The sequence below is a fragment of the Ursus americanus genome, chromosome 3, assembly GCF_024610735.1.
Source record: "Ursus americanus isolate L20-20 chromosome 3, mUrsAme1.1.p, whole genome shotgun sequence".
Classification (NCBI taxonomy): domain Eukaryota; kingdom Metazoa; phylum Chordata; class Mammalia; order Carnivora; family Ursidae; genus Ursus; species Ursus americanus.
In genome coordinates, this window is record NC_142129.1 from 403,239 (window position 1) to 469,649 (window position 66,411).

Here is a 66,411-nt window from a genome sequence, read left to right on the forward strand (position 1 = left end):
TGATTAACACATTAAAGGTTATAATGGAAAAGGCGGACAACATATAGGATCAGATGGGAAATTTCAGCAGAAAGATGACGACTGTAAAGAAGTAACTGAGTGTAAGTGCTAGAAAAGAAAAACATAGTAGCAGAAATAGAATACCTTCAGTGGCCTCACCCTTAGACTCAAAACAGCCAAGGAAAGAACCCATGAACCTGAACACAGGTCAAGAGAAATTACCCAAAATGGAACAGAGAGGAAAAAAAAAGAAAGGGAAAAAAAGGCAGAACATATTATCCAGGAGCTGTGAGATAATATCAAACAGCCTAATGGACACATTACTGCAATCTGAGAGAACAGGGGAAAAGAAATATTTGAGGAAATAATGTCTGAGAATTTTCCAAAATTAATGATAGACACCAAATTGAAGATCCAAGAAGTTCAGAGAACACCAAGTAGGATAATTTTTTTAAAGGGGGGGGGGGGCAGAAACCCACAAATCATATGCAAATTGTTGGTAAAAGTCAAAGAGAAAAACCTAAAAGCAGCCAGAGAAGAGACATATTACGCACACAGGGACAGAGATGAAGATCTAGGCCCCTTCTCTTCAGAAACCTGGCTGACAGTGGAGGGACCTCTTTGACGTGCTGAAGGAAAACTGTCAACCCAGAATGCTACACCCAGTAAAGATGCATTTCAAAAGAGGAGGAGAGGGGCGTCTGGGTGGCTCAGTTGGTTAGTCTTTCAACTCTTGATTTCAGCTCAGATCAGGATCTCAGGGTGGTGAGATCGAGCCTCACATCAGGCTCCGTGCTCAGCGGGGAGTCTGCTTGAGATTCTCTCTCTCTCTAAAATAAATAAATAAATAGATCTGTTTTTTTAAGAAGTGGAGGAGGAATAAAGACCTTCTTAGACAAACAAAATTCTCAGGAATGTATTGCCACTGTAGCTACTCTCCAAGAAGTGTTAAAGGAAGCTTCTCGGGCACAAGGAGTGTTACATCTACAAAAAGAAAGGAAAGCACAGGATACATGAGGGTACGATGAAATTCATTCTCCCTACATGGAATTACTTGAAAAGTCAGCTGTCTAAAGCAAAAATAACAACACATTGAGTGCTTTAGCACATATAAAGAAAAATATATGCAGATGCACACAGGATGAGAGGAAGGAGGAACATTCCTTACACCACCCACCACCCATGATATCATTCAGAGACAGACTCTGGTTAAATAAAGACCTATGTTGTAAGCCTGAGGGCAATCACTAACAACTTTTTAAAAGAGGTATAAGTGTTAATCCAATAGACATAAAACGGAATCATAAAAAATGCTCAATTAACTAAAGAGGAGGAAAAAAAGAGGAAAAATAAAATACGTTTCCTTTCTGAGAGCACACTGACGTTTCATGCAATGTTGACCTTGTTCCTGTCTGTGGATCACCTCCCAGTGAGCTTTCTGCCATGCATATTTAGGTCTTTCATCAACTCAGGAAGTTCTTCCTACAATTGTTTATTATTACTTCTTTGCCAATTGTTCGTCCTTAGAAACACCCATACTTCCTAATTTGGGCCGCTGGTCTTTCACTATTCCATCAATTTGTCCCTCTGCAATCTGAGAAACTCCTCAGGTAAGTCTCTACACCACTGACCCATTATTCCTCATGGAAAATACCCATTCGTCATCTTCAGTGTGGATTTTAACTCTTATTTTACACATTTTCTGTAGCATTTAATGTTAAATCTGTTTTCTCCTGTGGCTTTCTATTCCTTTTCATGGAACCCATTTCTCCTTACAGACTATCGTTTTGTTGTTGTTTGCTGCTTGCCTGTTTTACTTTGCTCCCTTTCTGGGTCCTCAGGATAATATTCTTACACTTGCCGAGTCATCTATTTTGCGGCACTATATTCATCACTCTTGGTCTACTCCTCCTTCAAACAGCATTCATGTCCAGACTCTGTGGTTGCCAACAAGCAGGGTCCAGTGGGACCTTCTCCTTCTAGACACTGGGTAAGAGCTGTGCACACCTCCAGCCCAAAGCAGACTCTTTCTAGTGCCGAACCACTGGACTCAGATGGGCCCTCCTCTTCTGTTCCTTAATGTCCCTTAGATATTCTAAACAAGCTATTCAAAGAGCAGAACCCTCCAAAACTGGCTTCTCCAGTAAGGACTGCTGGAGGGACCCTTCTAGTCCCCACATGTCCTTGAAGACAATTTTGGCAAAATTATATTTTGGCACTTATCTTCCTCTTGGTATTTCCTGGTATTGGGGTCTCAATGTGGATGGAAGGAAGGAGGTGCTGATGATGGGCACGGAGGAGCTCTGTAAAGCAGAGAGCAGCATCCACTGAAGGGAGAAGCAGCTCCCCTGGAGGATGGGGAGGATGGGCGTTGCAGGCAAGAGTCTCGTGTCCAAGACACAGGCTCCAGTGGGAGGACATCAATCCCTAGGTGTCATTGGCACTTTTCAGTGGAGTCCAATGATCTCACACCTAGAATTTGCTCCTAATTAGTGGGTCAGTTTTTGGTGGCCATGCTTTGTCCCTTCTGTGTCTTCCTGAGCCTCTACTGGGATGTAGAAGAGCTAGTATGGCTGCTAACTTGATGTCGTCTTATTCTGGAGGTTGCTGGAGGTCACTCATTATTACTAGAGGAGTAATTTCAGTAATTTCCTCTCAATTTCAGTTTAGGTCAAATTTCACAAATAAGGACCTGGAGGGTGGTGGTAGATGAGGGGTCAGGGGACTAGGCTGTTTACAGAATTAAAATTTCCACATCCAGTCATGAAATACGGCATTCTGATAGGACTCTGCTCCGTATTAGTGACAGCCACACTGCTAACTCACTCGATTGCCATGCATTCCTTTCTTCCTTCTTTCACCACTGGCTGAGTGCCTACTGCGTGCGACGCAGGCACACAGCCCTCAGAGACGATGGTGAGAAAAAAGAGACCCACCTCTGTCCACAGAGCTGCTGGTCCAGAGAAGGAGGCAGAGCACATCAACTGAACAAGTCAGACACACACACGTTTACACAAGGTGACAAATGCTCTGGAATGTCCCAGGGCGTCAGCCTCCCAGACCCCTCCCGGGTAAAAGACGCTCATGTTCTGCAATGATTCTTCCTGGTGCTTAAGTGGAAGCTCCACTGGCCAGAGAGAAGGAAGCCCTACTGGCCCCTCGCTGACCATCCTCACGCATCACTGTGCGAGGCGACACTGGGTGCTGGCCAGGGGACCATCCTGGGCTTTCTTGGATCTCACCCTGAAATTCTGTTATAACTGAGTGCAAAATCCAAGAGCATTTATTTACTTGGGTTATTTTTATACAGACATTTTCAAATACTAAAGCATAATGTAAAATGTGTCTGACATTCAAATAATGCCAACAGAAGCCCAAGAAAGTTTTAAGAAAACACGATTGGCAGAGGTCATTTCAATGATGTAACTACATTTAATTTATACCTGAGTATGTTCTTTTCTGCAGGACTAAGAAAATTGTTCATTGAAGTACGTTTTCATGGTAGATTGTTTAAAATATAATGTGCTAATATTTTAAAGCTATTCTAAAAATAAGTAGAAAGATTCTCGGAGAAGAACATAATTGACATGATGCTCTCAAGTTTCCTCTCAAGTTCAGTCATACACTAAAATGTTTGTTGTTTCCATTCAAAAAATAGTGATTTATTTACTGGGAACACTGAGGTGACATTCTTGAAAAATAAGTTACATACAGAATACATGTCCTCTATCTACATCAATGTACATGCACATGGATATAACTGTCTTTCCCAAGTGGGTCATCACTTGGCCCTGTCTGCTGTGCCCAAGACCACAGCCCACTATTCCACAGCCCCCCTTCTACAGGGCTTCCTGCAAGAGCAGTCGCAGCTTCCCCAGCTCGTCTCCCACGGGGGCTGCCCACGCCCTCTTCAGGTACTGGACGTCCACGCTGCCAGAGGCTCTAGCCAGCACCAGGGCCAGGAAGCTGCCACTGGCCTTCTCTGCTTCACCCACGACTGTCATGGCCACCAGCCTGAAAGTAAGAAGCACATGCTGTGTGATCATGAGTCTCCCAAATTATCTATCCTCCAAGGAAGGAGTAAAAAGCAAGGAAAATTCTACGAATTTCGGTAATAGTCAAATGAAGGGTTAGGCCAGAAATAAACATATAAAAATCTATGGAAACCACTTAGAAAATGTATTTCCGCATTTCTGCAGACTGCTTGTGAGAGTCACAGATCATAGCAGAGGACGCGCTGCCGCAAGACACCTGGGCTGGATGCCCTGAGCGCTAGACCCTCCCATCCAGTTTGTTCCTCTGGTGAATGGGGATGCCAGTGGCCCTCGAGTGCCCAGCAAGAAACGCGGAGCCATGGGGCGCCTGGGTGGCACAGTCGTTAAGCGTCTGCCTTCGGCTCAGGGCGTGATCCCTGCGTTCTGGGATCAAGCCCCACATCAGGCTCCTCCACTAGGAGCCTGCTTCTTCCTCTCCCACTCCCCCTGCTTGTGTTCCCTCTCTCGCTGGCTGTCTCTGTCAAATAAATAAAATAAAATCTTTAAAAAAAAAAAAAAAAAGAAACGCGGAGTCAGCCCCACAGCCCTGATCTTGCCTCTCCTGTCCCTTCACTGACCAGGTTCTCTGACTGGGTCCTGTCTCTAACCTTTCCCCTCACAGACTGCTGACAGACACTTGGCGACGTGGATCCCACGTCTGCTGGAGGTCCGCTGGCTGCTCAAGGCCACCCAAATCCCAGTTCCCACACGGCACCTGCAGTGCCGGCCTCTTGGGACACTACTCCTCCCATCTTCCTCTGGTTCACTTCCACTTATCCTTTGAGACCTGCCTCAATGGCGTCACCCCAGAGGTCTCCCCGAGCCCCAACCAGATCCCTTGACTAGGCCTGATTTGGTCAGGGATCCCCAGCACCCCTGAAATGCCTCTGTCACACATTCATCCCACCTTTACTCTCCAAGAAGGCTGAGACCATGCCCACCTCATACTGACCTCAGTGCTCCCGCCCCTCCTGTCTCCTCATAATGACCGGGGCCGCCAGCAACAGCACCTGCAGGGGCCATGATTTGGTGGGATCCATGACTGGCACAGGACAGGAGCAGTGATCCCCTCCAGGGAGATGCCAGCAGTCGCAGGTAGCAGAGAATCCCCATTGTGGCCCCATAGGGTCTGAGCACCCACTAATACTCCGTAAATCCGTCCCCACAATCCAAATACTCCTCCAACTCCCAGGCCTCTGTGAGGCAAGCACAGCACACCCTGACAGGGACCTGACTGAGCCCCTCCGAGCCCAGTCAGTCTACACCCACCCACAGGCCACGCTCTGGAGAGCCACAGCACGATTCGTGGCAGGTGAGCAAACCATGAAAAATTACAATCGTAGAGGGAGGCAAACCATGAGAGACTCTTAACTCTAGGAAACAAACAGGGTTGCTGGGGAGGGGGCAGGGGAAGCTGGGAGACAGGCATTAAGGAGGGCGTGTGATGTAATGAGCACCGGGTTTACACACAACTGATGAATCACTGAGCTCTATCTCTGATACTAATACTACCCTATATGTTAACTCACATGAATTTAAATTAAAAAAATTAGTCGTCACTTAGTACTACTTAGTACTTCAACCCCGCCGTTCAGTGACTAGTGTAAAACACAGTCAAGCTTAATTGCCACAAACGTGGAAACATGAGTAGCGGGTGACAAACATGAAAGCTCCTGCTGCACGGCGACTGCGATACACGCGGGCACCACACGGCGTGCTCCACGGGGCACCGCGAAGCTGGGTCTACACGAAAACAGATGTCAAAGCACCAGACTGCACTGTGACGCTCCAGGTAAAATGCCCCTGGAGTTTGCGAGCCAGACAGAACAAGCCGAGGGCAGAGAACCGAAGGCACAGTCCGGGCTCCACAGGCAGCTGCCGCCCCATCCGAGCTGGCCCAGAGCGCCTGCTGCCCACACACTCACCGCCTGGCCGGCTTCTGCTCCCAGACCATGAGCCACAGGTTACTTATCACCACGGGTCTAAATTCACCTAAATGTGGTAAATTCTTCCTTTAAACTCGTGCCTTTTAGACTCTGTTAGTTTCTTCTTCTGCTGCTCTTCTCTGCAGCTGAAGAAACACTGAGCCCTTTCTGGGAATACTACTTCTTTAACTGAACACTGCTGCTAACCAAACAGGAGGCATGTACAAAAGAATGTTCCACATCATTCTCTGCTCTGCCTCAGCAGCTCCCCTGCTCTGTGCAGCTTCAGCGTGCTGCCCTCTCCCGAGACCCGGACACGCCGGCCGGTCCCCACTGCCACCGAGGGCATGGGGAGGGTGAGGTCCCCTGCCCTGACCCCAGGAGAACCCAAACCTCCCCTCTTCTTGGTAAGACCTTCCTTCCCTGCCCCACTGAAAATCCACACTTGATCCCTCCCTGTTTATTTCTCCCCGTCACAAGTTGTGGGACTTGCTAGTTTATTTTGTTTACTACCCATCTTGCCCCATCAGGACATGAGCCTGCCAGCTGGTTCACCGCTGTACCCTGCAGTGCTGCCCACAGCACAGTAGGTGCTCGGTAAACGCTCGTTTTATTAAATAACTGACAAACTTTGGGGAATAAACTGTGTGTGCATTCTGTGTTTATATGTCAATCAGTCTGGATTTTGATGATGCATTTTTTTAATAATTAGAATCATGTAAGTGTACCTAGTAGTTGCACTAAATACACACGGGTCTTCATTTTTTCAGGTCTTACTGGTGTATCCTAACGTCTGTCAAACCATATCCTGGTTTCCATCACCGCTTGTCCTTGTCTTTCCTCTACAAAGGGATGTGGGATACAGCTGGGCGGCCCCCATTCTCCCCGGGTCTTGGGAGCCTTCATTTCACAGCAGGAGAATGTATTCACAAGAAACAGAAAATCTCAAGAAAGAAAACAGGTATAGAGACAAAGTGGGGTCAAGAGAGAGCCCTTCATAGTGAAAGCTTGATACGTATTTCAACTTTCAATTAAACAAAACAACAAAAACGGGATTATTTAAAGCACATCAATAGCTACTCGCATGACTGGGTTTCACCTTATTCACTGCAGAGGCACATGGGGCTGGTTTGCCTGGGACATCATTTTAGGGCAGAAGAATGACACTAAGGTGAAACTATGTGAATTACTAATTCCCATGTAGGATCCCTTGTTAGAAACCAGAAGGAAGACTGTGTATCACTCAAATACTGAATTTAAAATACTAATAGGGGTGCCTGGGTGGCTCAGTCGTTAAGCGTCTGCCTTTGGCTCAGGGCATGATCCCAGGCGTTCTGGGATCGAGCCCCACATCAGGCTTCTCTGCTAGGAGGCTGCTTCGTCCTCTCCCACTCCCCCTGCCTGTGTTCCCTTTCTCGCTGGCTGTCTCTCTCTGTCAAATAAATAAATAAAATCTTAAATAAATAAATAAATAAAAATAAAAGACTAATAAATGAATGCAACTAAGGAGCTCACAAAAAGCTTCCTTTATTTATAGAATGATAATCACGGGGGGTGGGGGGAAGCCTGGGTGGCTCGGTTAAGTGTCTACCTTCAGCTCAGGTCATGATCCCCGGGTCCTGGGATGGAGTCCCGCGTCGGGCTCCCTGCTTCTCCCTCTGCCTGCTGCTCCGCCCCCCCCTCAGCTTGCGCTCTCCCACTCTCTTGCCCTCACTCCATCTCAAATAAATGAAAAAATAAAGAGAATGATAATCATAGGAAAATAGTAGTGTGTGAATTCTTTAATCCACAGACTATTCTGGACTAAATGTGAAATAACCTAAAGTGGTTTTCAAAATATTACTTACATATGTAAATATAAAAATATTTAAATTTAAGCATGAATAACCACAGTCTGAAGTGTAGCAGCCTTACCCATAAACCACCATGGACGCTTCTGGAAGAACTGCCTGGGAGGGACACCCTCAGACTCACCTGTCTGGGGAGATGAGCTGTTTGGCTACAGGACCCAGATCGCTTTCCAGCAGATCCCAGATATAAATACAGGATGTGTCATCCTGGGCCAGAAACACGGCAGGTCTGGTCAAGGACCAGCGTAGGCCTGTGACTGCGTGGCCGTCCGTGCTGCCGTCCCACTGCAGGAGAGGGCACTCGGATGTCAGCTGGTGTAACCTGATGCTTCCATCTGAACAGCCGGCCTGGGGACAGGGGTAGATACGGTTGGTCTCCATTCTTTCTTCTTTCTCACTCAGTCTCAGCAGTGAGGGACACTCTTCAGAGCATTAGCTCTGTCCTCACAAATTACAAGGTGAGCATTCACCCTGGAGATCCTGATACACTTTGAACCCCCTTCCCCTTCCCCAAATGGCCAATAATGAACTCAGAGAATATACAGACAGGTGTTTATCTTTAACAAAGTTGAATATTGCTAATTCAACCGCAGGCTGTTAAGACAGGCCCCATAGAAATCAATAATCCACCTTTCTAAAAAGATTATATAAATTTGAACAAATAATATGGTTACATATTCCCCTTGGATTGAGATTTTTATAAAACAAAACTTGGCTGTTTAGTAAAAGCCCAAATTTTTAGCTTAGAGGAGCTTAACTCCTTTTTAACTCAATGTATTTAGCCCTTCACATCCTTCCTCAACAAGAGCAAAGGCATGAGTTAACAACCACAAAATGCTCTGTGCACTCTAGGATTGAGCACGTAAGCATACATCACAGGTAAGAGAAGCCAGGCCTCCCACTGACAGGTGGGTGGAGGGAACCAGGGTCGCCCTGGCATTAGGGATGTGTGGCCAGCACCGGGTTTATGACAGGCAGAGATCAAAGCGGGTATTGATGCTGTGTCCTGCCCAGCGAGCACGTCTTACTGCCCAGATTTTGGTTTCTCAGCACTTTTCTCCTGACTGGAGCCAGGACTCCTTGGAGAAATGGCTGATTCCGGAGTTTACTGTACCAGAAAGTAAAGAAGGGCTCATAGAATGAGGCCAGAAAATACAAGAGCCAGCCTGAAGGATGCCCCCGGGACGTCCGAGCAGCAGAGGGTGTGACCCAACCGAGGAGAGTCAACAGCCATGTGTCCACTTGACGTCCTAAATAGATACATGAGTGCCTGCCCAGGAGAGAAGGGAAACCCTTCCTACCAGGGCACAGTCAACCAGTAACAGAAAACAAAGGGCAGGACTAGCAAATCACCATTTCCCAATCACCCCAATAATGGTTGCAGGCAAGCCTTGCTGATAAATATCCACCCAGCAGGGGATCTGGGGAGCTGCGCGTGGGGCGCTGATGGAGTGTCCGTGTCCCTCCCCACAGACACGGGAATCAGACAGGGAGAGCGGTGACTCCGCAGTGGAGGAGCTGGGTGACGCAGGTCAGAGCAAACCTGAAACTCATTGTGGGGAAACATCACATAGACTCAAACTGAGGAGCACCCTAAGCCCTTCAAAAATGTCTGAGGAACTGTCCCAGAACCAAATGAGATTCGTGCCTGGGTTTTATTTTGTGTATAAACTAGGATGTCGGGGCGCCTGGGTAGCGCAGTCGTTAAGCGTCTGCCTTCGGCTCAGGGCGTGATCCCGGCGTTCCGGGATCGAGTCCCACATCGGGCTCCTCGGCTAGGAGACTGCTTCTTCCTCTCCCACTCCCCTGCTGTGTTCCCTCTCTCGCTGGCTGTCTCTCTGTCACATAAATAAATAAAAAATCTTAAAAAAAAAAAAAAAAACTAGGATGTCATCGGGATGGCCGTGGAATGGCCATCAGACCCGCACATCAGATGCTGGGCTACTCCCATGCTAACCTCCTATTGGTCAAGGCTGGACTGCAGCTGCAGAACAACCCTATTTTTAGGAAACCAACACGAAACTATTTAGGGATAAAGTATCATTTCTGCAACCTCCTCTCAGGCAGGAAAGCACGGACATTCACACGCAGACTGGGAGAGAGAGGATGGAGTGACAGAAGGAAGAGTGGGATGTGACGGGCAGGTTTTTGTAACTTTCCTATAAGCCCACCTTATGTGAAGATAAAGACCTCTCAGATCCATTCCACAGCCTCGGCTGCACAGAGGGCACCTCCCCCACGTAGCCCATGGGCACCAAAGTGCACTGATAAGTGACCAACTTTAAAAGAAACCCCCCCGAGATCGCTGCTAGTGGTTTGCTGCCCAAACAGAAATGGTGCTTTAACAACTGACTTTCTTACCAAGAATACTGGTTCTCCAAATGGTGAAAAATCAATGACATTCACTTCGACTGGTCTCGTACCATGTTGCTGGGGTTTGTACAACTTGGGAGATACTCTCAAATCTTGTCTGATGCCATGACTTATAAGACCCTGGTGGTAAGAAGACCAATGGTGACTAAAAGAGATTAGGCATGAGGCTGGATAAAGCGGTTATTCTTGAAACAATTACACAGCATCATTTAAAAAAGGAAATAATGAGTTAATTTTTAATGAAGATATTTGCCAAGCAACTATGAAAGAAAAATGAGTTACGAACTGATTTAAATGAGATTTAAACTCTTACTTACCAAGTCTGTGCCAACAATGAAGTGACTAGGGTCTGAAGGCAGAAACTTCACATTCAGGGTTCGTGTGGCCCCCCAGAATTCACAGCCTTTATGGGAAAGGCTAGAAAGAAACAGCAAAGATGAGCAGATGAACTGTTTGACACCGTAGGGATGACAGCACTTCACACATTTACCCCTCACCAGGTGTCTGGACACAGAGCTGGTGATCTCACCTTTCCTCTGTGGCTCTTTGCTGCTCTTTTCCCATTTCTTTTTCTGTTCCCTAAGCTCTAGACATTCCTCCAGCTCTGGTCTCCTGTTCACTAATTCTTTCTTCAGCTATGTGTAATCTACTTAACCATTCATGGACTTAAAATTTCAGAGATGTTAGTTTCTTTCTAGAAATGTCTTTTAGACTGTCCCATTATCCCAAGTTCTTGTTGTGCTAAACCCATTCATTGTGCCATGGTAGATGGTTCTTCAGGTTTACGGTCTTTATAATTTTTCTTTCTGAACTGCTTCCTCTAAGAGCCCTGGGAGCCCACCTCGTGGGAGCATCCCCCCCTCATAGGAGTGCTGACATACTGACTCCATCTTGTGCATGTCCTCTCCTGGGGCTACGTGTTCTGGGCCCCTGGGAGAGTAATATACAGACCTTAGAAATAACCACTGAGGCCAGGACAAATTGGCCATCCACCAATTTGTTAAAGATAATGTAGGGTCTCCCCTTCCCAAGGCACAGATGGTGCCATGAGGTCTAATTAAAGGTGAGCTTGCAATGAGCTGCACACGAACCCTTTGAGCTATATGTGAACCCTCTGACCTTACTCACATCCCCTTACTCTATAAAATCTGTGCACTGAGGTCTGAACTTTGCAGAGAAGAGCTGCACAGCTCTGGATGTTCACCTGCTCAATCCTCCCTGTCAGTAAGTTACCCTGAATAAAACGCTGGAGTTTTAATAAGGGCTCTTATTCTAAATCGGATGGAGTCGCCTGGTCTCAAAGTGCCTTCTCCGTGGGAAGGACAGGCCCTCCTCCTCCACCTTCGAACACCACCTACCAGGCAGCCGTCCAGTGCTTTGACGGTGAGCCACTGGTCTGAGACTCTGATGCTACCTCCTCGGCTCGTGGATCCCAGCCCATACCAGGAGTTTGGGGTTTCAAGTCTCCCATGCCCCCTTGTCTCTCCTGGGTTGGGGTGGGACTTCCTGAGTTTCTCTCTCACTGAAGGGGCCATGAATTCAGGAATCCCACAAAGGGCTCTCAATTCTAGCCCCCAGCGTCAGGCAAGCCTGATGCATCACTGGTCACAGGGCCTGAGCCCCATACAGCTGCGAGGCCTGTGACAGCCACACTGACACCCTAGCCTCCACACCAGACAAAGGCTTGCGTGCTGACTTCAAGCTCCATTCCTGGCTGGCACTGTCCTCTTCTTCACTGGAAAAACTACTTAGTTGATTGTTAGTTTTTATGCTATACAGTGTACATATTTGTAACAGGAAAGGGTCCATGACTGCTCCTTCTGCCAGATGTTGGGAATCTGGCCACTCTCTCCCATACCCACAATCAGGACTGCAAATGTCCCTGGTCAGCTGAGGACTCCCCAGTCTGTGCCTCTAGCTGAGATCCCTGCTGCGGAGCTGGCTGCCTCCTGGTCATCTCCACAAGCACCACGAGCTCAGCCCCTTCTCTCCCATTCCTCACCTTGTGTGCAGAACACCTGGCAGCCGAGCCAGACACCTGGTGAAAGGCAGCTCCTCCAAGCTCCACCCCTTTAACCGAGGTCAAGCCCTCCACACGCAAGATAGCCCTATCCTTCTAATCAACCTACAACAGCCTCCTGTCTCCCTTCCTCCGTCCAATCTCACACTGTTGCGAAGTTGATCATTCTAAGTCACAAATAAGACATGCCACTCCCTGCCTTAAAATCCTGCACTGACTCCTTGCCTCCTGCAAGAGAGCCGTCTGGACCCTCCAGCACAGCAAACACTCTGAGGCCTGGCCAGCGACTCATCCAGCTCTCTTGACAGCAAACCGGCGGGCAGTTTCCTAGATGGGTCGGGTGCTCACGCCCCTGGTGCCGCTCCCTCTGACTGAGCACGCTCCTTGTCTACCTCCCATCTCAGCTGTCACCTCCCCGACCCACAGGGAGATTCAGTGAGGGCCAGGGAGTCACCTACAGCCGGCTCTACGGTGTACCAGCTGACTTTTTTAAACATAAAGGATTCCCTGTAGTAATTATATTTAAACCAACTAAAGGTGATTTACAATCTCAAGGGAGGTACAAATTCATTACTACAACCCAGAGGAATCACGCAAATATAAAAAACTTTTCAAGGGTAATTGCATGCTGATAACCCCCAACTGTAATAAATGACAAGAAAAAGATGTTTTGGAAATAAATTTACATGGAATATATAAATACCACAAATGATATTTGTATATTTAATAAAAATTTTTATGTCACATTAAGTTATAGGAGTAAAAGTAGAAATTGAAATTTCTGAATAAAACTTTCATATTGATGTTTCTGGTTCCTAAAACTTAACTATTTAACTTCAGAGTTGTATTAAAACTGGATGAAAAATAGTCGAATAGTACCAATTTGTAAGATAGAAATCATTCTAATCAGGGGCTCCTGGGTGGCACAGCGGTTAAGCATCTGCCTTCGGCTCAGGGCGTGATCCCGGCGTTCTGGGATCGAGCCCCACATCAGGCTCCTCCGCTATGAGCCTGCTTCTTCCTCTCCCACTCCCCCTGCTTGTGTTCCCTCTCTCGCTGGCTGTCTCTATCTCTGTTGAATAAATAAATAAAAAATCTTTAAAAAAAAAAAAAAAGAAATCATTCTAATCAAAGAAAAAAATGTTAGCTCTATACCTGGTAACTGTATTTATTACACTGACTCATTAATATTAAACTAATTTAGCAAAAATACGTTGTGAAAAGTTGGATTTTTCAGCGCACACCCAACCGCGCATTTTCTGTACGTGCAATTACCTAACGTTATTTCCCTCTGTGGGGGATCGGTCTTGGGAGAGGAGGGACCGTTCCGACTCCGAGCGGCACAGGCTTACCTGTCGCTCAGCCGAACCACAGCACTGTGCACCAGCTTTATCCTCCCTCCGGGTATCAGCCCTAAAGACAGGGAGACCACAAATAAATGCACCTCTTAACACAAGTCAAACCAAAACCCAATTACAGTTGCCTGGAATCATTTTTCATTGGTTAAATGTCTGTGTTAGGAAATGACACCAAAACGTGGGCCCATGAAGAGTGTTCCCGCCCTAATGCAGGCAAGGTTCCTGTAAACTGCCTTATGAGAAAAGGATTGTGGAAGCAATCAAGAAGCCTTTACATTTTTGGATTTGATACAATTAAAAAAAAAAAAAACGGCGGTACACTAAGCAAAGAAACAAAACAAAACAAAAACACAAAACCAAAAACCCATAAGTTCCCAACAGGAATAGTTTGCTGTAAGTGCTCACTGGTGGTCTGATGCTCGTCAGAAATACCCAGGACCTCTGTCCTCACCTATGCGGAGGCACACCCAGCGGCCACTGCTCTGCCGTGGAACGCGCCTGCTCCTCAGCGCTGGCACCCTCCCCCTTCCCTGGGCCAACAGAGCTATTCTTTCCCTGGATGCCCAAAGCACTTAGGGCCACAGCTCTGACCCCTCAGCCATTCACTGGCTTTGCCTCCTTTGTCTGTTCCCAATATCCTCCTCCTTTTTTTGTAATTACTGCAAAGGACGGAACTAAAAATTTATGTATACTGAAACCCAAATTCTGGGCAAGGTACTGTCTAGAACCTTGGGAGTATATAGACCATAACCATATAGATAAATGAAACTTGCAGCAGGAAGGGTGACTGTAATTACAGTGATGGGCTCTGTCACGGTTACAACTCTGACGTGAGAATGTTCAATGTCGTCACACGAAACTGCCCTCCATTTTCCCCAGCACTGTCCTCCTGCAGGAACTCCAGTGCTGAAAGTCTCAGCCCCAATGTTATTACCTCCCCTGGGAAGTCCTCCCTGCCCTGGGTCCTCCGCCCTCTGTAAGCACTTCTTGTGACGTAGTGGTCACATCACCAACGGCTGTCGCTGGTGTGGCAACCTCCCCATAAGACAACACTCCCTGAGGCAGAGCCAGCATCCTGTCACCTTGCTCCCCTGGCACCCAAGACAGGACCCAGCTTGTTCACCAACGGATGAAGGAAAGATGGAGAGTGATTAGCTGTAAGTGCGATCGGAGGTAGCGCTCACGTACTACGCAGACCTCAAACACTCCCATGGGCATTTAATGGCCAGAGCTCTTCCAGCACTGATCTGATTACCGGTATGAATGGCATCTCCTCTTTTCCCAAAAGGAAAGCCGAAACATGGTCAGAGTTTGGGTAAGTGGTCCTACAGGTAACAGGAGTTTTTATATAACAACATTTAGCGATGAAATACACACTGCCCTACAATAACTCTTGTGTGACTATCCCGTATCACTACAAAGTATTTGTGTGCAAAACCATTTTGTCTCCACAGGCACATTATGAACTAACAGTGGGCAGAGACTTGCTAACTCCTCACCACCACCTAAACTTCCTTTAAAATGCCCTGCTCCTGGCACAAGTGAGCAACAGAGGCACCCTCACGATGCACTTGGAGGCTGCAACACCCTTGGGTCCGAGGCCTCAGCCTGGGTGAGGGCAGGGTCAGCCTGAGCCCAACTCTTGAGTCCGGCCCCACCATCAAGCCACACGGGGGAGGGGGTGAGCTCCTCCCAGACGCTGCCCTGCTCTAATGTCCCAAGAGTCTAGGAGTCCCCCAAAGGCTCAGTACAGACCCCGTACGATGGCTTTGTAATAAGCAGAGAGGATGCTATAAGAAAACCGTGAGAAAATGGTTACTCTGCCTCAAAAATGTTTACAAGTGAAAACAGTAAAATGGTTCAGGCTTGTTTTCATTAAAGTTAGAGTCCACAGTACTTCCAAGCACTGTCTCTGACATTCAGCACAGAGCACGCTGCATTTGCTCTATGGACACAAAGTGCCCCATCTCTAACTCTCTAATTTCCAGACGGGGGGAACGAGACCAGTGTCAGCCGGGCACGCCCCTCACACAGACAGGGTGAAGGTGGCTGGTCAGTACAAAGTAAGCAGTTGAACTAATGAGGTGAGGACAGTCAGAGAGCGCCAGACCCACGGAACAGACTCAACAGTCCATCACGCCCAAGTCTTGCGAGAGCAGAGCACTGGACGCCACGGCATCAAAAGCAGCAAAGTGCTGGAGCTGACTCACACTTCTGAGACAGAGTGGGGACCAGACTCCAGTCCCCCATCCAAGAACCCTCACACGCCACGGTCACCCAGTCTTCTAGCCCTGCTTACAGGGGCTACTCACTGCCAGAAACTAAGCCAGGCACCAGAAGCCACAAGCTCCCATCAAGCCCCCAAGACCCAGTTTTTGACCAGTTCAGACAACGTGCTAACCCTCCAGCACCTAAAAGGGAAGTTTGGCTGTGAGAATCAGACCAAACCAGTCTGAGCCAAGATGGACCCCAGCGCTGACCCTTCACCAACTTTCCCCCTCATTATAATAGTAAAAATCACACCTAGCGGTGGGGATTTCACGTGCTAATTAGACATGCGGCGTATGAAGAAGCATGACCGGTAAGTGTGCGAGCAACAAAAAAATCCCTGCCCTACATGTTTAGACGTCACCCTTTTCCCACCAAAGTTTCTTTAAAGCTCTCGCCAACCCCTCCTGGGGAGCCAGCCTGAGGACTCCTTTTGTGCATCCCCCTAATGCTGGACCGGGAGCCCCAGCAGAGCCTTGCCAGGAACCCCTTTGGGCCTCTTGGCAATTTCTATGGCTCAGCGAGTCGCGGGCAGTTCAGTAAACTCACTCCCCCGACGTGTGAGGCCGTTGCGGCCCTATGCCAGCACCAGTCTCAGAGAGCCCCCCGAGTAGGACCGAGGGAAGACAGCCCACAACGAACATGTGTTCAAGCACTAAGACTCCTGAGTGTATGGGAGGAGCACCGAGAAGAGAATGACACACAGACAGAAATAGAACCTATTAGCCCTTCCTGAAATTAAAACATCATCAGCAGGAAGGAATATCATTGAATGACTCTGAGGCGTCCACTCAGAGTTGATTATGGTTATACAACACAGAACGTTAATGTTCATTTTTCAGGTAGCTACTTACTTATTTTTCAAAGTGGTTGTCGGTATCTTTAATTTCTATTCACTCTAGAAAACACTGACTAAAATTAACTTTTTTCTTTAATAGTTACCTAAATCAGTTACTGAGCCTGCAATATCTGCCTTTGGTAATTCAACGACCACCTAAAAACAGAACATTGAAATGAGTATTAGTGCCTGTCAGGGATCTACGAGGACACAATCTAAGCAAAGTGCATTTCTAATTAAGGTAGCATTCTACATTCGGTACTAAAAACATCATTGCTCCAGAAAAAACACTGATCATTAACTTCAGAACTAGTATTTTAAATGTTATGAATCCCTTTCCTTGACCTCTTTTCACATCTCTTCACTCAGACTGGCCAGTGGCCACAGTGTCAGTGCGTCCTCCGAGAGCCCCCCAGACTGCATCCCCAGCCCCCTCCCCTCACTCCCCCAGGAAGTCCTGCAGGAGCCTCCCAGTCAGGCCAGTCTCGCCCTTGGTGCTCCCGTCTTAGCCAAGTATATCATCGTCCGACCACCAGGCACTCATCAGCGCCTGGACGACCACAGAACTGGCAGGTCAGAGAGCCCATGCGTTCAGTCGGCACCGCCCTGTGTGTGAGCACGTGGACACATCCTACTCACCCACACGTTGAGAACCCCACTTTCATCCAGGGAAGCAATGTGGAATGACAAACCTGACATTTCTAGTGGAAACAGAAACAAGAAATGGCTTGTGAACAAGGAGACCATATTGTGTCACTTGGCTGAAGGATTTTACAGAAGTGAAAGATCACATACCTTCTTGAGTAGAAAAGGGGGAAAGCACAAAACTCTGTTTTTTGTAGACAGACGTGGAGATGGGTTCTACTGCTTGAACAGGACTGAGGTGGTTTACTGAAGTCAGGATACCGTCTAGGGTTTAAAACACACAGGAGACCACATGTAAATAAGTCACAGAAGTGATGTGGGGATACATCCTCCCCAAATAGCACAAAACCAATATGGACCCCTAATAAAATGATGCATGATCATGGCTTTTGGCATTACCATGAAACAGAGACCACAGACCTCAAAACACCTTGTAAGTAGAGAAATAAGTCCTGATTCCAACAATACTACAGGCACAGAGGCCAGGAGTGAGGCTAAGACTCTCCACGGCAAGATGGAGTCGAAGGCGGAACAGAAACCAGGGAAAAGCGCCCTCAGGGAGCAAATCCAGCTTCGCAGGCTGGGCCTCACCAACTACAGGGATGGACAGGCCGGAAAGTGAAGCCGGACAGAAGGGGCAGGGCACAGCAGCGCACAGAGCAGAGACACTCGCCTGCCCCACCCAGTAAAGAAACAACGTTTTACAAGCTCACAGAATAAAGCTCCTTTGACCTAGAATAGCCATCTACAAAAGGTCCAAGAGTAAGAAAATCAAGACAAACTCCATACAAAACTGTTGTGAGAACAAAGTATTTGAGATGAAAATTCTCCTGCCCCAAACAAGCACTTAGCAGAAGCCCAGAACTCACCACTCCAGATTGCATCACATCTCTTCAAAAGCACTTGGAAATGTACTTCAAGCAAGCAAGTAAACAAGCAACAACACCTGAAATCAGAACCCCAGGACAGACATGGAGAGAAAACAGCAAGAAACAAAATGAGAACTGGAGCTGAACCCTGGGAAAAACTGGTAAGAGCAGACAAGACTCCAGTTCACGGAGTTGAGGAGGGGCCCTGGGGGCAGCACTCAGGGGGGCCCATGTACTCAGAATGGGGGGCCACACTGGGAGGGCCTGCAGGGGGAGGGCACTGGGGGGAACACTGGGGGGGCCTACAGGAGCAGGACACTGGTGGGGGGGTGAGCAGGGGCTGGATCAGAAACTCCACGGCTCGCTCACGCTGGGAGATTAGTGAGATTTGATTGGTCCCAGGGACAACATTTAGATGGCAAAGAAAATAAAGTAGGTGTTTGAATGGAGTCACTTATCTGTATGTACAGTTTAAAAACTTATAGTTCTAGTGTTTTGAACATGGTGGTGAAGTCAAACGTTAATTAGTATATCAGGAGCAATTAGAAAATGCACATTTTTTTTTTTAAAGATTTTATTTATTTATTCAACAGAGATAGAGACAGCCAGCGAGAGAGGGAACACAAGCAGGGGGAGCGGGAGAGGAAGAAGCAGGCTCATAGCAGAAGAGCCTGATGTGGGGCTCGATCCCATAATGCCGGGATCACGCCCTGAGCCGAAGGCAGACACTTAACCACTGTGCCACCCAGGCGCCCCGAAAATGCACATTTTTTAAAAGCTATCTTTTTGGAGGCGCCTGGGTGGCTCAGTCAGTAAAGTGTCTGCCTTCAGTTCAGGTCATGATCCCAGCCCCGCATCGGGCTCCCTGCTCAGTGGGGAGTCTGCTTCTCTCTCTCCCTCTGTGATCTCTCTCTCTCTCTCTCTCTCTCTCTCTCTCTCTCTCAAATAAGATCTCTTAAAAAACACACACAAAAAGCTATCTTTTGTAATAGCATCAGACTCATACATTCTCAACAGCAGCAACATTGCCCCCAAGGAGGCAAAGATTGTTTGTCAGGGGACAAAAAACCTTTTTTTATGCATTGTGAAACTTAATCAAGGGAAACCTCAGTACGGTGGAGTTGGGAGGCTAGATGGGGAGCGCAGCACTCAGTGCTGCTCACGAGCACTGTCAATTAGAGACCCCAACATCAGAACCCTCCACCGGACAGAATCACCAGGGAAAGATGTTCACTGCAACCCCTGCAGCTCAGCCAGTGAGAAACCCCGGAACCCCTGCTTTCCTTCAAAACAATCCTCCCAACTCCCTCCTTCTCCCAAAAATAATGCCCCTGTCCTGTGTTTCTTGCACTTGTCTGTAGATCTGCCATAGCGTGCTTATCTGGATTGCAACCCTCTGCCATTCCCAAATAAACCCATCTTTTGATGGTAAAATAACTAGCAGTTGTGAGGCTAATAGTATAAAACACAGGTATGCATATAGTACACAAACAGATATGTAACCTATGTGTGGTATCAAGCTCTCATGGAGGGAGACTGGGAACAGAAAGTCCAAAGGAGAAGATGAGCCACAGCCTGGGGGAAAATACTGGCAAAACACACACCTGATAAAGGACTGTCATCCAAAATATTCACAAAAAAACAAACAAAAACCTCTTAATAACTCAACCAGAAGGCAATAAATCACTTGTAGAAATGTGCAAAAGACCTGAACAGACAGCTCCCCAAGAAGACACACAGTGGCAAAAGAAAGCCTACGGGAGCACCCAGGTGGTGCAGTCCGCTGAGCGTCCGACTCTTGATTTTGGCTCAGGTCATGATCCTGGGCCATGGGGTCAAGCCCCACATTGGGCTCCGTGCTCAGCACAGAGTGTACTCGAGATTCTCTCTCCCTCTCCCTGTGCCCCTCTCCCCCCACCTCATGCACGTGCTCTCTCTCAAATAAATAAATCTTTTTTTTTAAAACGCCCATGGAAAGATTCTGCACGTCATATGTCATCAGGAAATGCACATGAAAACCACAATGAGACACCACCACACACCTATCAGAACAGCTGAACAGCTGACAGTACCACGTGCTGGTGAGGTGCAGAGCACCAGGAGCTCAGACGTGGCTGGGCCTGCAACACGGTCCGTGTGCCGACACAGGCCCTTTGATGCAGGCTCTCCGCACGTCTCCAACACCTGGAGTGACCACATGCTAACCACCTTGCGTACAGGGAAACACAGTGCACACAGCGGAGGAACGAGCTGCCGGTGCAGCAGCAGCACAGGGACCCGTAAATGAAAATGCTAAGTGAGAGAAGGCAGGCTCAAGGGTTTACATTCTATAGGATTCCATTTATTTGACATCGGGAAAAAGTAAAACTGTGGGTAGAGAAAACTGAGGGGTGGCTGGTGGGAAAGGAGAGATAGGAAACCAAGTGCACGTGGGGCACAGGGGCTCCTGGACAGGAATGGCGAGAAAGACAGAGTGAAGACAATGGGGTCTGAGGGCAGCCCTGCCATGAAGTCAGTGTGACCAGGGACATGCCTGTCCTCTCCCTGAGCAGCAGGGAAGCAGGCCAAGATAGGCTTTAGACGCCAACGTCTGCAAAGCACTGAGGAAGCCCCAGAACACGAGCACCCACCAAGGGCTGGGAGTTGTGGCTGTGGCTGCTGCGGTTGTTGGTTGTTTGGTTGTGGTGGGTGGTTGTGGTGGTTGTTGTGGTTGTGGTGGCAGCTGTGGTTGTGTGGGTGCGGTTGTTGGTTGAGGCTGCGGTCTGAGGTTGTTTGGTTGTGGTTGTGGCTGTGGCTGTGGCTGTGGCTATGGTTGGTTGTGGCTGCCGTGACTGTGGATACAACGGCCTGGCAGGAAGAGTTCACATTAAAGATCCTGGCAGGTGCAGATATTCAGGGTCCTTTCATCCTCCAAGAGGTGAATCATTTTCTATTTCAGGCATCAGAGGGATTAACTAAGCCATGGAATACACACGTACCAATATGCCTTAAGCTAATTTAAAACTAAAAATTATTTCACTGAGGTAACTTTTCACTGGAATCCAGAAATTTAATAAGAAAGAGCACTCTCATCATTGTTGGCCATGAGTTGAGCACTGCCTGGGTAGATTTTTGTTTTTACTATTCATCAAATGCTTCTTTTGCTCATAGGTCAGACCCCATCCTCTGGGGTAATCTGAATGAATAAATGCAAAGATACTGCAGATGTTCCTCAATTCTCTCATGACTTTTCTAGAAGACACCGGATGGGCAGGTGGGTGTCACTGACCAGTAGAAAACGTTGCTGTCCTGAACGTCCAGAAGCAATTGCCCAGCTTCACATAATGATGAATTCTGGAGTCTTCTCGTAGGTCCCACACGACAACCGAGCCGTGCACCGTCCCAGCAAACAGTAAAAAGGCTTTAAAAGGGCTAAAGCAGCAACACGTGACCTGGAATGACACACACAGAAAGCTAAAGACTGAAAATGTGAGGCCATGGGAATGGAAGCACCAAACACCCCCGTGTCCCACACTGTCCCTGGGAACCCCCCACCAGAACTAAGCAGGTGCAAGTCAGCCTCGGCTCCAAGTGGAAAGCAGGGAGGACAAGCCACCCTGCAGGACTGGCATTCACAAACACGGGTGCCTCACACACAGCTGGGCACACGGAGCATGCACCATGACCCCTCCATTCAACCCAAGTCACTGGGCCCAGAATGGCAACGTCATGCTTTGTCATTTTATTTACATCCTGTATCACAAAACCTATAAAAGTTATTCTTCTCAACAGCTTCAATGAAAATCAATGACTTTGAGATCAAGGAGCATATGAATAGGAAAATACAAATATGTATTTTCCCAATCCAAAAGGAAGCAAACCTAAAAGGACAGCTCTCCCACTATACCTGTTAACAAGGGGCTGGGAGAAGCATAAGAGAAGACTCCGAAAACCTTTAGCTCGCTAAGAAACCCCTAAAATATCCGTGACTCAAATCATGCAAGCCCAAAAGGACACTTCTGGGGTTCCAGAGCCATGCCAAGGGTGACCAACATCTTTATGAAGTCTGTAGCTACACTGATACCTACTAATCCCCAATGGACCTACAAGGCTGTGATAAGCCCAGATTTCTTCAGTCTGAGTTGATCTTTGAACTAAGAATTTCTAGAGTCAAAGTAGACACAGGCATGTGTCCCATCACACCTGCACACAGCTGAGGGTGGCTGGGAAGAGAATGAAATGACCTTGTAAGTCCCCACAGGCCTGCACTGCCATTTACCTGACATCAGGCCCCTCTCAATAAACCTACGACTCTCTGGGGGTCATACCTCCGACTCACATATCAGGACCTTCTGAGGCCCCGAAGGCTGCCAGATATCCCACACGCACAGCACGTATCTGCCGTCCAGTGCGGGGGCGAACGCGGCTCCGGGCAGCCCATGCACAGACACCACCGTCTGTCTCTGCACCTGAGAGGCACATAAGCACAACACTTTTCGATCTGTGGGTAAAAATGAGAAAAGTATTTCTGCATGTTAGTGTTTGCCAGAATCCATGTTAAATGAACACACTTGCAAATATTCAAATAAAGGTGCCTGAGTGGCTCAGTTGGCTGAGCGTCTGCCTTCGGCTCAGGTCATAATCTCAGGGTCCTGGGATCGAGCCCCACATCAAGCTCCCTCCTGAGCAGGGAGTTTGCTTCTCCCTCTGCCTGCTGCTCCCCCTGCTCGTTCTCTCTCTCTCTCAAATAAATATTTTTTAAAATTTCAAATAAATTTCCCCTTAATGAAGAAATAAAGTCCTTTCATAGCTGCCTGGGCCTGAGGTCTAGGTTTCAACAAATGGCCACTGCTTATCCTGAAAAAGGCCCAAGCGGGCCTCATGGTTTTCCTGATGTTTGGGGTAGGCCACACCTTGCCTGCCAGCTACTCCGAGAGAACCAAGTTGCCTGGATGCGATCTGGAATCAGGCCATGCAGGGGGTCCCTTTCGTGCCTTGTTGAGCCCCTCGAAGCCTGTGGTTTTCGCACAGGGAGGCCTTCTCCCTCGGGAGCCAGGAGCACCAGCCCTGTCACTTCCTCTCCTCGGAACTCGCCCCTGACACGTTGCACATTCACTTTTCCAGTCAGGAGGGCAGGACTTCTGTCCACTCGACCCAAAGAAACAGCAGGCCAGTGTTGGCCACATCATTGTGTGGTACGTGTTTGAACAGTGAGGATGGCACTGCACAGATCTGCGAAAGGCACAGACTGGGGTGTAATGTGACCAAGTCCCAGGTGCACAGGTGAGACCAACTCCTCACTCTGTCAGATAACCTGTCATCTAATCTCATTTTCCTTCTGTTACCTCAAAATTCATGTCACTGAAGGGGCACCTGGGTGGCTCACTCAGCTGAGCGTCCGACTCTTGGTTTCGGCTCAGGTTGTGATCTCAGAGCCTTGAGATGGCTCCACACTGGGCGTGAAGTCTGCTTAAGATTCTCTCTCTCTCCCTCTGCCCTCCCCACCACCCCGCTTTCTCTCAAAAATTGAATTCATGTTACTGAAACACAAAACAAACCAACAAGAGAAACCTGCACACTGTTCGCGGGGGAACTCTGCCCACCACACGCAGGGGCCCCATTCTGTAAGAACATACGTGCACCATGTGTCTCTCACAAAGGATTCCAAGTGCGTGTATATAACCCAAGCTCCCTCTGGTTTTGTAAGCTGCTGTTACTCATCAGCTCCCGGAGAAAAGTACAGCTTTAACTCCCATTTCTTGAGGTGAGGTGGGGTGTGGGAGTGTGAACATGCATGTTTTGAACACTATAGATAAAATGATTTACTATTTTTCTAATAGAGTAACTATTACCTTTTAAAAATGAAAAACTCTCACAGAACGTGAGTTTTTTTAAACTAATAATGCCATTTTTGTTCATGGTAAATGCAAAGGAACATATGTGAACCTAAATCTCTAGACACCAGGCAGGGCAGAAGAAACATCTAGAGCAAGTGGCACCAAGCCCTGGCTGCGCACAGGCTGGGGTGCCGGGCGAGCCAGACGCCGGGCCCCCAGGTAGATCGCAGCAGCTGGAGAAGCTGGTCTTCCCCGTACCACAGTGCGCCTGAGTCCAATCACAACGCTATCGAACTGCCACGCTCTCAGTACACGATTTTATTTACTGTCAGAGCCCTGAATACAGTTTTATTCTTTCTACAAGTGCATACAGTACAATAAACAAATTATTTAAGAAACTAACAAAAATATTCTTCCTCTCCTTCCAAACACAGACCAGGACAGGCTGCAACTGCTACCTCACCAGCCGGAACAAGGCAGAGGTGACCCGCTCGAGAAACATCAATGTGACCCTGTGAATGCACTTTGCTTAAAGCAATTTAAACGGTCACACATGTATGCAGCTGCTCAGCCTGGGGTGCTCTGGGACCAGGTCTGAGGACGAAGACCCGTGGGAAGCACAGAGCGGCTGTGCACACTGCGTTCACGGAACACCCCCTCACACGGCTCCCCGGGGCCGGCATTCCAAGGAACCAAGAGAAACCAAGTAACAGACCGGAAGACATGGGATCTAAAACACACACACAAAACCTCAGCTTCCACTCATTTAAGTTACGGCTCACCCCCTCCATCACCTCGGGCAAGTGTTCACGGGACTCTAACGCAGTTTCCTGTTTAGAAGAAAACCGACCTTGCACTTCAGAGCTCTGCGGATGCTGACTCTGTTCTGTATTCAGTAAACCCGGTGACGTTAACACAGGACACAACAGTAAAGACAGTTCTTCCAACGTAAGTGCTTGCTATAAGATTTCAACACACATCAAGGATAGCCCCTTACTCTGAAGGAATGGCAGGCTGGTATTCAGCTGAGAGGAGCTGTCACTGATATGCAGGGTGCTGTCCTGTGCCCTGGGGCTCCAGCTGGGTTCGGCTCCCACACGGTCCTCTTCAAGCAAGACCGCAATCACCTGTCAAAGACAGTGAGCAGTCCTGCATGAGCACTTCAGATATACGTGCTTTTGTAAGAACAGAACAAAACACGCAAATCATTACCTACGCATCTATCACATTTCTGAAAATAACTACTTAACTCCAAGACAACATAAAAATGAAAAGAACAAAATTATATTGCTATTTCTGCACAATAGAAACTAACAGGTAAAGTTCCAGTAACATAAACTCCACAGGAGAGACATTATGTAAACGCTTTGCTAAAAATAACAGGAGGAGGAAAACAGCGGACTACCCCAGTTTTCTTGACCAAAGAAGGGGTATAAAAATATGTCAGGCATACACACACCACCACTGTCTTTCTCATGGGGCCACGGCGAGGACAGAATGAGCTGTATGTCACTGGAATAGCTCTAACAGGGTCATGTTTAGGGTGATGATGGGTAAGGGGAACACACGGCAGAACCAGGGGAAACATCCACCGCAGAAATGGGACCAGCATGGGAGGTTAGGCTGCAGCAGATGAAAGACAGCTGGGAGGTCAAGGTCAGCCCAGACCCAACCAGGCCCGCTCTGGCCTCATTCATTCCCACTCCAGCCCAACCTCCCTTCTCCTCACCCTATACCAAGGGCTCTCTCCTCATAGCTCCCCATGAACTGACCCTAAATGAGAAGCCGATTAAATTTAAAATTACAAAAAGTATGCATACTCTCTCCATAACACAGCATGGAGGGAAGGAACCACCATGTGTCCAGAATAGAAACAGGAGGACTTCAAACCCACACGTCAGGGTCCATGTTTACCACACTTGCCACTCCCATAAAGACACAGGAGACAACGGAGGACACGTGAGCGACTTCACTTGAAGGTTTAAGGAGTACTGCTAATGCTGATCCTTTTGAGAGACTCACACTGAAACGTGGAGGGGCTGAGTGTCTGTTCAGAACTAGCTGGGGGTGGGGGTGGGGTAAGTGGGGGACTTCGATGAGACCATCAGCCATGAGTTGATAACCAGCAGTGTACATGGGGTTCAACAGACCGTTCCCATCATCTTTGTATGTATCTTGTACATTTCCACAATTGGTTAAAAGTCATGAATTTACTAATTTCGAATACCCCAGTGTATGCCCGCCTTGACAACTTAACATGCCTGTTTTTCAGTCTATATTTATGTTAAAATGGAAGCAGTTGGTATTAAAGTACAGAATCCAAATACACAGCCAGCCCTGGGGTGACACACATCACACGGGGGCCCATGAGCGCGTACCTGGCAGGCTGCCCGGAGGAAGCTGGACAGCCTGGGCGTGTCGACCTTTGGTGCAGCGGCCACATCACAGAGATCTCCACTCCCACTCCCTAAAGAGAGCAGGCCACACTGAACCAACCAAGTCGACCCTAAACGTCACGTTTTACACACCTTAGGGTTCAAAGAGTTGTTACAAACTTTTCCCTGGAAGGAAAAGTCAGAGAATTTTACACTGTATTGTCTAGATCTACCACAATTTTTTCAAAAACAGCTGCATCTTGTTTTACAGAAAGTCTGTACACAGGGTCCAAGTTATATGCATTAAGGGAAATAGTTAAAGGCATCTGTTTAAGCACTTTGTGTTAGAGTTAGGTATCTTCTTTTCCTGGGGGAGGCTTACCTGAGGAAAGGGAGCAATGCGGCCCCCGCCACACAGGCCAAGTCCTGTGAATAACCGTCAACTAGGAAGGCGACCGGCATCAAGCACGGCACCATGTGTTCTCTGGGCCTTCCAGCTACGCTGACGCAACGTGTCTAGAAACTGAACCTCACATATGAAATTCCCTATTAATGAGAACAGGCCCATCTGAAGTACTTGTTTGGAACGTGGGCTCTCCGTCTGTTTAGGAATAAAAGTGCTCCAACCTGGGTCAAGGCCCACACGGGGCTCTAGCTCAGTGCTCGCGTTAGTGGTTCCCAAGAGCTAGTGTCTCTTGCGAAGAGTACTGGCGCCTCCCTGGTCACACGCTAACAACCACACCCCAACAAACGGGACAAGAAGAAAGAGCAGGAACAGTAATGAACACAACACCAGAAATAACGCCAAGACACTGCATTCAGCGTTCAAGAGCAAAGACCAGCTCACCCCCTGACACGGCCGTGCCCTCTCCGGGGTGCTGGGTCCACACACCCCTGGTCTCTATCTCTTCAGTCTGGATGTCTCTGTCAACATTATCTTCATTGTACTGAACATACGCCTTAAAAAAAAAGAGATGTTGGAATCAGCACTGGGTCTCAACTTCAGAGCAATTTCTCGTCAATGGAAAGAGAAAAACAATTAAAAGTATTAAAGTTAATAATGAGTCTTCTTGCTTTTGTCAAAGGCAACGTGGTAGAAATAACAATCATGCCAAGACCACTTGTGTCTTAAAGGTTCAGGCCTAATTTTTTAAGGTGTTTTCAAAAAGTCACATTAAACTGTTAGGTAAAAATTGGACAGGAGAAGTGGAAGGAGCACCCCAGACAGAGTCCCAAGTCCCAGAAGGGGGTGACAGAGTCAGGAGCTGGAGGGGAGGACAGTGATTTAAAGAAGCTACACATTAAAAGCCTGGAGCTCCACATCCTGACCTTGAGGCCTCCAAGACCTTGGGGCTGAGGGATCAAGAGCCGCAGGTGCGGAACATGCGCCCTCCTCCACCTCTGCCCCGGGGCGACCCCTAGACTCTACAGGATGCATTTGTATCGCGGGTATAGTCCAACCCTAGGAGAAAGGCCCCCAGGAGGTTCCAGTACAACCTCGCAGGGGTGAAAACTCCCCATCCCAACCTGTGGGACGAGTTTCCCAGAGGACTGGAAGCACCTCCATTAGACACAAGAGACCCAATAACATCCGATCCCAAAACCACCTAGCCCCCTCTCCACCTTCAGAGTGTGCTTTCGCATTAACAAACTGCTTTGTGCTTGCCGCGTTCCTTCTGGGGGTCTTCATTCAGACACGAATCCCCACGGAAATCTTCTCATAGGGAACCCGAGAACTCCGTTCACACAACACAGACACTCCCTCATCCCTGACAAAACAATTTAGCTCTGGTTTGAAAATACTGCCACCTAGCCCACCAACTTCCTATTGTCTTAGAACATACTCTGGCTTTGCAAAACCAAATACAACTTTCTTTGTTTTGAAAAGGTACATGCTTCAGTAAAGATAAATGTGTTACTAAGAGCTTTGAGATGAGCAGGTGATCTACTCAAGGACGGAGGGAGCCAGCTGTGAAGCCAAGACTCACCTGTCAGCTTTCTGAGGTTTGCCCTGTGACCTTCTTCCTATGGAAAGAGTCTTATAGATGGAGTGTCCCTGAGCACCTGTTGACCAATGATGGCCTCGGGGACAGAAGAAAAATGTACGAGATGATTCCCAACTTCAGAACCTTTACAGCCTTGTCGGGAAGTCGGACAGTCACATAATTCACGCCTAGAACACTACAGGGAAGTACAAAGTCTGTGGTGTGGATGTAGCAAGTTTGGAACAAGAAAGAGCATCCAGTGCAAGCCCTGAGGGAGGGTTCACCTAAAGAACGGACGTGAACACTGAGGACTTGACAGGTAGAGGAGAGGAGAAAAGCAAGCTAACAGACAGATCCAGGTGGGGATGGCGGGTCGTGCACTCTGGGACCTGGGGGAGGAAAGGGGGCTGGAATGCCACAGATAGGACAACGGGCAAGGGATCCAAACATAACATTTGCTTGACTTGCGATAAAACATCTGCAAGTTTGGGAGCGTGCTGCACCCCACGTGCGCCATCCGCTCACGCTCAGAAGCCTGTAGGGCATCTGTGGGCATCTGCACCATCTCTCCAGGCTCATGAGCACCACATGACGCAGGGGCTCCCTTTTCCTCAAGTCTGCATTCTTCCCACACCACTCCCACGCTCTAATACCCTGGAACAGATACAGTACAGCACAAGGATACCATATTGTACTTTGCTTGCATTTGGTCACTTAGTTAATACATCTTATACTAACCTGCTTGGTATTTTTTTTCCCAAAGTTTCTGATATACATGTCATACTCATTTACTGGCGGTAGATCCAAGAGAGAGAAAGTGAATGAAAAATCTAAGTCAATGAGCCGAAGCAGCTTTGTACTGCGCGTCCTTTAAAATAAATTGAAAACAAGAGAAAAGTTAAATTAATAATATACAGAGGAAAGTACAGTGAGAGCATAAGGAACCTTATGATCAGATCACGTAAGTGTCAAGGACTGAATTTCTGTGTGGGTGTTGAGTCTGAAGTATTTAAGAGTTAACAATAAGACAGTCATGCACGCACCAGCAACGCGAATACAGAATGAACCAAGTTTTGATTATTCTAATTCCATACACCTGAAGTGAACACAAAATAAAGTCATAATATGTGCATGCCTAGAATTTTCATGGAAAGCAATTACTTCACTTCATGAATTGATGTCATGATCAGAAGGATTACATTCTGTGACGTCACCCGGGCTGTGGCCAGGTACACACTGTCTTTTAGGCCACTCTTCCGAGATGACCCGACAGGAAGTGGCCAAGCAGCACATGACACAGCCCATCACCCTGCCCGACGAGGCCACCAAGACACTACTGGCCCATGGTCTCCCCTGGCTTCACCCAGTGTTCTCCTGCACTCACCTGAGCGGGTCTCTCTCCTTCCAGGCGCCCTCGTTCACTGTTCATCGCCCCACTGGCATGTGAGCCCTGTCTGGCCGCAGTGCTTTCCTTCATTTACTACGGTCTCCACATGGCTGGTGCTCAGCCTGTACGTGGGGAATGGTCCTCCAGCACCTGGGCACCTCGCAAATGAGATCTGCTCCCTCCCTCCCTCCTTATGTGCCCATTCTCGGGCTTTTCCAGTAACTGCCACCTTTCCATAATCTTAACCATAACTCTCTGGCCACTGTCACATCTTCCCCAGTTAGTACCTCCAGTCCTCCATATTCAGTATAATTTCTGACCTGAAATAATTCATGTAATACACGTACACTTATGTATCATAATACGGTAACATCCCAGGGCCTGCTACCCAACCCCAGAACCAGAAACCGTAGGATGACCTGTGCCCACGTAGGACCCCCACTGCCCGTGACAATCAGTATACGGAACTTGGTAACTATCATCATCTTGCTTTGTAAAATATATTAATTTCGTCTTACATTTATATATGCCTAAACATTACACTGTATGTGGTTCTGATTATCTCTGAGTTTATAAAAATTATATTAAACCATATGTAGTTTTCAAGACTTGAATGAGGTTAAAGCAAAAACAAAACCTAGCCATAGTGGTAAAAACTGATTTTACTACCTTATATTTTGGGTCTCTAAAATATAAGGACAACAAAAATGATATGAAAACTTATTCTGATTATTCATGATTTATTTGTTCATTAGGCAAAGTTTCCTGAGTACCTACTAAGGCCATGTACTGAGCTACATGGAATGATGGCTTTTAAACACGGTTTTTAAAAAAAACATTTAATTTTTACATTTACTCTTAAATCATACTTGAGTTTAATATGACAGACCCTTTATTTGAGACTATATCCTTTGGCTTTCATAAATTTCTAATTTTATAAATTTCTAAATTATAAGCTTGGACTGTGACATCTGGGAGCCCTGGGTTCAAAACAGCTCCACCATTCACCAGATGTTGACCTTGAGCCTCACTCTCCTCATCTCTAAAATGGGGCTGCAGGGACCGAATGAAGTAGTTAACACACAGGGAGCACGGTGCCTGACACAGAGGGAAACTCGCACTGCGTGTTGCCAGCTGTTAGTACTCTGGACCCTGACAAATCCCTCAGCTTCCTCATCTGAGAAACAGACACAGGGACACGAGCTCGCCAGTGTGCGAGCACTAGGGGGCACTAGCTGCACCTCGAGTCAGAGCCCCACACTGAGATGCACCGAGTTCAGGGAGATAGTGGCTGTGATCCTGCCTCGGCCAAAATGGGGCGCAACTCCCAGGGTGACTCCAGAACCTACAGACGCTGGACGCCAAGCAGTAGCAGACAGCAGTGCACACGCTCAAAGCTATCAACACGGTAGCTGAACACGCGGAAACGGAGCACAGATTTTAAAATGTACCTAAAGTCAGTAGTGAAAATAAAAAGAAAAGCTCTATTTTTTTAAAGTACGTTGAAGTATATTACAATTCTATAATACCCTTCACAAATTCCCAACACACCTACTTTTGCTTAAGGGCCTGAGTCTGACTCTTCTGACGGCGTGAGGCTGTTGCAAAATCAATGAAAATTCCACAAACAGGGGTTTTGGAAGGGGAACTGTTTCCATCTGTACAAAAAAAGAAAGCTATTTTGTGAAACTGAAATATTTCTTTCAAGCAGAACAGCTCCTCAGGCTTCCAAGACACTGGTTTTGCTATAAACTTAGAGAACGTTCCACGTATCAGCCCTCCTAGCTCAGTTCTGCTCCTCTGCAGCCGGCCCCAAATACGAGCGCCCTAGGGGCGCCCGGATGGCTGTCGGAGCAGGTGACTCCTGACCTCCGCATCATGAGTCTGAGCCCCACGTGAAGCGTAGAAATTACTTGAATAAACAAAACTTAAATATATATATATGAGGATAATAATCATTCTGCCTAACCTTCATTTGGATTATTACATCAGATTAATTACTAATCATAACCCGTTGTGTTGATTACTAATTATTTTACTAGATAATTTAAAGTAGCATATCATCCAGTAATATTGTTAATACTGTCCTATTTGACCTTTTGTGCTACGTGTAATGCTAACTTTTTATCAGAATGTCATAGCTTTCCCTTTAAATGACTTTAAAATGTTTTACTTCTACTCGTAATACAAGTGACTTTATCATAGCACAATGCCAAGAATTTTTGGGCAGAACACATTTCTAATTGCATGCAGGAAATCCCTGGGAAAAAAGGGCCCACTTAGGAGTGCTCTTGAGACACGATCGGTGGGCCACATTCCTGAAAGTGTCTCCCCGAACCGGTCTTGGCTCTGCAGCCACCGCCCACATGGACTTTCATCTGCTCTGAGCCTCCTGCCAACCCGGTCACTTTCCTCTGTGATACTCAGAGAAGGTGGCATCAGAAAACAGAGCATGCGCTGCAGATGGGCTGACTGACACCACGGGAAAAGTGAACAGGGCCGCATCCAGGACTGGTGGTTCCTGCGTGAGCGCCCCCAGAACGACCGGTGCTCACCACCACCCCCAGGCTACAGGCGCTGACCAGGGAGGCCATGCGCAGCTTCTCTCCCTCAGACAGTCCTTCACACACACTCGGTACCTTCCGAGTGCCTCACATGGCCCCCTTGCGGGAGCACGCAACACCCATGCATCTGCCACCTAATCAGAATGATTCTGCCCTCAAGGATCCCGCAGGCGTGGGTGCCCGTTGTCCTGAGAGACGGATGCGTGTACCTGTCTTCGAGTCCCTCTCACCCTCCAGCAGACCTTGCTTCTGGGACAGTTTGCAGGACAACTTGCCAACCCTTTCGTTTTCTGCATTAATGGCTTTCTGAATTTCTTGTATCTCCTTTTTTCTGGCTGGAGGAAGCTCTTCGATTTTCTCTTTTGGTTCCAGCTCATTAGAGCTGTCATCCTCTCCATCACAGACCTCAAAGTCATCTTCATAGTCCTACAAACAATAATCACAGTTTTGGACCCTTTAAGACAAACTGACTTTAAAGAACACACATAGGAACAAAACATACAATTTAGAATTTAAAAGACAAAATGCTCATTATGGCTAAGAGATTTTTACAGTTAACGGATGTCAGTGCCACTGAGTTATAAACTATATAAACTGCTGCCTTTTTCTCTAAAAATGAACCACACTGTATAGATTGACATACATTGATAGCTGTTTAGTAACAATAATGTGCTAACATTTTTGTGCTGAGACTGTGACAGTGAGTGTGTGTACATGAACATATGTACTCTGTACACACACAGATACACACACGTTTGGATGCAGTGCACTTAATAGGTTAAACTGTAAAATCATTTAATTACATCACATTGGTAAGCGTTGATACAGCACTTTTTATTGGTAACAAGCCTAAATCAAACAGACACAGAGTATTAAGAGTAATAAAAAGAGAGAAATAAAGCTATTAATATACTTAAGCAGATTTTAGAGCAAATTATTTTTAAGGTGAGAAAAATTTTAACTTTTATACAAACTTCAAAATCATCTTCAAAATAAGCTGTATATTCATCAGCTCCAGCATTTTCTGAATCAATGTCATCCTTTTCAATTTCCTAGAGGAAACACATAAGAAAAACATTCAATCGTAAATTTGAATCTTGCAAATAGGCTGGGAAAATGTTTTCTAAGATTAATCTGATGTTGCTAATTTTAAAACATATTTATAAAACTAACATAACCCAACTTCAAATTCTTTATGAAATACCTTGTTAACTAGTAAATATGACCATAAAGAGAAAAACGTTAATGAACTTATCCTTTGTGAGAAACGGCTACAACTGTGATGAGGCCCATAACATGAGGTGGTTAGTGCGGCCCTCCTCCTCTTCACTGAGGGGAAGACAAGCTGCGCAAATCCTGGCCCCTCAGAATCAGAGCACACCTGCCCCATCACTTCATCCCTCCAGGCCGGCGGATAAAGAGGGGAATCACTAAGTCCCACAGTGGGAGGGGTGCTCCATCAGGCTCTGGAGGTGTGGGGAGGCTGCACAGATTACCCTAAAGCCATCCTGGTCTAGGTACCCGGAAAGCCGAGTAGAAACATATTCCAGATTTCCAGGATAAGAGGGTAGCAGAAATGAAACAGATGTTTAGAAAACTCATATTTTCCCTCCAAAAGCTGCTTCTCCTCTTATCCACATCTGCTCTTGCATTTCACAGAAGCACACATAACAGGAGTTCCCCAGGCCCCAGCCCTCCCCCAGCATCATCCTCAGCCCAGCACCCCATCCCTGCCATGTCCCCTCTCATCCACTCAAGTTCAAAGACATCCATCTTTAGAAAGAACTGTGATGGCACCACACCCACTTTCACACCTAAGTAGCTCCTCAGCCCTGCTGGACGGCCCAAGCACACCAAACGTTCACCAAAAGGGCTCTAGTTCTTACCCTGGAGGGGAAACAAGCATGCCAGGGGAGACTCTGGCACCACAGGCAGCATGGGCTTGGGGTGCAAAGGGGCAAGATGACAGTGGCCTGGCCTTAGGGGTAAGAAAGAAATGACCCCCAGTTTTCTGGGGTGAAAACTGGATGGACGTCCGCACCTCAGCCAAAACAGGCACAGAGGAGGGACAGGGAGCCTCTGGGGAGGATGGGAAGTGTGGTTAGAATGTGGTGAGTGTGAAGAGAAGACAGGGACATCAGGAGAAGGTGGAGCTCAGGAAGTGCTCAGTGACACAATCTGCCACCTGGAAGCGTGTCTTTCATCTCTAGAACCCAGTGCAGTAAACAATGCCAAAAACCAACGCTTGATGCCACAAAGAATTCCAGCTGTTCCTCCAAGAGGTATCTGGTCTGACTTCTAAACAGACACATTCTTGTATACCCACAGGACTGAAAGGATACCTTAAGGATACCCCGTTGCCTGGGGGTAGGAAAGAGTTATTTTACGCAAATACTTTATAGGCAAAACTGGCCCCTAAAAAAAGTCGTTTGGGCACACTGCCATATAAAGTCACTGGACATTAGAGTAAATGACACATGCTACATTTATTGCCCCAACAGACAGGACACCTGCTAACTGATCAGAGAAACAAAAACAAATGCTGTGCAGGAGTTTTAAGCAAAACTTGCAGCCTCACACTGCTGAACCCTGTTTCCGTGCACAGGACCCCTGACATATACACTCGCAGGGAGTCTGCACCATGTCCAAAGCAATCCCTCCACTCAGCAAACACTGCACCCACGGGATGTGCCAGGCTGTCTGCCAGGGGACCGTAGGGCCAACATATCACCTCTCTGTAGAGCTGGAACCCAGCCAGGGACGATGACAACAGAGTACCACCAGCAGGAGCTCAGCCACCCCTTCCTGGGGCATTAAATGGAGTGCCATGGTGCTTTACTGACCAGTTGGTTTCTTCAATTCTCCTCAAGCCTCTTGAATTTAAATACAGAGCAATGATGAGAAGGCTGGCTACTCACTTAGCTGGAACCTCTTCCCCGCCACGCTCTTTGCAAACCCTTTCCCTCTCCCCCACAGAGGAAGGCTGTGGTGTCCAAGTGCATGCACAGCGAGCCAACACCTCTTCCAGCCCCGGAACTAAGGTGCCTTCAACACCCCCCAGACTCTCCAACAAGAGCAAACAGAAATGTCACACTAAAATCTATTGCTCCCCTTCACACCTATGTTCTGCTGTCTAAAAGGAATAATAATTACCCTTAAAAAAAGGTACTATGAAAGCAAAGAATCACGAGTAAAAGCACGTCTTTGGAGCGCCGAAATATGGAAAGATGCACCCTCCTTACCGCCGTTTCTTCTCTTCCATGCTTCTGAGCCAGCTTCCACACTGAGGAGCCCTCTTCACGGCTGTGCTGAAAGACAGTGCAGCCAGTCAGCCAACATAGGGAGCATCCCAGGGCAACCCCAGAACCTACCCAGTCCTCCCATGGATGCACTGTCCTCAGTGGCTGAGGACTGGGGTTCTGGCCCTAAGGTATACAAACAAGATCACCTAGGGCAATTAACCTCTGTGCCTCGGTTTTCTCCTCTGAGAAATGGGGATAATAACAATACAGTGGTTCCCCTCCCCTTACCCACAGGGATGCATGCCAACAGCGGATGCCTACAACTGTAGATAGTACCAAACCCTATACGTACATACCTATGATAAAGTTTAAGAGATGAACAACAATAACTAATAATAAAATAGAACAATTATAATAATATACTGTAATAAAAGTTATGTGACTCTGGTGTCTCTCTCTCAATATATCTTACTGTCCTGCACTCACCCTTTTTGTAATGATGTGAGATGATAAAATGCCTATGTGATGAGATGAAGGGCGGTGAGGGACACAGGTGTGTGACGCAGCATCAGACTATACTGACCTTCTGACAATGCGTCAGGGGAGGGTCATCTGCTTCCGGATCACTGTTGACCGTGGGTATCTGAAACCGTGGGTAAGGGGGCACCAGTGGACCTATTTCCTAGTGACAGGGGCATATAAAGTGACCCTGTGGTGGTGAGGGAAATGCTGATTTCCATTCCTGTTGTGATCACTGGCACGAGGAAGACACAAGTCCTAGACATCACTACCCACAACTATTCAGTGCATAAAACTGGGGACAGGATGGTGATTTACCATGAAGAGAAAGAGGAGCTTTCCATGTATCCAGAAAATTATTCTGGTGTATTGTAGGCTTTTCATAATGCTGAAGAATTAAGCCAAGATAAACTCAGTGTTGGTGCTATAAAACATATGACCTAATCATAAGCCAAAATGAGCTGTCAAATACCTTCAAGAATCTTTCAGGGGAAAAATATATCATAAATTTTGCTCTGCTGGCAAAAAAAAAATGTGAAATATTTTACTGATAATTTTTATGCTGATCACATGTTGAAAGAATAATATTCCAGAAATACTGGATTATATACCATGTTATTAAAATGAATTGTGTTTCTTTTTGCTTTTTTAATGTGACTACTGGAGAATTTACAATTATAAATGTGGCTCACACTATAACTCCAGTGAACAATGCTAATGCAGAGCTCATCAGAAGACCTGGGAGGCTTAAGGAAAACACTATAAAATCTACATTATTTTCATCCAACAATTTCAGTTCAAGAATTTATCCACAAAAAGCGTGAGGCAGATCTGCATCATTCGAACAATGAACTGGAAAAACAGGATGCTGCGTGGGGGGGGGGGGTGCATGTGCAAAACAGAAAAAAGGAATCCCAAACTCCCAAATATACATATTAATATATGAGTGTAAAAGATTATATAGCAAAAAGATTACCTAGGAAGAAGTCGTTGTAAGGCTAACTTTTTTTTGTTAGGTATGGCTTTAGCTAGATGGTGACTGAGCCAACCACTCCCCAAAATTGAATGAATAAAACATACCAAAATAACACTTGCCCTGTGATCTGATTTACATAAAATTCCAGGTGTTTCTGTGTATGCATATGGAATAAAGAGATACATAAAAATATGGCACAAAATGTTGAAGATGATTATCTCAGGGTCATGGGTTTCAGGTAACTACCAAGGAAAGTGACAGGAAAAATTATTCTTCAGAAATAGTAACTCAAATCTGCTTGCCACATTACCTATAATACAAAACAACAAACTAGGAAAATGCTTGGATGATAATTAAAACCCCAGTGCCCACCACTTCACAGTTACTAAATATTCACCATGAAGACTATTCTGATGGTAATTACGATGATGGTAAGAAACACAAAGACCGGGAATCACCCTCCACATGCAGGAGATAGTCACGGGAGGGCAGGACCACGCATGGTGTGCTCGTGTTGGTAACAAACATGGGACAGAACTTGCCCGCGATGTCGTCGGAGCCTGGGCCTCCCTGTGGGAAGACTTCAACACTGAGGCAATTTGCTCACGTGCCTGACTTCCAAACTCTTCTGGAGACAGCCGTGGGGATTCCTGTCCCTTCCCCTAAGGGGCCTGATGTGCTGCCGTGAAATGTTGTCATTCTATCCCCTAGTGAGAGGGGGCACCAAAGTCTCTACTATCATAGAATTCTCCATTTCTCCCTTTAATTCTGTATTTTAAGGCTCTTTTTATGAGGTATGTGTTCATTTACCACTGTGACATCTTCCTGTGAGCTAATTATTCTATCATCATGAAAGGTGCTTCCACCTTGACTAACTTCCTGCCCGACACGAGTACAGTCAGTCCAGCTCTGACACAGGTGACATGTGATGCTCTACCTCGTCCGTTTTTCTACTTTCAATCTGTTGAGTCTTTTAACCTAAATGTGTTCACTATGTCCTCCTGGATTACCACTCAAATCAGCACATCTGCCGGCAAGGCCTGACTCAGGCTCTGCTTTCCAAGGGATTCACAAACTGAGACTCACGGCTAATCTTGCAGCATAATAAAGTCAACATAAATGTCTTACCTTTCTTCTTGAGTCTTTATCTTTTCCATTATTTCTTACTAAATTCTCTGCATACCTAGAAAGTATGAACAAATTCAAAATTAATTTTAAACAAAGACTTGAAACATAAAGCATTTTACATTTCCGTGAAGGCTCTTATCAATATCTGATATGACTAAGAGCTACTACAGATTGGCAAACCTCCAAAGCATGTCTCATGAGAACTGTGGACACTAAAGTCTTCCTATGTTTTTAGTATTTCAGCAGCAATCCAAGAAAGAAAATAGCCCCAGTAGAGGGAAGAAACTATGTGTTTTAACAAAGTTGTGTGTTTGACTCTCTATCCTCAAGAGAGTTCTAATACACTCCTGTAATTTAATTAGTCAATCCCAAAAAAAGAATGAGATCTTGCCATTTGCAATGACACAGACGGAGTGTGAGAGTGTAATGCTAAGTGAAATAAGTCAGTCAGAGAAAGACAAATACCACATGATCTCACTCATATGTGGAATTTAAGAATCAAAACAAATGAGTAAAGGGGAAAAAGAGAGAGACAAACCAAGAAACAGACTCTTAACTCTAGAGAACACACTGCTGGTCACCAGAGGGGAATGGGGGAAACCGGGTGGTGTCTGGACGTGCTGAATCACTACACCACACACCTGACACTAACACTACACTGTATGTGAACTATACTGGAATTTAAATAAAAACTAAAAAAAAAAAAAAATCTAGAGCTTACATACAAAATGAGATTTTGCCCACAAACTCTAATCTGTAAAGGGGGAATGAAGCATGAGAGACTATGGACTCTGAGAAACAAACTGAGGGCTTCAGAGGGGAGGGGGATGGGGGAATGGGATAGGCTGGTGATGGGTAGTAAGGAGGGCACGTATTGCATGGTACACTGGGTGTTATATGCAACTAATGAATCATCGAACTTTACATCAAAAACCAGGGCTGTACTGTATGATGACTAACATAATACAAAAATATTTAAAAAAAACTGTAATCTGAAATCGCCACAAAACCCACACAGAATAGGTGCTGTTATTAGACTTTTACCAGTGGAGAAACGGCCCTGGAGGTATGTGCAACACACCCAGCAGAGGCAGACATGCTGTTCCAGCAGGCTGTTGTCTACACCCTGGCTGTGGCTAGACAGATTCCATCTGTGCTCTGACCCACAAACACTGGTCGGGGGCACTGGTGGCAATAAAGGGGCCAGGAGCCCACCTGCAGAAACTCCACCCTCTGCAGGTGTCAAGGGCTGCAGGGCTGGAGCCGCCTCTCACACACTCACACCCCAGAGTGAGGACTGATCTTCCAGTTCATGTGAGCAAATATAAAAAAGGCAAACAGGACTAATAATTCATAACAAGTTCCAAGCTCCTCTAGTGCACCTAGAATAAATATGGAGGGGTCGTATCAAGAGTACATGAAGTGTATCTATAATTCACTCTCATTTACTGGCTATAATCAGGCCCCATAAGAAGAACTCCCTTCAAGCATTCTACGAGAAGCACAGTGCACACAACAGTCACCAGAGAGCGCACGTTCCTTCCTGGCTGCCGGTGGGATCTCTCCTTGAACTTGCACCCCGATTTCTGTGCTCACTGTTCTATGAAACAAAAAATTCCATGACACTCGTTAGCATATCATAATGAAGTCACTGTAATTGTAAACTCTGTACAAGAAGCATGGACTCCAAGTTTAACAAAAGCATCTACATCACAGGTATCTTCTGAATAACAGTTTTTACCAGCTATCATCAGTCAATTACATAATCAATGTAAGGAAGATGAGTAAAGGTATACTAGAAGATGATTACGCATTACCTCAGGAAGTAAAAGACATTTACACTTATCAATTGCACGTTACTTTAAGATAAATCTGACTAGTTCCTTACACTGCTTAAAATTATGAACTGTCAAGCATAATGTGGCTATTTCATAGATCCATCCACCTATAGAAAAGAAAATTTAAACAACTGATCTATAATTTTACTTCTGTAATTCTCTCGAATTAAGTGAATTTGTAAAAATAAAATTAAAACCATCAGATTGCAAACCAACAAATCTAGGTAGGTGGTTTAAATAGCAGCAGTGTCCACAATAGCTAAATTGTGGAAGGAGCCGAGATGCCCTTCAACAGATGACTGGATTAAGAAGATGTGGTCCATATATACAATGGAATATTACTCAGCCATCAGAAAGAACGATCACACAACATTTGCAGCAACATGGACGGGACTGGAGGAGATTATACTAAGTGAAGTAAGTCAAGCAGAGAAAGACAATTATCATATGGTTTCACTCATTTATGGAACATAAGAAATAGGAAGATCATTAGGAGAAGGAAGGGAAGAATGAAGGGGGGGGGTAAACAGAAGGGGGAATGAACCATGACAGATTGTGGACTCTGGGAAACAAACTGAGGGCTTTAGAGGGGAGGGGGGTGGGGGGATGGGCTAGCCCGGTGATGGGTATTAAGGAGGGCACATATTGCATGAAGCACTGGGTGTTATATGCAAATAATGAATGAATAATGAATAATGAACATTACATCAAAAACTAAGGATGTACTGTATGGTGACTAACATAACATAATAAAAAATTATTATAAAAAAATAAAATAAAATAAAATAAAATAAAATAAAATAAAGACAGAGGCATCTGTTGAGTAAGTGCTGGCAGGAAGGGTGGCCCGGAGGGAGGGGCATAAGGCCGGAATGTAACAGGTGAAGACCCCAGGGGACCAGGGCGAGTGCCTCCCTAGGGCAGAGAAAGCTCACAGACCTAGGGACTGACCCATGAAGAGTGCAGAGCAGAAGAAAGGCAGGACTAAATCACCCACCAAGAAAGAGAGTCTGGAGGGCAATACACAACATATACCAAAAGCCTTAAAAACAGGTAAAAATATTCAAATACTTTTTTTCATCGGTAAATACTTCTAGGAAATTATTCCTAGAAAACAACCAAAGACGTGTATTAAGGTTTCCAATCTGTTCATCACTGAATAATTTATGAATTAAAAAAAATATATTAGTAACCTGAAGTTACATATAAATAAGGTTATGACCACATGAAAGAGTACCAGATGGCCATTAAATACCCAATTATTAAAAAGTATTTCCCAGAATAATGTGAAAAAAAAGCCATGATTCCAATTTTGCATTCATTTACATATACGAAAAAGAACTGTAAGTATATACACACTTATTACAAAATGGATTATCTCTGCATCTGAGATCATAAATTTTGTTTTTGTTTTTTTATTCTTCCTGTATTTAAAAATTTTTCCAAAATTAACTGGAGAAATGTATAATTACATGTTTAACAGGAAGAGCAGTCTGGCATCAGTCTATTAAATAAATTGGAATGGGGGGAAAAATGAAATCAGGCGTGCCAGGTAGAAAAAGTTATGATTTAATGGCTATCTAGGTATAAAGAAGAAAAAGAAAAATTATGAGCAGCTCAGTGTCTTGTTCCCAAGCCATGGAGGCTGGCCAGGAGGGTGCTGGGCTAGAAACAGATGCCCACAGGGACCTGTGAAGTCACTAAGTCACTACCCCAGAAGCAGAAAGGAGCAGGGTCCATGTTCAGCAGCAGTAACAGAGGGATGATCATGCAGGATTCTTCTAGTAAACAACTGCCCAGTTACCTTTAGAAGACACTTTGTTATAGTTACTATGCTTAATCATGCCCTCTCCATTCCTAATGGAAAACTGGAGGAGGGCAACACCTGGTCGGCTCAGTCAATAGAGCATTCAACTCTTAATCTTAAGGTTGTGAGTTTGAGCCCCACGTTGGGCGTGAACCCTACTTAAAAAAAAAAGAAGGAAAGGAAAGGAAAGGAAAGGAAAGGAAAGGAAAGGAAAGGAAAGGAAAGGAAGAAAAGAAACTGGAGGAGGTATACAATTAAAATAACAGATCAAAAATCATACAGAGAGGGGTGCCTGGGTGGCTCAGCCAGGTAAGCGTCTGCCTTCGGCTCAGATCATGATCCCAGGGCCCTGGCATCAAGTCCTGTATCCAGCTCCCTGCTCCTCTTTCCCCTCTCTGCCCCCCTTGTACTCTCTTTCTTGCTCTCTCTCCCAAATAAATAAATAAAATCTTTAAAAAAAAATCATATAGAGAAAGTGAGAGAGAACAAAGGAGAACACAATCCCAGGGAACAGACCTGGTTTGTACCTGTGGTCCCAGCATAGTTATTAATAGTGCCCCCTTGTACTTTATGGTCACCTCAGCAGCAACCACATCAATCACCAGGCTAGCATAATAACTAACTTAAAAAGTATATTTTGAGTATCCGAAAGTCAAGGCAAAGAAAAATGATAAACACACAATGCTCACTAATCACTCTTATATATTGTATATGCATTTGTTTCTTTATCATATGGCTTCTCCAGTGAAATATAAGCACCACAAAAATAAAAATTTTTGGTCACAGCTGTGTCCTCAGCATATGGAAGAAAGGCTAGCACAGAGTGGCCACTCCATAAATAGGAATAAATTACCAAAAAAAAAAGTTGGTCATCCATCAGAAGAGTCTCTCGAGGGGTACTAATTATTATATTAATCCTTATGGAGGGAGCACTGTTGAAGGCAGTGGTTTTATTAACATGGGCCATCTCTTATATCCAGCCTTAATAAAAGCCAAATGTGTAAACTGTGACAAGTCTCAGAAAGGCATTTCTGTGGGAAACCAAACAGGCTGTTTCTAGTCACTAACTTTGATCTAGGGAATGTAAAATAGGCAAGTTCATTAAAGTTTGTGGTAGGATCTGGTGGTGGAAACTTGTCTACTTTGCTGTCTGTTTAAAAATGTTCATAAGGGGCGCCTGGGTGGCTCAGTTGTTAAGCGTCTGCCTTCGGCTCAGGGCATGGTCCAGGGGTTCTGGGATCGAGTCCCACATCGGGCTCCTCCATTGGAAGCCTGCTTCTTCCTCTCCCACTCCCCCTGCTTGTGTTCCCTCTCTCGCTGGCTGTCTCTATCTCTGTCAAATAAATAAATAAAATCTTTTAAAAAAATAAAATAAAATAAAAATGTTCATAATAAAAAATTGGGAAAAACAAACTAAAAAGATTTTGATCTAGGGAAACAGATTTAAAATACAAGAGGAACAAACACGTGTCTGTGAGGGTCCATTCTCAATCCCTGCCTCCCTCAGTCATTGACACAGCAAGGTAAACATATCAGTGTGGCTGATCCAAAGGAAGTCCAGGGACTGAAGACACTCATGTCTACACACGGCTAACAAAACCGCTCCTGTCAGATAACTACACACGTCTACACACGGCTAACAAAACCGCTCCTGTCAGATAACTACACACGTCTACACACGGCTAACAAAACTGCTCCTGTCAGATAACTGCTAAGAAACACGACATTTGTTCTGATCATGGGCAGAGGTGGCAGGGTCGCAGTCCTGCTGTGAGGGAAGGTGTGGGCAAAGGCACTGGAGGTGGCAGGTGCAGAGGTGATTTATCACACTCAGCAAAGAGCCAGCCAGGATGGGCACGAGGCCAGGCAGCAACTGCAAAAAGTTTTCAGGACATTCTTAACAAACACTCCTCAAAAACACATACACATACTTTCATGGATGGCACCAGTCAATCACACGTCCCAGTCTCTGCCCCTGAAGGCCTGACCCTCCTGAGCCTCATAGCACCTGACCCTCACTTTGCTTCCACCTTAAAGGGAGCACCACCAAGAAACAGGAGAATGGGGGCACCTGGGTGGCACAGCGGTTAAGCGTCTGCCTTCGGCTCAGGGCATGAGCCCGGCGTTATGGGATCAAGCCCCACATCAGGCTGCTCCGCTATGAGGCTGCTTCTTCCTCTCCCACTCCCCCTGCTTGTGTTCCCTCTCTCGCTGGCTGTCTCTATCTCTGTCAGATAAATAAATAAAGTCTTAAAAAAAAAAAAAGAAAGAAAGAAACAGGAGAATGAAACCACTTCGCTTCAGAGTCTGGAAAAACAGCACAGCAGAAAGCATATACATGAGAACAAAAGATACAATTAATATAGGAAAATATTACGCAATTGCAGTAATTATAACAATATACATGGGAGGAAAATTAGACCCTTTGCAATCAATAGTTTTATTTTTGTGTTCTGTTTTGTAAACTTATACTACTAATTCTGATTCAAACATTTTGCTATAGTATTCATTTACTTTCCACTTAATATCATCTTCAAAATTTCAACTTTATGATAGATTTCTGAGTATATGTTGAAAGTACATTCACAATATAATTAGAAAATCTGACTTCATATTTCCTACTAGATCAGCAATTTTTCTATATTGATCACATTACACAGACGTGAATCACGTTTTTACCAAGGTGACAAGTCTTATCCTCCGGCTACAGGGAGATAAAACTCTTCTCTAAGAGTGTTGGTCTTAGGAGGACTACAAAGGCTAGGAAGCATCAGAAATGGTACCTTGGACTCCCTTTTCTTAAGATCTTCTCTCGACAACCTCTCTTTTTTATCTGTGTTACTGTGGTGCCTCTCTTCACCAAAATGAAAGCCTTCCTTGTGTCGCTTTTCCTTTTGTCTTTCTTCCCCTTCCCTGTCAGAGAAGGAATTACTTTTTTCTTTTGGATACTTTTCTTTTTTTTCCCTTGTGCTGCTTTTTTCTCCATGTTTCCTTTCACGATCTGGTTCTTTCTGCTTCCTGTGTCTCCTTTCACCTTCTTCTTTATACAGCCAATACTTAAGAGGATTGTCTTTACCGTCGCTGTACTGCAGCTTTGAAAGGGACAGATTGAAAAATGCATGAGCATACAAAACATGGGCTGCCATCCTTCACATGTGTCATGATAAAGGCAGTGAAGCTGCACTGCCCTCACTCCTCTATCCTGACTCTAAAGTTGTGCTTCTAGGGGCGCCTGGGTGGCGCAGTCGTTAAGCATCTGCCTTCGGCTCAGGGCGTGATCCCAGCATTCTGGGATCGAGCCCCACGTCAGGCTCTTCCACTGGGAGCCTGCTTCTTCCTCTCCCACTCCCCCTGCTTGTGTTCCCTCTCTCACTGGCTGTCTCTGTCAAATAAATAAATAAAATCTTAAAAAAATAAATAAATAAATAAAGTTGTGCTTCTGGAAAGAAAAACTCGCTTCTGGCCACACAACGCACAGGATAGTGGCAACACTGTACTCCTTGCTTCACCCGGATATGGAAAACCACGTCCAAACTCCTCGGCCTGGCAAGTATGCCGCCCTCATCTACAGCCACGTCCTTGTCATTCTTGTCACCTTCTCCCCAACTGTGAATGCATCCTGTACTCCACCAACCCTAGTCCCTCCTGAGAGATGTGTGACTTCGGTGAGCAGAGCGCCATGTGCCCTGCCAACCTCTGTCCTTGGCAGTTCACATGTCTGGTGCCCCCCAGGGAGATTCTTAAAACTGGGCACCACTGTTCAGTCATCTCTGATTCCCCAAAACCACTTTGGGTGCTCAGTAGTAACTGCTGACATCCATCACACGGTGACACGCAGCTCTCTGCAGAACTCGCTGCCAACATGCCATACTTTTGGCTCAGACTCACAGTTTTGGGAGCATCATCAGTATGTCTCAGCTGAACCCCAAATGAAACTGCCCTTTCCTCCCACCCAAGGCCTCCTCTACTCACACCCAACAGGGGGTCACTGATCACTCTACAGCCACAGGGCCCTTACCTCCTTTTTGGCTCAGTCCCCATGGTCCCCACCCCTGCCACCCCTCCCGCGGCCCCCCAACAGCCTCCTGACTCCTCTCCTTCACCTGATTCCCACCCACTCTGCCAATCTCTGCCAGGATAACCTTCCTAAAGAAAAACATGCTGGCAAGCTCCATGACCAAACTCCTCAGTCGTAAAGTTAGATTACTACCACACACCTGTCACCAAAATCAATTCTATGCAGATTAAAGATTTAAGTGTTTAAAAAAATTATAAGGACCTGGAACAAAATACAGGCGACTACTTACATAATGCTGGTGTGGGGAAAAGGCTCTCTGAGCATTATATCGACAACCGAAACAATGAAAGACAGACTTGACTACTATATAACTTTAAACTTACTTATAAAAAAAAGATCCCACAAACAAAATTCGAAACAGAAATGGAAACAGAAATAACTAGCAGGGAGTTCATCTTTAAAGTACTTAGACTAAACTGCTCCATTAGGAAAGTAAGCAAACATACAAAGGCAGTAACAAACAACAGGGCAGTAAACCCTTCCCTAAAATGCTCAGAAATACTCCTTTGTTCTGAATCAAACTAGCAAAGATTAAAAATTACGATCATGCCCAACTGCTGCTTCGGACATGGGGAGTTATACTCTGATGATGTAAATGATGACAGCTCTTCTGCCGAGCAAATGGGTTCATTTACATTTACTTTCATCTAGCAAGTTCGTTTCCAGAAGTTAATCATAGGAAAATAATTATGAATAAGTACAAAAACTTTACCCCATGGATGGCTTTATAATAAAAAAAAAATTCAGAAGCAACCTAAGTGTCCAAAAAAAGCAGATATATCAAGAAAACTATGACACACCCATATCGCTATATTGTGCAGCCATTAATATTATAGAGAAATATGACTTAGAAAAACGTTCCAAGTGTATCTAGTTTAAAGTTTATAAAAGAGTAAAAATCCAATTTAAGAAAACAAATAGATATATATGTACACATACAGAAATGTATATGTAAACCTACTCTGTTAGGATATATACTTAAATATTATCAATAATTGTCTTGGGGTGGAATTTGTTTTTATTTTCTCCTTATTATTTATTTCTATTTTCGAAATTTTCCAAAATCACCATGTATTTCTCCTGGAAAGATAACAACACATATCTGTAAGGAAAAGTGGCTGACAACTTCCTCAGACCTGAATCTTGTGTGACAAGACTTTCCAAAAATGCTTCTACTAACAACGCGTGACAGCCTCTATTCTGCGGACTCCAGAGAGCCTTCCTGGGTTTGCCCACGTACCTTTCTTTCTCTGTATCGTCTTTCTCTCTCTTCTTCCCCCCTCTCAGGGTCTTCATCTCTCCTCTCCTTCTCTTCCGTTCTCACTTTGCTTACTACAAAAATAGAACAGATTTTTAACATTCCCAAATGTCAGCACGTCAGAATGACCTAACATCTTGCTGCCGTCTTTTTTTTTTTTTATAGATATTCTTTTTTTTTTTTTTAAGATTTTATTTATTCATTGTACAGAGAGAGAGAGACAGCCAGCAAGAGAGGGAACACAAGCAGGGGGAGTGGGAGAGGAAGAAGCAGGCTCCCAGCGGAGGAGCCTGATGTGGGGCTCGATCCCAGGACTCCGGGATCACGCCCTGAGCCGAAGGCAGACGCTTAACGACTGAGCCACCCAGGCGCCCCTGCAGTCTTGACTATACATATTGCATTATTATATAGTATATGTTAACACATATGAAAACATATTTTTCAATTAAAACACATCCTTCAACATCAAGCATGAAAAGTTCCCTATCTAAACTTAAAATGGGCTAAAGAGGGAGATGATAATGGCAACTGCCACTGAGGCAACCTGGAAAAGATCAGATTGACCCCCTGGAAACTCGAGAGGGGCACCAGCCCATACATACGCCATCTGAGTACCTGGTCACTGGCACAGGTGCTCAGGGAAACAGAGCCTAGTCCACTAAGAAAAACTGGCCCACTCACCAAGTGCTCAGAGGCAAAGAAAGAAATGCCTGCCTCGGGGACGACGGGGGAACCTCTCAGGGCCCACTGCTGAGGGCACAGTGGATGGAGGAGGCCCCTGTGATAAGGAGGCAAGGTGCATCCCACCTGCCAGCATGCACCCCTACCCACAATTTGAGATCTCTCCCTGATAGTGAAATTAGAGATTCACTTTTGAATCTGCAAAGATTAAAAAAAAAAAAAAGTCATTAGGCTTAAAATTAAGAGAATCAATAATTTAAAAGATGAGGACAAAATTAAACAGAGATCACTAAAACAAAGTTCATTCATTCAAAAAGTGCTTGTGGAGCACTGACTGCTATTCTGGGAGCCTGGAATACAAGAGATCAAACCAATGGGGCTGGGGGAGACAGGAGCGGCAGGGAGCAAAGGGCCAGGTTCCAGTAGACAGCAGGAGAAAGACTGGGGTCCGAGTGACTCCCGGGTTTTCCAACCTGAAGAAGGGAAGGATGCAGCTGCCATCAACCGAAATGGGTAAGGCTTTGGGGAAGCAGGATTTGCAGGGATTTCAGCAGCCCAGTTCAGGACCCAGTAAGTTTCCAACGTCTATCAGACATCAAAGCACAAGAGAACATATAAGCCCAGAATTCAGGGATGAAACCTAGCTGGGAACCAGAACTTGGAAATCAAGAACAGATGACTAGTATTTATAATCATGAGAAAGGATGCAGTCACTGAGGGAGAGAGCAGCTGCAGAAATAGTCCAAAGATCAAGGCCACACTTCACAGAAGGGGAGGCTCAGAGGAGATGGGGAAGAGACACATAAATGGCCAAGGAAGAGGGAAGCAATGTCAAAGAGTCTAATTGTACAATTATTCCTACCAATAATGCATTGAAAAAACAAGATCAGGTAGCAACCAAAAAAGATCTGAGAACAAAAAAAATGTTATTAGAAATACATACCAAGAACATCAAAATAATAACCCTAAAAAGAGGCAATGGAGAGTAAGATAGTTGCTGTTAAACATGCTGAGTGGTGACCCACTAACCCATAACCCCACCCCTAAGTACATCTTACCCAACAAAAATGCACACTCACGCTCCAAGAGGTGCCCTGCTGCCGGGCTCTGTGCAGACACACGCAGTGGCCTCAAGAGCAGAAGGCAACAGTACGTAATAGGGAACATGAACAGGGAGCCTTGGTTTCCGTTCTGTTCATAACCAGGACCTCAAGCCTTCCTGATGATTCTAAGAATTACTATATATTCTTTAAATATATTCCTTTTTGTTTACATTAGCTAGTCAGAATTTTTTAGAAAATCATATACCATTTGTACCATAAAAATATGATGATACTTACATGGTGGGGGGGGGAGTATGCACATTTACCTTAGAATTCCTGGGATTTAGATAAAAACATTTAAATCTTGCTTAGAATAAAACTGACACTTTTGAGGAATTCTTCTTATTAAAGAGCATTATTTTTCTTTATTTACAATGTGGACTGAGCTTCAGTCAGGTAGTCTAAAATGTGTTTCAATAGTAAAATTCCAGCAAATAATGAGAAAATTGTTACTCCTTTCATTCACTGAAAGGAGTTTTAAAAATGTCAAAAAGAAAACAGTGAAAAGTACACACACACACACACGCACACACACAACAGAGGCCTATACCTTCAAGGTCAAGCTAAGACATTTATGAAAACCACGAAAGAAAATACAACGATGAGTGAGCACTGCAAAAAAGGGAAATGCCCCTGAGCACTAAGCCCTTTACGGAGAAATACTGACAAGGTGCAGCCAACAGCTAAGCAGTGCCTCAGGAGGGAATAAGGAGCTGCACGGATGTTCCACAGTGGAGACACGCACCTGCTCGCACCTTGCGCTCCGTTCTGTCCAGGAGCTGCCGGCCCACCAGGCTATGGTGGGCCGCCGTCTGCCTGAGCTCCTCCCTCCTAGCTCTGTGGTCTCTCTCCTTGTCCCTGTCTTTTCCTTTACTGTGAGACTTCTCTGTGTCCCGTTCTCGGTATTTCTCTTTATGCCTTTCTCTGTCCCGGTCTCTGGAGTCCTTTTTCCTTTCCCTTTGCTTTTCTCTGTCTCTGTCTCTGTCCCCGTAAGGGTTCTCCCTGGAGGTGTGGCCATCTCTCTCGCCAGGCCTCTCTCTGTACTTGGAGTCTTGGTCTGGGTCCCTGTGCTTGGGCTCTTTGTATTCAGGGAGGTCCATTTCTGACTCCTTATGCAGCTTCTTTTCTCTGTGTTTCTTATCTTCCTTGGGACTACCCAATTGCGCAGCCTAAACCAAGAGAAAAAAAGCAGAATTTAGAATCTGAGCCATACTCAGTGAGGGGTCTTAATGCTAGCTTCAACTGCTTTCCATCCCAGCAAGATGGGCCTGGAAGAAGAGTCTCTGAATACGTAGTAAGTGAAATCAGACTGAGCATTTTTTTTTAAGATTTTTTTTATTTATTTATTCGACAGAGAGAGAGACAGCCAGCGAGAGAGGGAACACAAGCAGGGGGAGTGGGAGAGGAAGAAGCAGGCTCATAGCGGAGGAGCCTGATGTAGGGCTCGATCCCAGGACCCTGGGATCACACCCTGAGCTGAAGGCAGATGCTTAACGACTGAGCCACCCAGGAGCCCCAGACTGAGCATTTCTATGACTGCCAATGGGCACCCATTTATTTGAGACATTCATGTCTGCAGACAAGTCAAATCTGAAATACTACATGGAATAGAAAGAAAAAGAAAGGGATATTGAAGCTGCGTCTTAAAGTCTCTGAGACACCAACAGCTTGGGTTCCATTCAAAGAACAAGGACTTATAAAATTCTCAGGAGGTCTTGATCTCAACCCGTTAACCTTAGAAATAAAACTGCCAGCAAAAATGGGTTTATTCGGGAATGGCCAAGAATTGCAATCTGGGACAATTAAGCTATGGCAAAACCATGGGTGATTCTGCAGAACAAAGGAGAGGAGGCTCTTCTACAGAGGAGAGGGGAGTTGGGAGGGGCTGCTATAAGCTGAAAGTCCATTGGTGTAAACTGGGAGCTGGGAAGTGTAGTGGCCTCTCATTGGCTGAGCTGTTGCCAGGGCAGGAGGAAATCTTCCTTCCTCCTGCCGGAATAGTAAAATAGTACCACTGGGAGATGCATCTCTTCCCGTTGGGTCTGCAGTGGACAAGGAAGTGGTAGAGCCTGCGCGCTGCCCCTGCTGGCCTACCGACTCCATTCCAAAGGGGGTTTCCTTTTACCCTCTTTCACAGCCCAATGTTCCTTTCACATACACCACACGGAGACACATGCACACACATACATGCACACACACACGCAAACATATCACCGAGAAACCACACACGTGTACATACACCACACGCACATATACATGCGCACACACTCCACACACATGCATTCAGTGCACACCACACACATACACGCACACACAGACACACATGGCCCAAGCCCCAACACATAAGAGAAACCTGACGGAGCTGCTGGGATGCTGGGCTGAGTGGGACAACCCTGTCCCACCAAGTTCCAGACCTATTAACCATACGGCTTTATCTCTAAGTCAAAAACACTTCTGAAATGAGCCACACATAAGCAAAGTTGAGAAGCCGGTAAAAAACTGCCCAAGAAATCGCCCGAGCTCCAAAAGGACCCCAACTCAAATCAATACAGTACCGAAAGATGTTTTCTGAGGTCATCTGCTTTCCAAGTATCATCCTTTGTTCTTCTCTAAAAAGAAAAGCATAAAGTTAGAATTTTTAAAATTTAAAAAACTAATTTTGTACACTCTAGTGAGCTGCTTTTTCATTAGGCCATTTAAGTCAATGGCAATTAGTCCCTGACGTGCAAGAAATTACTACCTACTAGAAGAAAAGGTAATAGTAATGGACATTTTCAAAAAATTATTTTCTAGTCTAAAATTACCTATAAATAATGTGTAGAATGTGTTCCTCCGGCTACTTCGTAAGTGTAGGTCAAACACACTCCGCACCTTCCCCATGTCACCCAATGGCTGTCAGTGCCCAGTCCCACTGCCCAGCAGCATTTCTGGCTGCCAACGGCACAGATGTCCTGGAGTGTCCCTGCCTGACAGGCTGTGCCCCCCGCCCCAGGTACTGAGCATGCAGCGACATGACTCCTCCATAAGCATACACACAATTCACCTGCCACATGCAAGACATATTTAGATCCTGAAGGAACTCATTAAGCAAATTAATCAAGGGTGCTTCCTATAGACAACAAGGTAGATTTATCCGGATTATTTCACTTTTCCTTTGAGAAACACTGCTTTGAGGATACAAAAAAAGTAAGATTTTAAGTTTCAGATTTAAAGCGAATGTAGTACAAATGAAAAACAAAAACTTATTCGTGGATAAGCCACCAAAAAATCTTCCTGGTAATGTGAAAATTAGGGAAACAGATAAACAGTTCACAATAGTTCATAAATACACTAACTAGAAATAAATAAAAAGCAATCAATTATAAGAATCTAGCCAACATATACTATAACCACAAAATTTACTGTGATCTACTATAATGAGAAAATCGTATTTTTTGATAAATTGGTGTAAGATAATCAGCAGCAATTAGCATAGCTACAACTTATAGTTGTTCATAAATACACTAACTAGAAATAAATAAAAAGCAATCAATTATAAGAATCTAGCCAACATATACTATAACCACAAAATTTACTGTGATCTACTATAATGAGAAAATCGTATTTTTTGATAAATTGGTGTAAGATAATCAGCAGCAATTAGCATAGCTACAACTTATAGTTTCTGAACACTGAAATTTTTTCTGTCTCAAGTTCACTGCTCTGTGTAGAGGGTTACATAGGACATTTTCCAAACAAATGGTACAAACTCAACAGAGAGCCCGTGTGCCCCTGGGAGAGGACAAAGCTAGAGACCCCTAAAGAGTGAAAAGGCACCAGCCAGGGCCCCTGGACTGGACCTCCTGCTGGCTGAAATTGCATGACTTACGTTGACAGGTAAAAACCCTGAAGCCAACAGCTCTCTGACAGACCACAACGTCTTCCTTCTGCCTTTTTCACCAACCCAGCTTTGGGCACTTGAACATCAGGCAAACGGCCTTGCTCACCCCTAAAGATTTTTGTTTCTTTTTTTCTCTTTTAAATGTCGTATGTTGTTTAAAAAAAAAAAAAAAGAATGGTTTATGTTATAAAATAACACACAGCTCCCTCATGCTCTATCCCAGTCCCCATGTGTCACACATATTTTTAGCGACTCTGCATACATATGCGTCGACAGAGTGCTTCAGACCAGGAGTCTTTTGTCTTTTTACCCTCCACTCGGCCCAGGTCTCTTAAAGACCAAACCCACCAGCATTTCAGCACCTGTCCTGTGTGGAACAGAGACACCAGTTAAAGTTTGGTCTCTCCAAGTACAGAATAGAAAGGCAGCGCTTTCCCCTACAAGGGGAATAAACCTCACCCTGAAAACGAAAACAAAAGAGGGGAGCCGCCTACACAGCAAACCCTTCAAGCTACAGGTTTACTCGGTCCACACACAGGCAAACCTAAGAGTTCAACTCCATGGAGGTCACCAGGTGACCCCGGGCTGTGTCCACTGCATAAAATGAGCAGCGACTCCAGAAAGAGCCCTGCTGTAGCCCAGCAGCATCTCACATAAGCCACCTGGTGAACCAGCTGAATGATGCCCATTTACCACAAGGCTCTCCGAAGCACTGTGCAGGGAAAGCCTTAGACAGCTTCGTGGTGCTGTTTGTCCCTAGAGTACAGCAAGACCTCAAAGGAATTCTCTGGGGAACCCAGGAGGAGGATGTGGGAGCATGGGGACCTCGCCCATCATCCTTTCGGGAGGCAGGAGCTGCAGAATATCTCCTCCGGGGCTACTGTCCTTTTCTCTCATTACACTATTTACTGTTTATTCTTGAGCCAGACTCAGAGGCAGGAAAGACAGAGTCTTACTCTTAGGGTAATGCTCTGGGCCTGTTATCTCCAGCCATCCCTCAAGCCCCACTTTCCTATTCCCAAAAAGCAGTTTCCCCAAAGGACATAGACCCCAGAACATCATGCCCCAACTAAGCAGCTCAGCCACCTGGACCTGTCTCCAAAGCCCTCAGTGGATGTAATTTCCACCAGTTACACCACCCAACCCAGGAGCTTCCAGGGCGTCCTGGATTGGCAGCACTGTGCAGCCACCCGATGCCTTCAACACCCAGCACCATCTCAGCTAAGCAAACACTCACTCGCTTGCCAAACATTAAAGCTAGATGTCAGCTGAACTGGTTAGTTGCATGTTAATAAGGGCTTAAAGTGCTAAGTTGTCTTGTTTTCCACAAATCGTTTGAAAACAGCTGCCACAGCTCCTGACACCTGGCGGCTAAGCACCCTTGCCCTCAGCATACAGGTTGCTGGCCTCAGTGGCTGGGCTGCAGGCCCACGACTGGCCTGGTGGACAGGGCACCGATATTGCATTCTCAGATCAGATGCAACCCATCATTAAGTCCTACTACTTCTTCTTGTAACATTTTCCTAAAATGAAAGAAATCCAATTTCTTTCTTGCCCTAAACCCAGCCCAGACTTCCATGCTGTGGCAGTCACATGGTCTGTGTCTACAGCACCACTGGTCTAACCCAGGAGATCTAGTTCAGAGCACCCAGGGGTGGTGTCCCTTATGGCAAGAATGCCCAGAATTACAGGCTGGAATGAGCAAAGACACTGGAGGCCATGGAAGGGTGGCCTACCAAGCCCACAAAGCAACAGACTAACTAGTGCATTTGTTGCAAGATGCAAAGAGGGGAGGCTGGCTCACACACAGCTTTAGGAATGAGACATAATTTACCTTTGACTGTCTTTTTTAAAATTACCCCTTAATGCTAGAAAATGTTTTAAATTATCAAATTCGATTACTTAGAAACAAATTTTTGGTGGCTCAATACTCAAGTAAACTGGATTACTAGTTGCTCCACTGCTATTCCCTATAATCCCTGCTTGTTAACACAACAACAGGCACACAGCCTGGATGAGAATGTGCAGGTCATTTCTAACGTTCCAGATGACAAACTCTAGGTTGTGGGTGCGTGTATCTGCAAACAAGAGTCCTAATGTGCAAATGCTGCACCAGGCATAGGACACCTAAGCTCAGATGGCACTGAGTCTGACTTGTAAGGGGGAGGCTGACCACAGACCGAGTCCTTTCTGGAGTTGACTGCAGATTAGTAGTGTGGGGAGAGGGTCAAAGACAAACTGCCGACAGCAGGGGATAGCAGAGCTCCATTCCCATCTGTGCAGGGGTGGCTGGGCGCATTAAACGGAGCAGCTGGGGAAGAAAAAATCACGCCGGGGTGGTCAGCATAAATGCAGCCAGGCCAGCTGTGTCTGCAGGCTGGCAGCTATAGAAGTCAGGAGCCTACCTTCCCATAGAGACCTGGAGGCAGAGGCCTCTTCCCTCCTGAGGATCCCATTTCCAGGATGGCTTTCAGGTCCTAGAGAGAAACTCTCCTGGGTTGTAGACACACAGACATCTCAGAAGGACAGAGGAAGGATGAAAAACCGTAAATGCACTAGAAAGGGCCTATCCAGGTGTTGGCCAAACACACTGCTATTCTGACAGCCCTGGGCTTTGCCAGACAGGAACTCAAAGGGGACTGGGTCATCACAGGGACATAGCGTTAGGCTGCCAGAAGCCCCTAAATGTTAGGTCTCTTCATGCAGGAGAACCTTATAAGTGGGTTAGTGAGGACCAGCTCTCCGAGAGCCCAGGTTACTTGCCCTAGAACATGCAGCCTTTCTAAAAACAGAGTGAAGCAGCACTGCACCGACCTAAGTAGTTAACAGCAGTTAACAGTGAATGGCTGTAACACAGCGATTCAAATTTCGTATCAACATTTAAAAAGAAAGACGAGAAATTTATTTTCTTCTGAGGATAATCTAAGTACATATAGATACATATATTTATCTATACATATGTGTTTATATCTTTCAAGCTATGATTAATAAATTTCATAATAAACTCACACATTACCAATTGTTTGGTATGTAACAGAAAAATTTAGAAATTTCTAAGATTTTCATTGAGCATAGAAATCAATAAAAGTCATAAACACTGGAAGCAAGGTAAACTAAAGTGTTTTTAAAGAACTAACACTGGAAACTGTCACTACCTTTATCAGGCAGGTGTAAAGCCAGCAAATACACCATTACGTCTTAGATTCCTAAAAATAGCTACAAATACTGAAACTGGTTATGATCTTAGTAGAAATAAAGAACACAAAAGTGGTCATATTAGTGATGCAAGTGATGTCAGCAGATAAACATACTGACACAAACCTAAGGAAAAGCTGGGTGCAAGATAAAGTTACAATAAACAACACCAAAAAGTCCAGTACAATTTTATTCCAATCACTGCATCGAGGTTTTACCCTTCCCTTGACTTTATGGAACAAAATACACTAATTCTGTAGCACTATAATAATTGCATAACAAGGCTCTAATGACCAGTAGATTAACTTCCTAAAAAGTTAATGACCAACTTGCAAAGGAGAACCTAATATGAGGATTCATTAGCTGTCAGGAAATAGTTCCTTTTGCTATTTGGAAATGTTTATTTTATAAATATGTACTAGAAAACAACCCCCAAAATAATTCAAAGTAATGCAAAATCTAATCAACTAGGTGAACTATGTCAGCCAGAATCACAAAAAGACATAAGAGAGAACATATCTGGGTGGGATCCAATAGAGAAATATGCTTCTGATAATTAAATGGTTTGGGGAGTGAAAAGCCTGAGTAATCTCTGTGCCTGCTCTATAATCCGACCTCAGTGGTTAAGAACAAGGCCTTTACAAACAATTCAGGGAGAAGACTGAGCGGGAACCAGCAGAGCAAACCCCTACTACTCAAAAAACTTTAATAAACCTGGTGCCTCATTCATAAATACGAAAAGTCAATCAGACAGTTGAGAAAACACTGACATAAGAAAGAGAAGACTCAAGAAAGACAAATGGAGAAAATGACCCTAAAAGAAAATGACCCAAGGAAATAAATAAAAACCTTTATTTAAAAAAAGAACACTAATTCAAAGGGTTACATGCATCCCATGTTTATAGCAGCATTATCTACACCAGTCAAATTATAGAAACAGCCCCAGCGTCCACTGACTGATGAATGGAAAAAGAAGATGTATATATACATAATGGGATATTACTCAGGCATAAAAAAGAATAAAATCTCACCATATCCAAGGACATGGATGGAACTAGAGAGTATTGTGCTAAGTGAAATAAGTCAGTCAGAGAAAAACAAACACCATATGATTTCACTCATATGTGAATTTAAGAAACAAAACAAAAAGCATAAGGGAAAAAAAAAAGAAAGAGAAATCAAGAAACACTCTTAATTATGGAGAACGAACTGATGGTTACCAGAGGGGAGGGGTGAGGGGATGGGTTAGCTTGGTGATGGGGATTAAGGAGTGCACTTGTCTTGATAAGCACTGCGTGCTGTATGAAATTGTTGAATCACTATACCGTATATCTGAAATTGATACAACACTGTATGTTAACTATACTGGAATAAAATTTTTTAGTTTTTTTAATAATAATAAAAAAAAAAAGCTTCCTGCTCTAACCCCAAGAGGAGACAGTGCTTTAAGAGCTATCTTCCTCTTTGGGGTGCCTGGGTGGTGCAGCTGGTTAAGCAGCTGACTCGTGGTTTCAGCTCTAGTAGTGATCTTAGAGTTGTGGGATGGAGCCCCATGTGGGACTCTGTATCAGTGAGGAGTTTGCTTGAGATTCTCTCTTCCTCTCCCTCCACCCTACCCGCCCCCTCTCAAATAAATAAATAAATCTTTTTAAAAATGACACCTGAGTGGCTCAGTCAGTTAAGTGTCTGCCTTCAGCTCAGGTCATGATCCCAGAGTCCTGGGATCAAGCCCCTCATCAGGCTCCCTGCTCAGCAGGGAGCCTGCTCCTCCCTCTCCCTGTGCCTGCTGCTCCCCCTGCTTGTGCTCTAATATATAAAATCTAAAAAAATAAAAAAGAAAGAAAGAAAGAAAGAAAAAAAGAGCTATCTCCCTCTTTATTTGTAACAAGTAATAAAAGTTCTTTGCTTTCAAAATTAATTAATTAAATTAGAATTAACAATTAAGTAGATGAAGCTAACAATAAAGCTGGAGAAATCAGAATATAGAAAAAGAAAGTCAAGGAGATGGAAAATATGAGCCATGAATTCAACATCTAACAGGAGACTGAATCAGAGTTCCAGAAAGAATGGGGGAAAAGAGAAAGAAAGAAATATAGAATAGAAAAAAATGTCCCAGAAATAAAGGTAGACTTGCATTTTCATTTTAACGGATCATTGAATGTCAAAAATAATGAATGAAAAAAAAGACTCACAACAGACATACTACCATATATGTCCAGAACACCAAGGACAAAGATCTTAAATCTTTTGGAAAGAAAGAAAACGTTATTTACAAAAATATCTCATCAACCAAACTGGTTGCTAGATGATGAAAGCAGAATGCCTTCAAAGTCCTGGAGAAATTATGCGGCACCTGGGTGCCTAGGTCAGTTAAGCACCTGACTTTGGCTCAGGTCATGATCTCAGAATCCTAAGACTGAGCCCCACATCAGGCTCCACACTCAGTGGGGTGTCTGCTTCTCGCTCTCCCTCTTCTTCTGCCCCTCCCCCACTCTGCGCTCTCTCTCTCTCAAATAAATAAATAAATAAATCTTCAAAGTCCTGGAGAAATTAATTCTGATCCTAGAATTCTATGCTAAGCCAAAGTCTCAAACAAGTGTATCAGTATAATAATGACTTTGTTGAAGTATAGCTTCCTTCGTACATAACCTTATTTAAAAAGTACTTGAGGATTTACTCCAGGGAAAAAAGGGGGGATTTCAAGAATGCTGATGACACTGGATCCAAAAAACAGATCTAATCCAAATGTACAAAGAAAAGAAATTCCCAGATGATTGCTCTGAGAAAGTCTAGAAAAAAAATTAGTCCTGATTAGAACAGAAAGTCAGCAAACTCTGGAAAGAATTTCTTAAAGTAGGTTTTATTAAACAGATAATATGACTTATTGATAAGCTAAAATACGTTAGGTGATAAGGTTAAGAAAAAAGGCATATGCTTTGTGAAAGAGAAGGCAAATACAAACTACAAGAAAATCAAAGGACCATTTAAGAGAGGCATGGTCCAAATATGAAGTTAACTACTCTGTGGTACAATTAATCGAAGGTAAGAAAATTTATTCCAGGAACATAGTTCTTGAGCAGCACAAGTTGATGGATACAGGGCTGCATTTTCTCTATTCGTCCATTCATACTACTTAGTTCTACAGTGAACACTGCTTATATAGTATGTATTGGTTTTTCACTTCAAAAATCAGCCTATAAAAAAAACCCCACAAAAAATGTAAACTAATAATGACTTATGAAAACAAAAGGGAATGGTACAGAAGATGACAGGGGCCAGGAAGTTGGAGGACTTAAAAGATAGATGGAGGGTAGTGTAGGATACTAATTTCCTAATCCTAACCAGTGGGAAGTTAAAAGATACTATCTAAAGTTCACATAATACAAAATAGAAATAAAGAATATTATTTAACATTTTAAAAGTAAATGATAGAAAAAAACAAAAATAATAGAAGGAAAAGTAGCAAATGTGTGCAAACTAAAACCCTCACCTTTTAGTGTTCATGAATCAATACAGGGAAAAAATAATAGAAAACATTTATTGACTGTTAGTAGCAATGTTTTAAGCACTCCATACGCACCTCTATTGTACAATCTCATTTACTCCACATAAACACCTATGAAGTTGCTACTATTACCGTCTCAACTTTATGAACTAGAAAATAAGACATGTTAAGCCAGTTTTCCGACATCACGCAAGTAAACACAGAAGCCAGAACTCAAACCCCAGCAACTTAACTGCATTCCCAGTCCCTGCGGCTGGGCGTCCGTCCCGCGGAGCGCGACTGGACATGCGTCTCCGCCGCACAGTGAGTGCAGGAAGGCGCGTCGTCCCGCCTGGAACGGCCGTGCCAACGCCATTCAGACTGGGAGGGGTGACCCCCTGCAGGGCAACACCGCCCCTCACTCGAGGGTCCACCGCTCCGGGACTAATACTCCTCCACGCCGCGGCCCGGCTGACGACAACGCGCGCATCCTGCCGCACGCCTCCCGGAACCAACTCCTACACCGCCCAGCGCACGACAGGACCGCGGCGGGAGGGAGGCCAGGACACCGACGACCGTGCGGTCCGGGGCCATGGGCGACCCCCGGACCCGCCCCGCGCGCCGCCCGCTCGCACCCACCTTCCCAGGCTCCATCGCAGCTCTCAGGCCCGGACCGCCGGCCGGCGTCCCCGGCTCCTAGCAACTGGCAGGCGCGAGCAGCGGAGCGCCGATCGACCGCTGTCCCGGCGTGCCGCGCGGCTGCCCTAGCGCTCTCTCGCCTCTCCCGGCTCCAACCAATCGACAGGCATGAAATGAAGAGCGCCGAGCCACCGATGTCCCAGAATGCCCCGCGGCCGACCCGGCGCACGGGAGCATCCCTGGCTCCGCAAGCGACAGGCAGAAGCAACGGAGGGCCGAGCGATTGCTACCCCGGGTGAGCAATCCCCCAACACATAAAACACACCACCGTCACCCGCGCTCGGTGGGGCGGAAAGATAGGGGGGCGCGGCTGAGGTCTCCTGTCCCGTCAGCGTTCGGTTGGGTGGGGGCGCGGGCCTCGGTGCGGGAACTAAGCTGGGCTGACCCTCCGGCCTGCTGGGAGGACCGGAGCTGAGCAGCGTCGCTAGACAAACTGAGGCACGCTGCTGAGCCGACTGCTACTTAAACGGCTAAACTCCAATTCCCGGGTGCCTGTATCCTCAGAGCCCACCGACCAGGTACTTGGAGGGCGTTATACTCAGGTCCCGAAGTAGCATCAAGAAGCAGTCTCACTTCTCACCTCTTAAAAGCAAGAAAATTAAGCGGGCCCAAACTAGACTTAGCAAATATACGGATTAGGAGAAGGGCTTTTCATCTGTCTATGGCTTAGCACCTTAGAAATTATTTTCCCATGTGTGTCACTTGATAATACCCTGTAAGATACTGGGAATCATAAAGTATTTGAAAATGTAATTGTTGAAAGAATGATTTTTATAAAGATTATTTATTTATTTATTTATTTGAGAGAGCGAGCACAAGCAGGGGAGAGGGGGCGAGGGAGAGGGAGAAGCAGACTCCCTGCTGAGCAGGGAGCCTGATGCGGGCTGGATCCCTGGACCCTGGGATCATGACCTGAGCCGAAGGCAGATGCTTAACCGACTGAGTCACCCAGGCACCCTAAAAGAATGATTTTTTATATAAGACAAGTGACAAGAGAACTGAAACATTAAAACAGGTATTCTGCATTTCAGATTTATTTTATCAGAATTATTTTATTTGAAGCTTAATATAAAAGTCCATCTTAAACATGCAAGACTGAAGAGGGGTGGTCCTATTCTAGTGATGCACGTTATAACTGATGTTTAGCTATGTTTCCACTGTTTTGTATTTGTTTAGTATGCAAATGTTACTAAGAAAGGATTCCCCTTACTATTTCATGCACACGAAAAAGAGTAGACTCTCAACTCATGTGTTAAGGAGTACATCCGTGAGCATGTTATTAATAGTCTGTGCTTTTGATACCACGTTTTCCTGGAGATACAAAGCTTGTTTTGCAGATGTTGTGTTTTTGAATCACATACTATTATGAACCAGTTTACAGTTTTACAGATCTGTCTACTTTGTTCCAGACAAAGGCCATTTACCTAGCTTCTTAGACAAATTAATATCAGATCCAAAAAGGCTTTTATATTTAATTGTACTCTGGTCCTGGGCATATCACTACTTTCTTTTTCATTCTCACTACCCTTTAGGAAGAACATAACAGAAAAGGAAGGTAGGAAAGGCAGTTTCAGTGAGAGCTGTGATATATTGAGGAATTGCTCCAAGCGAGGCACCAAACTCAAACTTTCCATTGGGCCAACCACTTAATTCTTGTGGCATCCCTGTGAGGTAGACATGTTACTGTTTTTCAGATGAGGAGACTGAAGGCAGAAAGGTTAATTTCACTTGCCTAAACTCACAAAGCCAGGCTGGTGGATGGTCTGATGCTAGAGGCCATGCTTTTAAGCACTGTGTGACTCTTTGTCACTGAGAAAACAGCTGATTCTGGAAAAGCTTCGGACTCTGTTGAATATGAGGATAAAGTCATGCATGCCACGTGACTGACCTGGGTCTCAAGTGCAACCAGACTCCTTTCAAGATAGTCGTGTGTTGACTCTGCCCCTTATTTCCACTGCAGCCATGTGTGGTTCACTCCCTGCTTCCGTCCTTCATCAGCAAACAGCAGGACTTCGAGCTCCCCAGAGGCACCATGTTCACAGGCTTGGTGAATGTTGTGTCCGCTTGCTCACTATCCCCAGCACAACTGCCAAATAAATGGCTATGGAGGGAGCTAAAACAGCCTTTCTCTCCTCAGACTTCCTAAAACAACCATTTTCTAAGTAGCTCATTGGATGAGCAGTTCCATTTTATCTTGTAATATTTCTTTTATTGTGTTCATTTATTCAGTAGATGCCATCCTAAGTTCATTCGATGACCTGGGAAGTGACAGAGGGCTAGAGATAGAAAGCCACATAAACACTCTCTGGACCTCTAGTAGCTCATGATTGCTAGGACAGAGAAATAGGCAAACAGCTGCTAAGTAACGTGAGCCTGTGAGAGCAGTGAGTGAGGAGGTGACAGACACCTGTGTGGAAGAAAGAACTGAGGTTGGGAAGGACACATGATTTCCCTGAGAGGCTGGGAAAGAACATCTTGAGGGGAAAACAAATATGGGTCCAAGCACAGAGAGGAAGGCTTTGGAGGGTTCCAGAAAATATGATTGTACCTGTAACTGTGCTCTAGAAGAAAGCATATAGAAATATAATCCAAGCCGCATAGATTATAAATTACCTAGTAGCCACACTTGAAAAAAGTAAAAAGAAACAGAAACTTAATAATGTATTTAGTTACATACAAAATGTTATCATTTTATCATATGTATTTAAAATGTTGAGTTATTTTACATTTTTCTTATACTATCTTCAAAATCCAGTGTGTGTTTTATATTTACAGCACACCTCAGTTCAGACTGGCCACGTTTCACGTGCTAAAAGCCCCATGTGGCAAGTGGCCTCTGTGTGGAGCAGAGCAGATGTCCAGCACAGAGTATGTGAGTGGAGGTGGCAGGGGGCATGGAGTGGCACAAGATGGTCAGAGAGGAGGCTGGAAAAGGGGACACGGCCAGTTGGTGAAGGGCCCTGAAATGGCATGATGTGCAGTTTTAAAGCGTTGTTGGGCAATGCTAAGTCATTAAAATAGGAAGAGAATGCTGTGCTTGCAGGCTGAAGGACAGGTGGGTTGGAGACCAGTGAGAGCCAACAGTAGGAGCTTTGTGGGGCTTTGCAGCCATTGTGCAGCCTGCTTCTCTGCCCCTTCCTCCAGCTAGCTTTGCTCCATACTCCTGGAGACTTAGCTGCAGCACCTCTGCACAGACCCTCCCCTACTCACATTTGGTCCCACTGGTTTGTTAAAGTTCTCCTACGTCCTCTTTTCTAGAATTTAAACATGTCTGTCCATCTCCCTTGCTGGACTGTAAACCAGCTTATAATTCCAGGTTATGATAAAAACAGAACCTTTTTTCACAGTAATAAGCAAATTTGTCACAAAAGTCAAGAACTTTCCTCTCCCAGCCTCTTTGGTTTTCAAGGTAAGGTAAATTTGGTGTCACTCTAATGTCTGTGTACATGGCATGATAGAAAAACTACCTGTGGGGTTAACTAATGAACTAACATGCTAGTGAGAAGTCTGATCAGCGTCACTGGCTGTGTGAACCTGGGCAGTTTGTTTTACGATCTTGTGCTTCAGTTAGCTCTTCCGTAAAATGGGAATTATAAGGTACCTATTCTGTAGAGCAGTCGTGAGGATTACATGAGTAATTATGTAAAGTACCCAGAACAGCGCCTGTCACAAACTAAGCACACAGTGAGTTATTCACAAGTTTATTACTGTTATTATAGATTAGCACCTAAGTTATAAACATCTAGGGCAGATGAAAATAGGTGGGATACCAAAATTAGAGTCTTCCTTTATCAATTTATAAATTATCTGCTACTGTATGGAACCATAATCCGAGCACTTCCATCAGTGAAGAGATTGCGGTGGGCAGAACTCTGCCCCTAAGAGTTCTGCCCCTGACATCCACTCTCTTGTTTAACACTCTCTCCTTGAGTGTGAGCAAAACTTGTGAATGTGATGGGATCACTCCTGTGGTCAGGTTACTGGGCAGTTGACTAAAATGGTCAAAAGGGAGACAATCCTGAGTGGGCCTGACTTTCAAAGAAGGTGATACATCTGAGAGACACTCCTACTGTCCTGGAAGAAGATGAAGCAAACTGCCATGCCAGGAGGGGCCGAAGGAGGGGGCATATGGAAGGAACAGAGGTTTACCCCTGGCTGTCAGCCAGCAGAAATCAGGGACTTGAGCCCTACAGCTGCAGTGAATTGAATTCTGTCAACACCGTGAATGAACTTGGGAGGGGATCTCAGATGAAGGTCTCCAGAGGAGACCACAGCTCAGCCAACAAGCCAACACTTGGTTTCACTTAATGAGACCTGAGCAGAGGACTTAATGAAGCCATGCAAATATCATCTTCAATAACGATAAAAACTGGAATGGGGCTTGTGACTTGATACATGGCTTCAGTTGGGTGCTCTAACATGTACCATCTAATTCAGACAGCCCCCCCCCCAAGCACATCAGTGTTCCCCCTCACATGCATAGAGCTGCCTCTGGGGCTTCTGAGGGCTGAACTGTATTCAGCAGATAAGTGTAGTCATGGAGATAAGCATAAGGTATAGACAAGTTTAACTCAAGGGAGGAAGGAAATAATCACAAAAGGCTTCACAGAAGTGGAGATATACAAATTGTTTTTGAAAGATGAATAGGAGTTTTGCATAAGGATAGAGGGAGAAGGGTATTGCAGACACAGAGAACAGCAGGTGCAAAGGCACAGACAGGTAACAGCAGGGTTTGGGAGGGATGAGCAGCAGTGCAGACACTAGATTGGGAGGTGAGGCAAGAGTAGGATCAAATGCAGACAAGCTCTGTGTGTCATGCAGAGGGCCTATAACCACATTAGAAGCAAAGGACATATCAACAGGGAAGAGAGTCAATCAAATATGCATTTTGAATTGGCCATTTGATAGAAATAGGGACTTTTAAAAATGACTTTTGGATTAATTTCGAACTTAGAGAAAATATGCAACTACAAAGCACTCCCTGTCTCCATTGCCCAGATTCCCACCATGAACCTCCCAGAACATTTGCTCCACTTGTCTGTCATCCAACATTCATCTGTCTACACGTACACTTACCCATTATCGTTGTTCTGAGTCATTTGACAAAGAACTTCAGGTAGGATTATTCATCACTTCAAAATACCCCAGTGTTTGTTTTCCCAAAACAAGGACAGTCTCTGCTCCACAGCCTCCCAGTCAGGAAGTCAAAATGGATACAGGTCTGCTATCCAATCCACAGACCCCGTCCCCCCCCCCCCGCCTTGTTCCATAGACTGTCCCCAAAACACTTCTTGTCCTTTGCAGCCCAGATCCTACAGAGGAACGCACGTTGCATATACTTGTGTCTCTTCAGTCTCTTGTGATCTGGAATATTTAATTCCTCGGTAAGAACAGAGGGGGACCCTACGCTGCATCTGCCCCGAGTCCCTAGGCCATACTCAAGTCAAGCTTTCTCAAGCTCTCTGGCAAAATGCCCCAGGAATGCTGCTGTGCTCCTCTTTCTCTTTGTAATTGATAAGTATCTTGTAGAAAGTATTCCAGTATTACTCCTCATCAAACTTCCACCTACTGCCCTTAGCCTTCATTGATAAAACTTGCTCTTGCACTACAGTGACTGCTAAATGGTGATTTTCCGTTTCTGTGACTCCAATGATTTATTTTCTGTGCATTTCTCACTCGCTTATTCATCTACATCAGAATGGACTCATGGGTTCCTGTTTTACTCCCTGGCTTTTAATCTGCCAATGTCATCCTAGATTTTGCTGCTCAGATTGTCCCAGATTAAACAGCAAGAGCCCTTCAAGTTGCCTCCCATGTCCTTTGACAGCACACGATTCTTTGAGCATTTTCTCACCTCCTGGCACAACAAAATATTCCAAGCTCATCTTGTACTTTCACTGCTCCAGCCCTGAAGGCAACTATTTCTCCAAAGATCTCTGGTTCCCTTTATTGGAAAATGGTATCTAGAAGCCAAGATCTGGGAATTATTTGTGCTTATTGGTATGGGGGTACCAGTGCTTCTGGACATTCTCAACAGAATAGAAATAGAAAATATATAAAATAACACAGAGACACACTAATACAGACAAGTCTCTCTACATATATGTCAAAACACATGAGTTCATACCTCCTCCAAGTCCAGTCCAACACATGAAGATTCATTCTGGACTCTCCCTTTCCATGCTTGTAATATCTTCTCCAACAGCAAGAAACCTG

The 66,411-nt window shown here is 45.3% G+C and overlaps 1 protein-coding gene across 4 annotated transcripts; it reads right to left on the reverse strand.

Annotated features, from left to right (window-relative positions):
* Positions 1 to 3,055: 3,055 nt before the first annotated feature.
* On the reverse strand, positions 3,056 to 60,269 carry DYNC2I1 (dynein 2 intermediate chain 1). 4 transcript variants are annotated; one of them, XM_045792198.2, is made up of 25 exons: positions 60,136 to 60,269; positions 51,493 to 51,546; positions 49,683 to 50,106; positions 47,136 to 47,227; positions 44,601 to 44,909; positions 39,696 to 39,772; positions 38,173 to 38,227; positions 35,550 to 35,615; positions 33,282 to 33,359; positions 32,517 to 32,733; positions 31,299 to 31,401; positions 29,095 to 29,224; positions 27,219 to 27,330; positions 26,375 to 26,463; positions 24,994 to 25,123; positions 22,488 to 22,660; positions 21,449 to 21,611; positions 17,462 to 17,575; positions 17,306 to 17,367; positions 16,771 to 16,822; positions 13,555 to 13,615; positions 10,500 to 10,599; positions 10,171 to 10,302; positions 7,934 to 8,157; positions 3,061 to 4,014 (listed from the first exon to the last, which is right to left on the reverse strand). In XM_045792198.2, the coding sequence occupies exons 1-25, from the start codon at positions 60,148 to 60,150 to the stop codon at positions 3,840 to 3,842; spliced, it is 3,207 nt and encodes a 1,068-aa protein (XP_045648154.2). In that variant the 5' UTR covers positions 60,151 to 60,269; the 3' UTR covers positions 3,061 to 3,839. The 4 variants fall into 4 exon arrangements, with proteins under 4 accessions (XP_045648155.2, XP_045648156.2, XP_045648154.2 ...); XM_087860645.1 differs by lacking the exon at positions 60,136 to 60,269 and adding an exon at positions 55,223 to 55,817; XM_045792199.2 differs by lacking the exons at positions 39,696 to 39,772; positions 49,683 to 50,106 and having other exon boundaries at positions 3,056 to 4,014; positions 60,136 to 60,260.
* Positions 60,270 to 66,411: the final 6,142 nt, after the last annotated feature.

Bases quoted from the DNA above. Each gene is read 5' to 3' on its own strand.
- DYNC2I1 (XM_087860645.1), bottom strand. From the start codon at position 55,273: ATGGGATCCTCAGGAGGGAAGAGGCCTCTGCCTCCAGGTCTCTATGGG. The intron at 31,402-32,516 runs GTACACGCATCC...TTTTTTGTACAG, and splicing joins TGAGAGGGACTCGAAGACAG to ATGGAAACAGTTCCCCTTCC. The intron at 8,158-10,170 runs GTAAGAAAGTCA...CCCTGTCCCCAG, and splicing joins TTGGAGAACCAGTATTCTTG to GCCGGCTGTTCAGATGGAAG.